The sequence below is a fragment of the Hyaena hyaena genome, unplaced genomic scaffold (genome assembly GCF_003009895.1).
Source record: "Hyaena hyaena isolate Hyena2069 unplaced genomic scaffold, ASM300989v1 scaffold_105, whole genome shotgun sequence".
NCBI classification, from domain to species: Eukaryota; Metazoa; Chordata; class Mammalia; order Carnivora; family Hyaenidae; genus Hyaena; species Hyaena hyaena.
Genome location: NW_024080737.1, coordinates 1353764 through 1414711, shown reverse-complemented (window position 1 = coordinate 1414711; position 60948 = coordinate 1353764). Strand labels below are relative to the sequence as shown.

The 60948-nt window shown below is 38.8% G+C and overlaps 1 protein-coding gene across 1 annotated transcript; it reads right to left on the bottom strand.

Moving 5' to 3' along the window:
• Positions 1-8059: 8059 nt before the first annotated feature.
• On the bottom strand, positions 8060-38300 carry LOC120234270 (TCDD inducible poly(ADP-ribose) polymerase). The gene is made up of 6 exons (XM_039236056.1): positions 38078-38300; positions 33887-34844; positions 16920-17088; positions 15423-15583; positions 9839-10117; positions 8060-9132 (listed from the first exon to the last, which is right to left on the bottom strand). Exons 2-6 carry the CDS (start codon positions 34801-34803, stop codon positions 8685-8687), a joined length of 1974 nt encoding a protein of 657 aa, XP_039091987.1. The 5' UTR covers positions 34804-34844; positions 38078-38300; the 3' UTR covers positions 8060-8684.
• Positions 38301-60948: the final 22648 nt, after the last annotated feature.

Below are 60948 nucleotides of genomic sequence, written 5' to 3'. Positions count from 1 at the left end.
CCTTTCAACTGGTGGGTGTAACAGTGCAATGGTGGAAGCCTTTTCATAATGGCCTCATGATTTACCACTGCCCTTAGAGAAAATATAAGCATTGCAGCATGCCTTCACAAATAATATCGACACAAAGGTAGAGTCTTCCTAAAGGCTTTCAGTTTTCTTTTTGGCTTGAATATGGTCTAGTATGGGACATGGAAAAAAGGGCATTGGATTTTAAAAAGTAATAATCGTGCTTTCCCCCTATAGTTAGGAGCACAATTACAGTAGGAACTAGAAGCTGATATTTGATACAGTACCTGGACATTGCAAGTAACAAATCAAATAAACTAACTTTGGTTCAGTTTACTGAACTGAATGAAAAGTGGCATATAGCATAGGTGGCAGCCGGCTAGGGGTATGGTTTTACTGGAACACAGCCATGCTCGTTCACTTATACATGGTCTATGGCAGCTTTTGTGCTATGATGGCAAAGTTGAATGGCTATGAGATTCTACTTGATCCACCAAGCCTATAATATTTACTGTCGGGCCCTTTATACAAAACCTTCATCAACCCTTGCTCTAAATCATGAATACTTTTCTGTTCCTGGAGCTGGCAGGAAAGTGGGTTGGACTGGTCTTTCTTTGTGTTATAGAAGTAAAGCCTGATTAAAAGTAGGGAATAGTTGAGGCAGGGCTCCTACATACCCTGCTGGATCTGAGAGCATTTAGGTCTAACTAATAACAGACAAAGTAGCCTTCCAACCTTCAGTCTACTGTATGATATTAGAGATTGGAGCCAAGACCCCCAACTAATAAGAGTTTATTTGCTTTGCTTCCTTTGAGCAAATACTTCCTCAAAGATACTGTGGGAAGGAGCAGTGACTGCTCCAAGGCAGAACTGGGAATACTCAGAATTGGGTTTTCCCGGGTTTCTGTAAGAATACTGCCTGGTGCTGCCTTAATTCCATCAGGTGTTTGTTTGCATTAATGGAGGAAGCTAGTTGAGTATGCCTGCTGGTAATGATTTACATTCATCAGCTCCAAGTAGGCTTCTCGTGATCACCCTCACAAGCTCAAGACCTAAAATGTCCCAGCAAATCTGAAGCATGAGTCTATTTCTGATGCTGCCTATTGTCAATTCCCCTCCCAAATTCTGAGTGAGAACCCCCAACTTTCGTAGGCAGTTCCAAAAAGCTAGGGGGTTGGCTTTGATGCTGAGAAGGTGGACAGTCAATTTATGATTTTCATTATATTCTGCTTACCTGTATTTTACCTTTGCAGTTTACATTTAAAAAAATTTTTTTAACTAGAAAATATGAGTTTTTGAGTCTAAAACCGAGGAAAATGGATGCTTTATCTTTGCAGGGGTTTATCCCTACTCCCAAATATAGATCTTCAATTTGGCCTCATTTGAGTTCTCGGGCTTAAGTAAAAAGAAGTGAGCATTATTAGTGCACTAAGTGTTCTACATGAAATCTTCTTTAATCCTTGTATAGATCGTGAGGTTATTATGAGGCAATGGAGTCTTAGAGATGCTAACTTGCTCAAGTTACCTCACATGGAGATAATGATACGAGGATTCCAATCTAAATAATCTAACAGTTTTTGTTCCTGCCCCCCATGCTGCACAGGCCTTCGTAATGTCAGTCCATTAGGAAGGCCAAAGTTTCACATTAAAAATAGCTCCCCTGGAAGTTTCAAAGACCAACTAGTAGTAAATCCAGCTTTAAGTCAGTTTATAGGCTTTCCGAAACCATGTCTTTTCCTGCCATAACCATTTGGTCTTTAAGGAAATGGATACCTAGGGTCTTTGTGAAACACATTGCACCACATTCCTAAGGAGTGTTGTATGATGCAATCCCTCAATTTAATCTTGAAGAACAGTATGTGTGACAGATCACTGATCTTTCTCCCCAACAGCCTTCTTCCTAAAAACATCTCAATCTTGCTCAGGTATGGGGGGTGATAACTTGCTTCATGGATCATTTTCCTGCCCTAAGGAGTGAATGTGAATTAGTCTAAATCATTCATAGTGATTCTGTCTTCTTTGCCAGGCACTGGGTTAGGCATGGGCACATCATACAACCCGGGACAGTAAGACAAAAATGACATTCCAATAGGGTGCTTGTGTCAGGTTTTTCTAACTTTTGAAATTTAAAAAAAACGGCGGGGGAACTACCTGAAGCTCATCCCATCCTCCTTTTGGATTATGCAAATGAGATGTAGTAATATCTAGGGCTGGAGTAGTTTATCTTGTAACCATGATGGGGGAAACAAGGGAATTATACAGAATCCTCAGAAATGCTGCACTTTTGAATGAATTAGTGTTGGAATAACCTGTTCTGGATTTGTTATGATAAAGAATTCATTACATTCATTATGATTTAAGGCACCCTTAGGCATTTTTATCAAAACAATCTGATTACGCTGACCTTTCTGCAAGGCTCTTTGGAAGAAAAGAGTAAAGCAAAGAGCAAAGCAAAGCTGACTAACTAGATGTCCCTTCCTTCGAAACAAAGCTCAATGTTGTCTCCTGGTGAGAAGCTCCTGAAAATAGGGAAATAAGACAGTTAGGAGTGGAGTTACTCTTAATAATATCTGAGATTTTAATGAGGTCTCTACAAGGACAGGGGTTTCTGATATTCCTTAAAAAAAATCTGTACTTTGCTATCAAGGAAGCTACTTTGTATCCTGGAGCACAGTGCCCTTTCAGGGAGGAAGTCCCAGGGTTCTAGAAGATAGTCAACAAACGTTTTCTAGAGAGCTGTGCACTCTATCCTGTGTAAGAACAAAAGGTCACTCAAAGGAGGTTTGAATCTGCGAAGTATACCCACTCTTAGACAATCTTGGTATTAAAATTTTCCATCCAAACATCTTTTCCAGCAATTCACTAAAGTAGTTTGCTTTTTCCCTGTCTTTCATGAGGACTGGACTATCAAACTATAGTGCTAGTCTTTATTCAGTATTTAAATACCCCTGAGGGGCACCGGAGTGGCTCAGCCGGTTAAGCGTCTGACTTCAGCTCAGGTCACGATCTCACAGTTAGTGAGCCTGAACCCCACGTCAGGCTCTGTGCTGAGAGCCCAAAGCCTGGAGCCTCCTTTGGATTCTGTGTCTCCCTTTTCTCTGCTCCTCCCCCGCTAGTGCTCAGTCTCTCAAAAATAAACATTAAAAAAAATTTTTTTAAATAAATAAATACCCCTTAGATGAAGCCTTATTTTGTGAGGTTTGTCTTTAGCATGTGTATATACCACTTTCGGAAAGCCACTGGTAGCCTATTGTCTTGGAATTTCACATAACGTTTTAAAATTTCCAACAAGCATTGAAATATTTCTTATTTTAGTGCCCTTTTCAATTGCTAATTCAGATTAGAAAAGTTTCTTGATAATTCTTTAATATAATTTCTAATATAATTAGATTTATTACTTGTATTAGCTTCTTACTGCTGTTACAAATTATTGCCAGCTTAGTAGCTTAAAACAACACAAATTTATTACACGTTCTGGAGGTCGGAAGTCCTAAAATCAAGATGGCAGCACAACTGGGATACTTCGGGAGGCTCTACGGGAGACTGTTTTCTCCCCTTTCCCTGCTTATAGAGACCACCAGCGCTTCTTGGCTTATGGCCTCATCCTCCATCTCCAAAGTGATCAGCAAAGCATCTTCCAATCTCTCTCATCTTCTGCTTGCCTCTTATAAGAAACTTGTGATTATATTGGGCCCCCCACCTCAAAACCCTTAATTAAATCATATCTGCAAAGCCTCTTCTGCTGTATAACAGAACACATTCACAGGTTCCTAGGGGTCATTATTTAGCCTACCACACTACTGCTTCTATCATTACTACCACTGGCTAAAATTTGATTGTATATCATGAGCTAAGCACAGTGCTAACTGCTTTGCATTTTTTTGATCTCAGTTAACCCACAAGCCCCACATTAAGATTGTGTAACTTTCTCAGGCTTGTGACTAAGTCATTGTTTTCTGATAAATGACAGTAATTCATCATAAAATTGAATAGCAATGGTTCACAAAATCTGCATTTCTACTCCTATCTAGCACTGTATATGCCTTGTATATGCCTACAAGTTAACTGTAAGAGTACACACTCGTAGTTTTAGAAAAATCTAAGTTATGCAGGTAGAAATTTGCATCTAGAAATAAGCTGTATTTACAGTTGTTGGAACTAAAGCTGTAGTTACTGGGTTGTTAGCTTATATCACTGAGGCCAATGCTAGTTAGATTTATGGTTGCTCCACCTAAGTAGGGCATTTCACTGCACTCAGCTTAGAAATTACGACGTAAACTTTTGAGCAAGATACTAGGAAATGCAGACCTTTAACCATGGCCTTCATCAGGAAAGTGTGGGTTAATGCCCAAAATCCATCACTGCTGCTCAAAAACCAGTTTATAAACCGATGAACATTGAAGAGTCTCTCATTATCATGTAGTTGAGTAGCATGTTTAGTGTACGCCTGCCACTCAAATATATTAGATGCAGTCCTTAATGTACTGTGAAACACTATTAAGTGCAGCTGATGTATCTAAACGGAAGGCCCACCAAATGACAATCTGGCACCTAAAACTTGCTAGGTATTAGAAGGGTTCGAGGCTCTTGTACACTAGTTTGAGCCCCTTAGGTGTCTGACTTAAGGCTTTTTTTAAAGACTGGATATGATTGAGATATATAGTCATAAACCTTGAATACAGAAATAGTTTAGCCCAGCGGCTTCCAGCCTGTTGGCTATAAACTCTAGCAGCATATGGGAGTTATTGTAAGGAACCCATTAATCCATTTGAGCACCAAATGTTGTCTGTAGGCTAGGTATATTCTACTTATCAAACACAGATATGCTTGTGATGAGTAACACAAATTTTCATGAAAAGATCACTGAATTCAAAGTTTATAATTATTTTTCCTTTTATTAATCATTAGATGCTTAGGGCAATTAAATCCATGAAGTTCCGATTTGCTCAGAGTGGTAGGGCACCTTTGCTTTAGCTTAGAAAATTCAGCAAAGTGTCCATGAAACAATTCTAACACACAGATACTTCAAGTGAGATTAAAGCTTTAAAAGAGCTCATCTGACAGGCTCCCAGAAGATATGCTGAGGAATGAGCTGAGTAGTAACGTATTAATTAAGACCAATAATAATGCTGATGAAAACTTTCAATAGCAAAATTTTCTTTCTACCGTATCTTATGAGAAAGGTTAGGAAGAGAAGGTAAAAAGTACTGTTTCATTTCTTTAACTTGCCCAGAGTATCTAAATCAATAAACTGTAAAGGGCAGGTTTTTAAAACCAACACGATCTTCTCTAAATATTATATATCTGGCTTTTAATTTGTAAATAAACACTATCAGTTTGTATAGGACTTTACAAAAAATGTTTGCATTGTAGGATCTCTTATTTGTAGTCTTTGTAAATCAAACTTCTTTTACAAAGATGAGAAAACTAACCATTTGAAAGGTTAAGTGATTTTTCCAAGATTATAGTATAGGTAGAATGGAAGAGCTTAAGTTATTAAAAAAAAAAATACACACAATAGCAGCAACATAAATAATGTGGATTAGGTTTTAGAAATGTCATACAGAATTTTCTAAACACATTTTGATTATTTGATCCCAATTAAGGAAAGCTAGAAACATTTTATGGTCATCTAATCTTCATTAAATGGAGGAAAAAACCCACTGATTTAAGCAGACTATATACAGCACTGAATGTTGAATATATTCATTAAAATTTTTTTTTAATGTTTATTTTTGAGAGAGACAGACAGACAGACAGAGCATGAGTTGGGGAGGGGCAGAGAGGGAGACACAGAATCCGAAGCAGGCTCCAGGCTCTGTCTGAGCTGTCAGCACAGAGTTCGACACAGGACTCAAACTCATGAACCATGAGGGCATGACCTGAGCCAAAGTTGTAGGTTTAACCAAGTGAGCCACCCAGATGTCTCGAATGTTGAATATATTCTTTTTCAATCATTTTCAGACCTAGTATAATAAAATTTCCTCTTTAAAGATTAGTGTTTCAGGGGCACCTGAGTGGCTCAGTCAGTTGAGTGTCCAACTTGGGCTCTGGTCATGATCTCACAGTTCGGGAGTTCTAGCCCCACGTCGGGCTCTGTGCTGACAGCTCAGAGCCTGGAGCCTGCTTTGGATTCTGGGACTCCTTCCCTCTCTGCTCCTCCCCCACTCCCACTTGGTCTCTCTCAAAAAAATAAACAAACATTTAAAAAAGATTAGTATTTCAGGCTCTAATGATTTTCTTTATATTTATAATTTACTAAAATAGGTTTGTAGCAAAAGGCAGAGTTAGGTTTTAGAATTTATAATTACAAAGGATCCAATATTTATAAACTTTGCACATATTAAAAGCCCTTCCTGTCTATAGGAGTGTGTGACAGTTTGTAGTCTCTGCTTGGAAATCTTAACCATAGTATAAATTAAGTTGGCTGAGGGGCCCCTGAGTGGCTAAGTTGGTTGAGCGTCTGACTCTTGGTTTCCGCTCAGGTCATGATCTCATGGTTTGTGAGTTTGAGCCCTGCTTCGGGCTCTGGGTGGAGAGCCTCTGATGGTGCAGAGCCTGCTTAGGAGTCTCCCTGACTCTCCCCTGTGCATGAGGCATGTGTGTGTGGTTTCTCAAAATAAATAAACTTAAAAAAAGTCTTTTTAAATTAAGTTGGCTGAAAGCTAAGGTGCTTAACAGCTGACAAGATTTCTATAATTCCTTTTCATATAATTCCCTACAGCACCTGTAGACGGGGACAACCTGCCCATATTTTTCATTATAGCTGTTTGCTGATATACAACTTGTCTCTTTTCCTCAAATATTTACCTGCAAAATGAAATATTCACTGTTCTCTTGTGACTTACAACTGACTGCTAGCTAATAATATAGTTTCTGCTGATTCCTAGAGCAAAAAAGTTTAAGCAGCAGGTTCTGGTTGGGTCTGTTCATTTAGTGAATCACACATCCATTCAACCAATCAACCAGCACTTACAGATCATCCACTATGTGCTGAATTCAATCATCGTAAATGGAACCAAAACAACAACAAAAAGTTTTAAAGAATTACCAGAACTTTTATTTTTGCTTAGTTTTATTAAAAAAATAAATATGTCATAAAGCTTTATTTTCTTTTAAGGAGAAAAAAAGGAACAAGTTTCATAAAATCAAATAAGCAACGGTAAGGTATCTTAACTTGAAAAAGATTGGGAATCACTGGTTTACAAGTTATAATTGAATGAAAGAACAACTGTAACAGCCACAGTTGGCTGTTTCATGCCAATGGCAGCAAACAACAAGATCAACTAGGGCAAAATAAATAATTGTGTGGAAGCCCTGATAAGTGCTTAAACAGACTCATTCACTGAGACATCAGTATAGATATATCTTGTTTTAAACAACACAGGAGTTCCTGAAAAGTTTTGTGTAAATGAAATAACCACAAACATACTAGGAGAGCTTGGTATCTGAAAGAATTCCATGGCAAGAATTCTTTTGTGAACAACGACTTCCACTTCTGTAAATCCAGGTATTTGCTTTGCTTAAGGCAAAACATACCTAGCTGCTACCTCTCTGAAGTGAGGCACTAGCATACACACCAAACATCACTCCAGCTGGGCCAGTGGCACAATTTCCCAGTTTGTGTTTCTATTAAGTAGTGTACAGTACAGAGTCAGCTAGGGAACCCAGCTGCGTCTGCAGTGCAGGCACAGGGGCAGGACAACCACCTTTAACATCAGTTCGGAGCCAATAAATGCTTTTGAGAGTCTACCTTGTGCAAAGCACAGTACTAAACCTTATCAATTCAGTTACAGACATAACTTTCTTTCTCTAAAACCTTCCGTCAGGGCCTAGGTCTGGAACTCTAAAATAAAGTAATACTACTAATCCTCAAGACTGGCTTTAACCAAACTAGCTGCCCAATTCCTTCAGATTGGGGTAGATGATAATGAAAGAGACTGAGTTTTCTAAGGCTGAAGTTTAACAACACAAGAATTATGTTTTATATAACCAGTTAGTGAAAAATTTTGCTGGTGACAAAAATTTTAAATGGTTTCTTTTTTTTTTTTGGTTTTTTTTTTTTTTACTTCCTCTGAATTCCCAGGCAAACTCTGGAGAACAGTTAAAGTCATCACTCTCTGGTTGGGTGATACATTTCAGTTTTGCTGATAGAAAATAAAAATTTCTTTCCACCCACCAGAATTTTGTGAATTTATCCTATACCACAAGTGATGCTTTGGACAGGGAGTAAGTATGGTAGTACCAGCTCCAGTCAGTTTTATCATTATAAATAAACAGAATCTTCACTTTGCTCACAGCCTCCATTTCATTTGGCCAAACTTCTACCAGGCTTAAGTCACATTTAATTCGTTAGGCTGTTCAGTTTCTTTTTTGAAAAAATGCTTCTAATACCATTGCTGCCTGTATGTACAAGTGTGAATAAAAAGAGTATGCAATCTATAGTCTTTTCCACACTGAGTACACTAACAACAATTAGTAAATAATTAAAGAATAAGTGGTCATTTTAAAACTTGTGTTTTTAAGAAAAAATTTCACTTTCTAGCACTTAAAAAAAAGGGGTTTTAAAAGTGCCCTATTAATGTCCAACACTGTTCCCACTCTGTCCCACCCATCTAAAACCTGCTACAAATGCTGGATTGAGTTCATATCAAATAACTTAGCGGTACCAAGATTTTTCAAATGGAAACAGTGTTACTGACTTCTTCATACTGGATAACAAAATAAGGGTAACTCTGGTCATCATTAAAAATGACAAAAATCTGAGGCTCAAAGAAATTATCCACACAAGAGTCATACAGGTCGCTGGTGACACTGCCAGGATTGACAGGAGGGGGCCGTCTCATGCCATGACTGCCCATCGTGTATCTGCCAGTTAGCACTTTGGCCAGAAACATGAAATGGACTCCTTTGGAGGACTTCTTAGAAAAGTTATGAGAGTAGCTTGCCTTCTTTGCAAAGTAACTGCCTTGTCCAAACATTGTAGCATGCTTTCCACAGACTCGAGGGTCAAAGTTGTGCTTGCAAATTCCATCTACCACATCCTGGGATGTTCCATGAAATAAATGTCTCTTATTTATTATTCTGTCACGGCCAAACATTTTCCTGTTCATATATTCCTTTTTCCTAAAGCAAAAAGTGGACAGGGAATTCAGAAAAAGGAAGGTATATATCAATTTAATAGGCAAGACATAGTCATAAACTTCTCCGTATGGTTTCAATGGGGAGGAAGCGTTAGTTAAAGTAGTTTTCAAGGGCAAAATGTCATTAAAGATCATACTAAAAGTTTACACTTATCTTTTCCACTGCAGATAAGAAAAGCCCTTTTATTTTATTTTAGATTTTCCCAACACTTGTTCACTTGCTTTCTCTTCCATTTCAAATCCAGGGCACAGACTTACCTTCTCAGGATGGCTTCTTTGTCTAATTCCACCAACCTGAGGGTCTCTTAATTCTCAGATTCCTCAAACCTGCGTGTATTCTTTTTGTACCACATTTGTTACTTGAGAGGCAGCACGGTCAAGTGATTAAGAGCAAAGCCTCTGGTGCTAAACTGCCAGGGTTCAAACTCCAGCACGTTATCTTATTAGTTGTATCACATGTGGGAAGTTACTGAGCTTTTATATGACTCAGTTTCCTCTCTGTAAAATGTGGGTTGCAATAATTGTACTTACAGGTCTGTTATGAGGCATATATATGAGTTAATATATGTGAGTTTGTATAATAAAATACAAACATATTGGGTTTTGTGAAGTCTTTATTATTATGCTCTGCGTTTGTTATTAGCTACATTAAGAAAAGCTCTCTTGAACTTTTCATACTGCTGACTCACCTTTTATATTTCTCCCAAAGAAACTGGTTTTGGACTCTCAATATTTGTAAAATTCTATATTTAAACTCAGGCACAGTCTTATGAAAAAGATTATAAATGATTCGATAACTTTTGTCCTCTACAGAAACAGGCACTTGGATGAAGTCCTGAGATGGATGCATATAAACCCAAGTTTCAGGGTAAAAGTTTGCTGAGGTGACCCCATCTGGGCAGATAATTTGTGATGATGAGGTTGCTTCAAGAGGCGGAGGAGCCTGTGTGGGAACACCACCAAGTGTCCTAGAAGGGAGAGGAAGGAATGTCAATGCAAAACATTCAGAGATAAGCACATCTCACATTAGAGTGCTCTATAGCAATATCTAATATTGTACTTTGTACAGCTTAAATGCTTATTTAAAAAACAATATAAAAATGCTATGTATTAAAGGACAAAAGCTTAGAGTAACACTGCCTGTATACAGATAACCTATTATTAGCTTCTTCCTGGCTTCCTCCTTGTGGAGAAAACTCTGGAATGTACTGCTACAAGGCAAGCAAGCAGGAACCAATTTACAAATATCTTTACTTTCTGAATCCTGGACTCCTCTTTTGCCTACACAGTTAAAGAAACTGTTTGAAGGAAACAGCGACAATTTATATGCATTCTTCAAACTTTGCTATACCAAGCAAAAAACTTACCATGACTAAAGGCTACATAGGTGGGGGGAGCAGAATAATGGGGAGACAAAGTAAGACAGGCAGTAATGACGTAAGATATTAAAAATAAAAAAGCTTATGCTTTTTGTATAAAAACAAACAAAAATCATTGGAGTAGGCACTGAAAGCTGACATTTCGCATTTGCTTCATTTTTCAGTATCACATATAAGAAAACCATCAACTGTATTCAAATTTTACAGCTTTAGGTGTGCTTAAGATAGAGCTAATTAACTTTAAGCTCTAGACACTAGAATGCATATTCTTGAACCTTTAAAAATTCAGGTCTTTATACTCTGAAGGATCGGTTTAGATGAGTATCAGCTTGAGGGTTTCTTATTCCTGCCCAATTAAATGCTTAAGTTTAAATTATATTTTTTTGGCCCATTTCAAAACAGAGCAAAAGGGAAGAATCAGAAAGATAGGAAATCCTGGCCCTGAGATCCAGATTCAGGGTCAGGGTATTGTAATACTCATCAGCACAGAGTGGTCACAAGGAAGCAGTAGGTCTGCCAAATGGATTAGGAAACTAAAATTTTCAAAAGAGCTTTGTGACACAGAGGTTACAACTGTGAATGAACATGCAAATAATCTCCAAGAGCATATATTACCATTACCCTCCTCATAATCATAGCCACCTGATAGTAAGCACATCCTATGAACAGGCTTTTTACACACAGTTATCACTGGCCTGCAAGATGGCTTGGTTATCCATACTTTTCAAATAAAGATCTTGCTAGCATAGTAGCAAAGAACAGAGACAGGATTTGAATCCAAGTCCATCTGCATCATTTCTAGATGCAGCATTCTCTATTTCTATATACCTCACATATATAGATAAAGACATATCGATAGATTTCTCTACCAAGGCTTGAAAGTGACAGATGTATACCAGGGTTGCAACTCAGGTTTGCCTGACTCCCACTGCCGCCGCCGCCACCACCACCACCTCACACAGTCTTTTAAGAGATGGTTTGTTAAGAAGCTAAAAGCTATAGAAGCACAACTGCCTCCTCTAACACCCATCCACACTTCAAGTAGTTGTGCCCACAATTTATCATGCCTGAAAATCCTTGTGAGATGCAGAGGAGTTCTGAATAGAGCCAGGGCTTACAGAACCCCCTAGGTTCTTTTAAGTTCAGGGGTCAACTTAAAGGGGCACTGGCTGTTCCAACCTTCATGGCAGAGGCACAATAGTTCTTGTCCTCTGGAGCATTTTCATAAATCCCTGACAGATTCCTCCAGAGCCTTCATTACTGGCACATTTTTCTGAAGAGAGGCCCCACTGCTTTAATCAGATTCTGAAAGGTCTGTAACTCCTTAAAAAGCCATCACTACTCTGGAGAGATGGCAGGAAACAGAGTATAGGCGCCTTATTTTTAGCTGTTCTCTCTATTCCTGCTCTGCAAAGAGCGTAAGTTCCAGCCTACCAGGTTTTCCAGTATTATTAGGGATTGAAGTTACCAAAAGAGGTTTCTGAGTTGAGGGAGGAAGGGAAGATTCTCCCAAACCACTCTGCCCAAAATAGGTTTTAGGCTGCTGTCACAGCTGTACTGAAAACCTGGCACTAACCATAGAAGACTCACACAGTTAAAGATGAGCCTGTGTAAATAAATGCTATCCATCCTAAACCATTACATTAGATTTTATCATCCATTTCTACCTCCAGATGCTTACTTTTAACAAGCCAACATCCAAATTAGGTTGAAACATAAAAATGCAGATAGACAGCTGTCTGATGGACTTCTACAGAGTCAGAAATACATATTCCAAGCACAATTACAAATGTGGCTTTATTTTCTGAGGATGTTGAGTTCGTATTTAGCTCATGGGTATTCCAATGACATACCGTGTGCTTCACAGTGTTGTACCAGGCAAAGCTGAAGGGTATAGAATTTATACTCCAGGACCTCTGAAGAATGGATTTTCAGAATCCAAGGTCATCTTTTGCACCCTTTCACTCCCCTTGCCATTTCAAAAGATGTTTCCTAACCCACTTTTACTGATGATATAAAAATTAACTTATTTTATCCTTTCTGAGGAGGAGTCAAAGAAACTCTATCAGGCTTTCCCATGACCATGAGGTGACTGTACCAGATAGATGTCCTTTCAGCTGAAATGAACTCCTAAACCTCTAAAACTGAGATTTGTTTGCTTATGCAGCCTCAGCTCAAATATTCCAATAATATTAAAAAGAATAAGCTCCTTCTTATCAGCCTCATTAAAAAGCAGCAAGCACAAGGAAAAAAAATATGTTCTTTGTAACTAAACTTGATTGTGGTAATCATTTTTGCAATATACATGTATCTGGAGTCATAAATGGACAGTTGTATGTCAGTTACAGCTCAATAAAACTGGAAGGAATAAAAAGCACCAACAGGGACTTTTCATTTATAAAGAGCCATATTTCCAGGAAATTCATAGATTAAGTCTTCTCTCCCCACTTCCCTTACTCTGGGCATTCCCAATTCTTAGGCATCTCTGACTCACTGAGAACTATAGCCTTTTTGACACCTATGTTTTAATTTGACTGCATTTACTTAAAAACAAAACTTTCTTCCTGGCTAAGATTAAAATTGTGGACTCTCTGACATCTATTTTTGCAGTCTGCCTTTTTTTTTTGTTTTTAAGAGAGAGAGACGGGGGGGGGGGGGGGGGTGGGGGGAGAGAGAGGGAGAGAGAGAGAGAGAGAGAGAGAGCGAGCATGGCAGAAGGGGGACAGAGAGAATCCCAAGCAGGTTCCACACACAGTGCAGAGCCCGGCATGGGGCTCAAATCGCAAGATCCTAGGAACATGACCTGAGCCGAATCAAGAGCTGGAAGCTGACTGAACCACCCAGGCTTCCCTGCAGTCTGCTTTTTGAAACTAATCCGCCTGTATTTTCTTCCCACTAGGCCTAAGTGCCCCACAGCTCTAGACTCTAGGGCAGATAGGAACTGAAGGGCTGCATTTACCCATTCCACTCTGAGGAACTTGCTGCTTCTTTTCTCTTTTTCACTGAAGTGTCTATTTGCTAAGCTCTTACTTTATACCTGATTATCACTGTTCCAGACAAGAAGACTAAAACAGAAAATTTTGAAAAGGAAAGGGAAGAGAAAATAAAGTGAATTTCTATGTTCTCTGGTAAGCCAATGTTATAAATAGTAAGGTGCCAAATATGTGGCATTAATTTTACTATTGCTTATATTATTTCTATAGTTCATGGTTTTACAAAATAAGCCTAAGTTTAAAAGGAAAGGGGGAGGGGTTATTCTACAATTACTTATCTTAGAATTGAAGCAAATCAATGTTCGCCATGCTGCAAAACTCCCCCAACAATGCAGTACTCGAATGAGCATTCTTACTCTCACTCAGAAGCTACATCTTGCTTGATTGGCTCAGCATGCCAAGCTGCTGGTCCCACTAATGAGTCCTACTGTCTCACTAGGAGGACAATATGTTCCTAACTACCGGACGCTGACACTGTCTCCAGCTGTGCTAGTAAAATCACAGAAATGGCATTTTTTTATTAGATTCTAATAAAAAAAAGAAACCTACAAGGTAAAATAATTCACACTTGGACTAGAAAGAAAGCACACATTTACCCCAAGCCAATATATATTTCTAAAATCAGCTTTACTAAAAATTGCTTTTGGATACTGAGCATTTTAGGGATTTTTATTCATTTGTATTTTTTTTTTTTGCATTTTGTTTTTTATGTTCCCTTTGCAATCTCATAATTAGAATCATTAAGATTCTGTCATAATGATCTGGGAAAAACATGGTTTGAGACTGAAATTTTTAAAAAAGCTAGTAAGAATAAAAAACAGCATCTCTAAGACTAGTAGAAGAGAAAAACCAGTATTACTCTAGGCCTTCCCATTCCATAAAACCAAGCAAACCTAGTATCATTTTAAAAATCAGGCTCTAGGGGCGCCTGGGTGGCTTAGTCGGTTAAGCGTCCGACTTTCGCTTAGGTCACAATCTCGCGGTTCATGGGTTCGAGCCCCGCGTCGGGCTCTGTGCTGACTGCCAGCTCAGAGCCTGGAGCCTATTTGGGAATCTGTGTCTCCCTCTCTCTCCGACCCTCCCCTGCTCACGATGTGTCTCTCTCTCTCCTAGAAATAAATAAAAATATTTAAAAAAATAAAAATAAAAATAAAAATCAGCCTCTAAATACGGTATATCTGACAAGAGTACATAATGATTTCCCTAGAGTTACTAACTTTTAAAGATGGCCATGCTATTGGTCACATGCTCCACCAAAAGTTCTGGCATCTATGGAGATGTGCCGGTTGTCTATTTAGAGGTGGGGAAGAAGAAATGGCACTTGGGAAAATGGAAGAAGAGCTCATCTATAATTCAGGAGGAATTCAGTCTCAACCCTAGAAATAGGACAGATAATTTTAGTGAGTATTACAGGAAGGTGGGCCTTACCTAGCATATGAGAATACAAATTATTTGAAAAGGATTCTTCCCAAGAAAATTCACTCAAGGAAGAACTGGAGAATGCCACCTTGGAGGACTCTCTCTACTTGTCCTGGCAGTTTACCTGGACTGAGAAATAGTCCCATTACATGGAAAGATATCATCAGGAAATTCAATCTTCACAAAGGAAGCAAATGCAAACTGTCTCATTCTAGATATAATTATTTTTAGTTGTGTAAAAATGTTACTTCTATTTGCTTTTTGGTACAAAAAAACAATTGGATAATCACTCTTTTAATGAGGTTAATTGTAGCTTATCTGAATGCTACTTTTTGAAGACTTCAACCCATAGAATAACTCAAAATTTCATATTCTAGAATAAGCATGTTAGTGTCTTCACTTAAAATCTTTTACTCTTTGGCATTCAGTTGTACATTTACATAAAATGAGAGTAAAGATTAGGCCTTCCATTGGACACTTACTGTAAATATGGCAGCAGTATAAAACAGGAGCGGAAGAGAGGTCTCCTTTTTATTTCTCTCCTGAAGAATGAGTTATGGAGGATGTAGTGGTTGTTCCACATCATAAATCGGACTTCTTTTAGGCCCCTAGAGTTGGCTTCTTCAATCAACCGAATAACAGACTGGAGCAGAAAACAGAAGATAAAGAAAAAACAAAGTTAGAAAAAGCAATCACTATGAAATATACAAAACGTTACTATAACTAAAGGCAAAAATAGCTAAGCTTGCTGTTGACATCAGTGAAGTTTCAATAAAGTACAGACAGTCAAACTAATTCCCTTTACACATAGGACTTTTGGGGAGGGAGTAGGGGGCAAAGATGCAGAATAGAAAGATGTTCTTTCTTCAGAAGATTGTGGTCCAACACAGGAAACACTGAGGCCCAGGGAACTACTCTATTCTATTTTGAGGCCTTAACAAAGTCCTAGAGATTTTTTTTTGTTTGTATTTCTTATGGGAATTTTCAGAAGAGAATTAAAGATGATAGTGTATACAGTTCAAATAAAGTAGTTAAGTTCTAACCCCAAGAAATCTTTCAGAAGAAAAACAGAGGGACAGCCCAAGTATTCTGAGAATACATTTTAAAGAGCCTCTTATTTTCCATGGAAGGTATTAGATACTAGTGATTGCTTAAAAGAGTCTCAGAAATTTTAATTCCATTGTGTATTATTAAGTAATTAACATATTAGGTCGTTTTCTTTTGTTATTGCCTTAAAAAAATTAAGGGTAAAGAAGTCAGTTCTCCCTTTTTGTAATGCTGGAAATGAATTTAATCAAGTTAAAGAAGTCAGATCTTTGGAATATGAAATTAATCTCTGAAGTCCATTTCATCATTTTAAAATGGACTCAGAATTCTCATTCAGAGGCAAAGCAAACCCATCATCATTTTGAAAAGCTTACTTTGTGATTGATGAGCTATTCTTACCATCTCAGACTAAGGATGCACATGCCAGAATTTTAAATGACTGATTTGCCTGACCACAGCTCAATAAACATTGTCAAGTATTTCTTATAGGGGCTTAAGAGTGCTGGTTTCCCGTCAGACTTCCGAAATGCTAAGTGTAACACAGGATCCAATGACCACGAGCCCTGGAGCTAGAAATAGCCAGACTTACACCAGTGCTCATCTCATTAAAATTAGGCCAAAGGGGCACTGAATTTGAGTACTTATTAATGTAAATACTTGGTCTCTATAGTATAAGATATTGGGGAAAACATTTTACCTCTCTAATAACAGTGGTTTGTAATTATGTATTCCAGAAGATTAATGGAAAGAAATACATCTTCAAAAAAAGCAAGAAAGAATAAGGTTACTTTTATCAATAAGTCTCAATTTTACATTAATAAGTTCTTTGATTTGTTGTTCTGTCTAGTCACTGTTGTAAAGGAAGAAAGAAAGGACAGTGAAAACCAAAAAAAAATTTAAATGTACTTTTTGGAAAAAGAACCTATAAATACCTCAGGATACTCTCTCCATCCAAAGTGGTCCCTACAGAAGAACTTCCAGACCGTGTGATAAATAGAATTTACATTGCTAGAGGGTGGTGTGGACAGCCTTCGTAGTTGGTCAAATTCAGTTGTTTCATACACATTCATGGCATTCAAATCTGCCCAAAATTCTTGTCCTCTAAAAAGATCCCCCCCCCCAAAAAAGAACTGTTAATAGATTGGCAAAATAGAAATATCTAAACATCTCATCAGACATCAAAAATATGTAGAATTTTCAAAACTTGTCTTATTTGGATTAAAAGGACATTACTGGTTTCCCCATTTCCTACGTGTTTTCTCTTAACAAGACCAAAAGTTCCAGGCCATGGAGTTATGGAAGGACTGATGCTATCCCACAGTCACTGACCTAAACCAATCAACATAATCCCACCCTCCCTACAGTGGGATGAACTAAACCCTAGTCTCAGCCAATCAGGCAGTCAGTTTTAAGATGAAGCTGACATAAAAGCAGGAAGAGAAACAAGAGACTTCTGTCGAAGCTTGCCCTTTTTTCAGAGGCATCAGTTTACCTAAGTCAATACCGGAATATATAATATTGCCTGATGAAAGACAGGAAAGGGGTGCCTGGGTGGCTCAGTTGGTTAAGCGTCCAACTCTTGATTTGGCTCAAGTCATGATCTCATAGTTTAGGCTGACAGTGCAGAGCCTGTTTGAGATTCTCTTTCTCTCCCTCTCTCTTTGCCCCTCCCCCACTTGTGTGCGCTTTCTCTCAAAATAAACAAATAAAACTTAAAAAAAGGAAAATATAAAAAGACCCCAGATGAGACCAGTATTGCTATTCTATCCAATATCAATACTATCCTTTATCCTGTGAGAGGGGAAAAAGAAAAGTTTGTAAAACATGAAGAGAAAAACAGTTGGGATTATTATTGTTTAGTTATGAGAATATTTTTGTAATTTAAAAATTTTTTAACATTTATTCATTTTTGAGACAGAGACAGAGCATGAATGGGGAAGGGGCAGAGAGAGAGGGAGACACAGAATCTGAAGCAAGCTCCAGGCTCTGAGCTGACAGCACAGAGCCTGATGCTGAGCTTCAATTCAGACTGTAAGATTATGACCCGAGCTGAAGCCGGACGCTTAACCAACTGAGCCACCCAGGCGCCCTGAGAATATTTTTGTAATTTTGTTATCTGGTCTGCTGCTGCTGAATCAGCACTTTATAAATATCTCAATACTATAAGGAGAAAATCTCACTCTATGAATCAAAATCATTTAAGAATTATAATGGGTGGTCCCATTAAAACCTCTTTCTTTTTTAATGAAACTTCATTAAAAATAATGAACTATTTTAAGTAACCAGAAAAATATTCATTGTACTGTTCATTTTGTGTATGTTTAAAATTGTTCCTAAGAAAGCATGAAAAATAAAGTATATCATAAAGTAACATCATAGGTATCAGCAGAGTGACTAAGTGTCCAAACACATTCCTTCATTTTTCCACCCTTTCCACAACAGATTTATTTCTAAATGGATGTCTCTAATACACAGGATAGTCCAGATCCAGTGGCACTCCCAATGACTGGTTCCCATGAAATCCAGGTATTTGAACAAATATTCCCAATAATTAACTAATTTCCTTGCCATAAATTAGGATTTTGAAAATGGTATTAATTCTGACCTATGGGTTTTGTTGGTTAATACAACACTTTACAAATTCTGCTCTTGGAACCCTTGTTTCAAGGACTGTGAATGGGTATTCTCCATAAAATGCATTCTGTGGTGAAATGTTTGAAAAAAACTTGGTTACACAAAGCTCAACAATTTACTTATTTCGGCCACTCCTCAGTCCCTTTCATATGCTAAGGTAAATACTGAAGTACCATGATGAGGGCTATAAAGCACCCTTCCAAACCTATGACAGCGCTCTCCCTTTTTTTCATGAATACCTAATAACATCCCTCTATTACACTCCTGGCAAATGTCAGGGCAAGAAAATCTATTTCCCATCCTCCATCCTAATGTTCATAATTTTTGAAATAGGTTCTATTTGAAAATAAAACAAAAAAAACCTAAGTCATATATACCAATTAATGGTACTATGAAGCACATAACTTGTAAAAGGCAGTATGCTCCTTTAAAACTTCCCCAAACCCTAATTTCCTGCTTAGAATGAGGAAAGACAGAAAGACAGAAAGGAAGTGAAAGAAAGAAAGAACTAAATAGTAGGATATGATCTTAAAGGGTTATATATATATATATATTTTTATTTATTTATTTATTTATTTATTTATTTTGAGGAGAGGAACACATATTTTTCATTAAGTGTGAAATGGGAATAAAACAATAAAATATAATTTAAAATTACATTTGGACACTTCTTTGTTTAAAATGATTTATTTCTGGAAAAAAATTTTTTTAATGTTTTAATTTATTTCTGAGAGACAGCATGAGCAGGGGAGGGTCAGAGAGAGAGGGAGACACAGAATCTGAAAAAGGATCCAGGCTCTGAGCTGGCTGTCAGCACAGAGCCTGACGCAGGGCTCGAACCCAAGAACCGTGAGATCATGACCTGAGCCGAAGTCGGATGCTTAACCGACTGAGCCACCCAGGCGCCCCAGGAAAATTCTTTAAAAAAAAAAAAAAAGAAAGAAAAAGAAGAAGAGGAAACACTGAAAACTGGAACTCTTATACCTAAATCAAACTTCACATCAACTTGTTTTAAACAATTTTCACTTAATTTTTGGAGAGTCTGATATCACTGAGGAGAGAGAGAATAACCTGTTTCCCCCTCTTAACATAGTTTCTAGTATATAAACAGATTTTCCCCACTGTAAGTTTATCTTCTAGTAACTGTTTCCAATTAAGTGTTAAATCCTCAGTGTTCTAAGGAATTCTTAGTGGCGCCTGGGTGGCTCAGGCGGTTAAGCATCCGACTTGGGCTCAGGTCATAATCTCACGGTTCTTTGAGTTTGAGCTCCGTGTTGGGCTCTGTGCTGACAGCTAGCTCAGAGCCTGGAGCCTGTCTTCAGATTCTGTATCTTCCTCTCTCTGACCCTCCCCTGCTTGCACTGTCTCTGACTCTCAAAAATAAATAGAAAACATTAAAAAAATTAAGAAATTCTTAGAATAGGGCACCTGGGTAGCTCAGCCAGTTAAGCATCCAACTCCTGATTTCCGCTCAGGTCATGATCTCAGGGTTGTGGGACAGAACTCCATGTCTGGCTCTGCACTGAGTGCGAGTCTACTTGTGATTCTCTCTCCCTCTTCATCTGCACCTCCCTAGCTTACGCTCTCTCTCTCTCTCTCTCTCAAAATAAATAAATAAACTTAAAAAAAAAAAAGGAATTCTCAGAACAGCAGTTATTATGTTAATATGCATTATAAACAGCCAATGCTTTTTGCTGTTCAAGTACCAGATTTTATTCTGGACATCATTCTAGCAATTTCTGTTTAAGCTTGTATTATTAAGACTTCATAGATAATGATTTGCATGAGAAAGACATCTAAAACTGCAGCCTTTGCCACATCCTTTGTGCATTTCAGTCCACTGGGCATTATGAAAATTCTATGACAAATCCTAATTTACTACAATCAACTGTTCTTTGGATTGATGTATCAAAGTACTGTTTTAGCTCTATTTGATTTTCAATATGCTTTTCTAGACTTTGCAGAGACAAAACAACAAATTTGAAAAACATTAAATTATCTTTTTATAAGATTAATTTTACCACCTGCTCTCCCTTAAACAGGGAATGCTTAAAAAATCCAAAGCCAAGAGTTTCTTTTCTCTTCCATCTGCATCAGTAGAAAATGCATGTAGTACAGATGCCAAATTTTCAACATACACCACTTTTCCTTATCAAACCATTGTTTCCTATTATAAGAAAGCAGTTATGAGTCATGTATATGTGATAATAGTGATGGTGGGCTGTATTAGGCAATACACAAAGAATTAAACAGATGTAGTTCCTGGCTTCCAGGGGCTTCAAGAGAGAAATAACTAACAAAACATAAAACCAAAGAGTCGGTACATCTGCCTATCTAAACTTAATAGTGGCAAATATATCCTGGCAATGAGAGGACAAAGAGTAGGCATGCAGCATTGTAGGAGAGGAGGTTACTTGTGTCCAGGAATGGCAGCATTTATTATGGGACATAAGGTGGTTACCGGTGCTCAGGAATGGAAAAAGATCAGGAAAAATTAAGAGGCTTTACTACACCAATCCAAGATAGCTTTCTGGTAGAGAAAGAATTTTAGGAACAGTTTAAATAGGAAATAATGCCAGTAAGCAAAGCGTTGTGTGGAAGAATAAGGAAAGAGTTCTTCAAGCACTTTGCCTTTTGGAAGAAGAGCGGGGACAGGGAAGGACAGGAGCAGTACAAATAGCTGGAAATGGAAATCTTTCAAACAGGGACACATAACAGAGGAGGGAATGTGAACCAGGATATAATAGGCAGCGTGAGAGATGTCAGGTCATGAACTGAGGAAGTAAGCCCAGAGTCTCAAGAGAGTCAAATAAGAGTGCAAATTTCGAGTATGGAGCCGACAGTGATAAAGGGTCAAAGCAGTAAATATAAGATGTGTGAAGACTGAGCAAGAGAAACAATGCTAGAGATTCAGAGGTATACTGAGGCTTTGTAAAAGCAGAGTGCAATAATCTGGTAGTTGAAAACCCTATCTGGCCTAAGGACATCCCCACTGAGGGACAGCCAGAAAAGTCTGAGATAGCCACTATGCAGGATTTACATTTGGCTAAATACATCATGTGGCTAAATCAATCAGTACTGACTTAACCCAAGATATAACCCTATCTAATGAATCAGAAACAAAAATCTTGTAAAAAGATGGATGATTTTTGCTACAAAGGGAAGAATGAACTTGAACTGCTGAAATATTAACAATTCTGTTTCCACATGCTTCACCAACAAACACATCACACATATCAATGTAAGAATCCAGATACAAAACTAATTTAAAATTCTGAAAAGAACACCCATTCTCATAATTTAGATGCTTTATAAAATGGTTTTCCTCCTACTCAACAAATACCATGACATACCAATTAAGAAAACATTCCCCAATATTTGTTATCTATATAAAGAGCATCAACACCTACACTAAGTCAGAATGTCCCACAATGTATATTCTTCTATGTATATTTCAAATACAAAAAAAAAAAGTAAACAGGACCTAGGATATAAGTGATAGAGCTGTAATAAAAACCAAACTTTTAAAAAGTTCCTGAACAAAATAGAAATTAGTAAGAACATGCTGTTTGTTAGATAAATAGTTCTTGGGATTATGCATTTGGGAGCTCAGTAGAGATTATAATTCTCAGTAAAGAATATAACCATTTCAGATAATTTCTCTATAAGTTGTTTGAAACCAAGAAAGAAATGTGACAAAAGCATCCTAAGTAGACACATTAAGTACTGGGGTATGTGCTGGGGATAAGATGAAAAAAGGTCAGTGTCAGTAAAGAGAGATACAAGCAAAGCCACTGTACCACTGAACAGTGTGTGGTGTGGCACCGGGTGCTCTGGGAACAATTCAGAAGCAGAGGGCCTACCTCTGCTAGAAAAAAGGTCAGGAAAGGTGATCATGGGAGGTATTCTAGAGTAGATGAAATGAAAGCCATGTCTGGCTGGCCATCAAGCAAGACAATGGGCGGCAAGACATCACATGCAGAGTGACTGACATGTGTAGAAGCCAACCAAACAAGGCACGAGGGACCCAAGAGCGTGCAGTACATACAGTTCATGTGGGAGGTCAGGGTTTATGAGTGTGTGAGGGGGGTGATAAGAGATAACACTGGACTGGATAGGTTGGCTGGGGCTAGATAATGAAGTGCTTTGTATACTGGGTTAAGAGGTCAGGACTTGATTCTGTGGGCAGTAGGAATCACTGGTGGATTTTTAACAAAGTTGAGACTTGCCTTTTAAAAAACCACTGCAACAGTGGTGGTATGAAGGACTGATATGTTTATCTTTGGTAGGGGAGGGTGGGGAATGGTGAGGGGGAAGGGTGGAGACTAATACTCTCTAAATACTTATTAACATGTTTATTATTATTTCCTATTCTATGCTTAACCATCTGTTAACTAGTAGAACTGCACATGAGATAAATGATGATTGAGAACTAAGGAGGCAACAAAAGGGATGATTTGAGAGGTAGAATCTAACTGCATAAAAGAGGATTACATGAGGCTGAAGGGAATGTAGAGTCTAGGATGTGCCCCACGTTTCTCATCTAGATGACATAAGGATAAGGTGCCACTACGTGAGACAGGAATTGCAGGAGGTATAACACATTTAAGTGGGAAGATGATGTAAACAAAATATAGAACTCAGATTTAGTAAAACTCAATTAAATAGGAGTTTTCTGGGCCTACTCAGTACAGTTTTAATCAGATGGGTTATATTTCCAAAACTTGGCTTCCATCCTCCAAGAGATAACTGGTTTCTACAAGGATAAACCTATGATCCCAAACTAACACTTGCCCTAATCAGCTAACTAGACACAATTAATAGGTCCTCTAATGTTATTACTATGATGTAGAGTGAAAATTTCTCCTAAAACTGAGGGTCATAACAACAGAAGGATACAGATCAAATGAAGTGTGAAGAGTATTTAGGTTCTTCTGCTACAGACTTGAGACAGGCATGACAGATGGTATATGTTTGCCACTGCTAAAGAAATTTCACAGGCACACAAAATATAGCTGGCTTTTGATACCTGGCTTTGATGTTTCCAGGACTCTTTTACCAATGCTGGAATATCTAGCAGTTTATATATCCCTTCAAATATGTTACAAGGTGATGAGAATCAAAGCCATGGCATATATGATACCAACATATTATGTGATAGTGGTGTAGTTCTTAAACTTCAGAGGACTATGTATTCTAACTTTATGCTTCAGAAACATAGTAAACTAACATTTATTCTGTTACTAATTAAGATTTTTGTTAACACTGATTCAGATAAATAACACAGAGTTACTGAGGCAATAAAAATTATCCATAAATGCTTACATACAAAGCAACATCTTTCAATATTTATCAGAGGTTAGAATTATATATTTAACTTCTACACTATAACATGGGTCTTGGTAACAACTGGACTTTCCCCCTTTGTATCTAGGAGTAGCTACAGACATAGACATACCTACAAATCAAAATTGGAAGTTTATATTATGATGTACATGACCCACAGTAGCTATGGGCAGCCTAAGAATCAAATGTTGACAATTCAATCTATCTACTTCTAAGGAGACCCTCACCTCATCAAGACAGGATTGCTGAGGCTTAGCTTACTCCATAAAACAATTAACATCAAACTTGGATCATGGATTTATCTTATGGTTCTAAGTACCACAAATGATTGTGGGGTAGGTAAAAATATCCTCACTTTAAAATACAATATGTTTCTGGGGGCGCCTGGGTGGCTCCGTTGGTTAAGTGTCCTACTTTGGCTCAGGTCATGATCTCACGGATCTTGAGTTCAAGTCCCGCATTGGGCTCTATGCTGACAGCTCAGAGCCTGGAACCTGCTTTTGATTCTGTGTCCCCCTCCCTACTGGTATGCTGTCTCTCTCTCTCTCTCTCTCTCTCTCAAAAATAAATAAATGTTAAAAAAAAAAATTAAAGAAAAAAGATATAGTGAGTTTCTGAGAATCAATTCTAAAAAAGGTGACCAGCGGGGCACCTGGGTGGCTCAGTAGGTTAAGCATCCGACTTGGGCTCAGGTCATGATCTCACAGTTCGTGGGTTCGAGCCCCGCATAGGCTCTGTGCTGACAGCCAGCTCAGAGCCTGGAGCCTGTTTCAGATTCTGTATCTACTTCTCCCTCTGATCCTCTCCTGCTCATGCTGCCTCTCTCTCTCTCTCTCTCTCTCTCAGAAATAAATAAAAAACATTTAAAAAAATTTTTAAAAAGTGGTCATTATAAAGCAAAATCCTGACTGTATGTGCTGCTCCCTTGTTAGGTCATCTTGTAAACAGGTGAATAAGAAGGCAGCAAATTAGTGAGTGGATGCTGTCTAGAAACAATGATCTCTGTACTAAACCACATGTCTGATTTACAAATTGTTAGACATCTAAGTATGGTCTTAAAGTCATTCTAGAAGTGAACACAGTGAAATAAAAATGAGAAGTTAAGAGGGGAAAGAAAAGGAAGACAAGTAGATTTCCTACATGAAAGAATACTGTTTTTAAGCTTTCAAAATTCTATATTCTCCAAAAGGATGTGGGTAACTAAACAAACACATAACACAGTTTATTCTCAAAAGCCTTTGTACTAAGATGCATTTGAGTACACCTAAGTGTTTCCTAAACCCTTAAAAAATACCACACACCCTGTGCCCTATACAATGACTAAAAGCAAATTATAAATTCACTTGAGGAAAAGAACTTGCTAAGTTTTGTTAAATTAAGCTTTTTGCTTGTTTGTTTTTATTACAAAAGATCAGAGAAAAGAACACAGAAGAACTTTCTAAGATGTGGATAAGCCACATAAAATCTTTCATAAATAAAAATTACACTTATGAGCTCATAAGATCTCACTGCTATCTATTTACAGAAGCATGGGATTAAATTTTGCACTCTGAAGACATCAGAAATGTCATACAGCTTTAACTTTTATCCAAGTTCAGTCACATGTCCTGAGGCTCCTAGAAGGTAACTTATGTGAGAAATACTTGTCAACCATGGCCTGAAGAGGAAGTGAAACTTAATTTCTATAAGAACAGGTGGCATAAAAAGCACATAATAGATTTTTTTAAATGTTTATCATATCTTATACTGCCTTAAATTACCGAGTTACAGCTTTTTATGATGAGTAAATATCCCATTTGTTAAGTGAAATATTTTTAAAACAGTGAAGTTTCTATTTTACCTCTATCTTACCTGAAACAGGGCTGAAATATATTTGTTTACATAACTTTTCTATTTAATTACAAAATCAATTGTATATAAATGCTAATACTGCTTTAAAATTGCTTTCAAATAACCTCTAACAATTCAGAACTCATTTACATGTAAATGAATACTAACTATAATTATCATAAAATATATCCTCTAATAACCACCAGTAAGATACAATCTATTATCTTAATTTATTTATAGGTTGATTTTTAAATCACAAACTCTTAAAAAAACATTTTTACTCAGAATTAATTAAGTTAGCCTTGTCTTTTTTTCCTAGTTAGTGCAGATAAACTAACCGATAAATGAGCAAATTAAAAATACACACTTTGATGGCTTATTATGAGAACACAGAGAGGAAATAATAAGCTCTCTCAAGACTAGAGATTTAAATGTATGCAAACTAACCAAACAGAGAATTCATCACTTCCTGAGTTTTTTAAAAGCAAATTTCTCAAAGAAAAAAAAAACAAAAGACTTCCTATAGAAAACCTATTAAGAGATACTTTTTTTAATTGTCTTCATAAACTATGATCACAAAACCTTTCAAACGGATCTTCAATCAGTAACTCTTTCAAGCGGAGAGGGATTCTACAAAACCAAGTTGCTCTGATAGATCTAATTTTTTCAATACAGACATCCTAAATTATTTTTTAATGTGTGGCACCATTTGGACAATTGAAACGTCAGAAAGTAAGCCAAGTTCCTTCTGTTTCACATATTCTACCCCCATTCAAGGATGTCTTTCTTTTATTACTTCAGAAAGCAAATCTAGTATTTCTCCTGCGTTTATTTTTATTCTCTCAATGTCTGGAAATGAAAGAGCGAAGCCAGGTGACAGTCAGAAACCAAAGACCAACCACAACAGGAAATTATTTAGAGTATTTTGTACCATTTGCCCTCTCCACGCCCTGATCAGCTGCAGGAGCTGTGACGATCACAGGGTGCAGGCAAAATTCTGAAAGCACACACACTACTACAAGCAGAATCACCCTTGGGCCCCTAATCCTGCCCTTCTTCCCCTGACTATTCAGTGCTGGTAAAAATTTGAAGCAAAGAGGTCACCCAAACTCTATGACTATGTATCAAATGAGAAGAGGCAATTTTAAAATCTCTTAATCCAAAAAGAAAAAAAAAAAAAAAACCCTAACATAACAAAAAGAAACTCCTGTAAGTATGGCCTAAACATTTTCCAGTCATATGAGAAGTGCTATTTTCACGTAAGACTATTCACAAACCTTTTCTTATATCCAGAAGCAATAGTGCCCAGATAAAGGACATCCATTTACATAAAAAATACAAATTTCCTGAACTCTTCCTCAAATAACTTAGTCATGGGAGATTCTAATACACTCCTGACACATTGTGAGGCACACATACTGGCAAATCACTGGTTTCTGTGGAATGTGAAAGGGAACAGTCATTAGCATTCTCACTGTCATCAGAGCTTACCCTCTCATTGTGATGACCATGCAAAGGTTCTTTACTGGCGAAGTGGGTGTTACCAGTAAGTAAACAGCACATAGGAGAGAGAAAGATCAAGGAGACAGACACATTTTGTCGTGTGGACACAGCAAATAGAAATGCTTAGTTAACTCCCTTCTACGTTTGTCTTAGCAACAGGTTAGGTCAGCGATAGGTTAGGTCAGTAAGGAAAATTGTAAGTTTCAGGATTAGAGGTTTATTAATATCATCAACTTCTAAAATTTAATTTAGTGGCCACAGAATTGGTTATAGTTAGCACAAGACTGCAATACTGTAATTTTATACAAATCAAATACAAACTTTTATAAACTACCAAGTTGACTAAAAGGAATTTATTTTATATAAAATCCTTTTTTTCCACAGATCTCAGACTGTATTTCAGAACTTACCCACTTAAATTTCAAATTCCCCTATTAACAAGGAATTTTTATTAGAATTTTAAGGTTTTTAGTTCATGTGTTAGGGACTGGACTGGATTGGTTTAACATTTACAGGGATTTTAAACTGAAGCAAGTTTGTGCATAATAATTTCTAGACTCTAGAAAGCAATACCATACATAACATAAATATTAAAAAATATGATTTTGTTAAATAAGTTCCTCATATCTAAAATGTACTTGTTTGCTCCGAGAAATGGTAAACTTTAGAGGTATTTTATTCCTTTATACAGTTTGTGTTTATGGTGTCACAAAGTTCAGTTCAACCCAAGATCTTAAGCTACTACCTAAAAATGTCAAACTCCGAATGAAACAGAACATGGCTCAACCCTCAGCACTCTGGTGTCTTCAAGATACAAAATCACTCCTATTCACTTCACTTTAGTTTAAAACTCCCAGATAGATTTTAAAAAAGAAATTCTGCTTTTATGAAGGGAATTTCTTGGAAAACAACAGTATCCAGTTACCAAAACCAGCCTTATAGAACTGTGCCAGAATAATCAAGAATCATCTTACAGCTCAAAATATGTTTTTTCCTCTGAAAAAATATACGTTAAGTACCTAAGTTTTTCTTCCACAAAAAGGCAAATGCAACTCTCAAACAGGACACTAGTAATTATTAAAGGTTACTGATCTAGGTTAAGAGGACCTCAGGTCCTAACTTAAGTATGATCAAAATTATTACAATCAGATAAAGGAGGTGGAATCTGGTGGTCTCAAATCAAAGGGTAAGAAATAAAAGAAGTCATAGAAAAACAGTCATAATCTCAAATGGCTGGATTTTAGTAGCATTTCTTGAGTAGCTAAGTTATATATGGGCTCACCCTGTTTCACCCTTTAGAAAGAGCCCCCAAGTCCAATATAAAACTAAGGATCACTTAGATCAGAGATACACAGATAAAATTTAAGAATTTACTTGCTCTATAGTAGAATGCAGATCCAGAATCTAGAAATTTTACTGTAAAAGTAAGAAAGAGATTTACAGGAACATAGCAGAGTTAATCAAATTGCAGCTTCTGCATGTCCACATACGCAGAATGAAGTTTTAAATGTTGAATGAAGCATTATTTTTTCCCACGTATTTAAAATAAAAATTAAAAAAGCTTTAGAGTCAATTCAAGAAAATGCATATTGTCTCATGCCAGATAACCTTATAAGCTATTTTCTTCAAATGTCTGATTTGAAAGTTATACATCTTTGACTTTAGCAAGGTTCATTTTCATTACCATAAATACTTCAGGAACAGACTGACCCCAACCTGAAGCCAGGTGACAGCTGCTTCAAAAAGTCTAATCTGCTTATTGACAAAAAACCAGAAAGGAAATAAATGGATGATTGCTATTGATTCCCATGATAGCTCTACACAGACCCAGTAACTTCTCTGGATTAGTACAGACAGAAGCCAATTAGTTATATTTCATATGTAAATAGAGCATAAAGAGGTACAAAAAATAATTCATTGGATTGCTTTATCCTAAAGCAGAAGGCACACATTTTGAAAGTCACTTCAAACACAGTTCTTGCTTATGGAGCTCTCTCTTTCTCTTAGGCAGGAATTTTTAAAATAAATTCAAACTCATCCAGCTGTGTATATTCAAGAAATACCAAAAAGTCACAAGGCATAGTAAGTTTCAGCTGTTCTCCTCTCTCCAGTGTTATCAATAACACATAATGAGTTAGTTCCTATATCATCACAGCTGTGCAGGCCAAAGCTAACTTGGCTAATTTAACTATTCCAGTATAGTTCAGTCAGGAGCTTGCTCTACTTTATATAATCCACTCTTCAAGTCACATAAAAAATAGCAGCATATGCTCTCTATTATCATTAATATACAATCTTCTCTGTCTTCTTTCACAGAGTTCCCATGAAATCATCTAATGGTATTGTCCCTCGGACAGATTAAAGAAAAACAAACACAAAAAACTAAGAGCAATCAAAATCACTCAAAACTAAGAGTATAACAACACACTAGGCTTAAACCATAAACTAATAAAACTCCCTCTCATATCAATAAGCTTTAATTTCAAAAAAGGAAAACAACAACATTGGCCTCCGAGAAAAATTAACCATGGAGTCAGGGTTTGCAATTTTCTTCTTAACCTCCCCCTTTCAGGAAATTCAGAATTAGAAATAATCACTGGTCATATTTTCACATATAGACTACCTCCAAAATAAATTCTGCAGAATGCCTTTCCTTTATGGGTAGTAGTAACTAGAAGACTATTCTGTATTCTGGCTCACTTTAAAATGAATATAAAATGAAAAACAATGGTGATCTCAGTTGCTAAAGGGAGATTTGCACATCCTCCACAATTTCAATTATCCACAACAGTATTCCACACAGTTTGTAAAGCTCTTTCAAAATTGCTTAGTCCTGCCATTTAGTATCATTTTTTACTAAGGATGAGTGCCTAAGCTGTCAGAGACTGTGTTTTCTTAATCGAAAACACAACATTCAATGTTGTTTTCTTAACTGTGTATTTGGAATTTGGAAATTCTCCAAAGCCCATCCCGTGTGCAAAAGAAGCCTTGGTATCTAAATATGTGGAGTTCACACATACAACTACTTTCCAGTTGATGTCAGCAATGAACATCTAGAGATATATAAAAGCAGAGTGAAAAAGTGAAGTGGGATTGTATCATAATTTGGGATAAAGACAAAATTGGAAAAGAGTAATTAAAATAATTTCACTATAATAAACCAAATAAGCACCTACTACTGAAATCCTCTTTTAAAAATGTTTTTAGTATATAGACACTAAAATTTTTAGTATCTTGACTAAAGAGTTGGAAGAGACCTGTGAACTTATCTGGCTCAACGTCCTTTCCAATTTCATTCTTGAGAATAAAATAAATACTGCACATCTAATTTGGATTAAGTTAGATGTTAAATCCAATCCATTTGCAAAACAAAGAATTTCATCTGTAGTTTTGAAACTTTGAACTTTTGTCTCTGCTAGAGACCCAGAACTATGAACTTTTCCCAAGTTCCCTACCTACAATGAAGTATCATGGATATAGTATATAATAATGATCTACCAAGTCATATAAACTGCTGAAAATAAGTGGGATAAACAACTGCCATTCATTATTTCTGAATCTCAAGACTGCTAGGCTAGACTTGGACATACACACAGCTGAACACACACTTCCTGGTTATGTGCAATCTGTACAGATAGACCAGCTTTACAGGCCTGACCACAGAGATTAATAGCTTTAGCCAAATAATGTGGTAACCATGTGAACCTGGGCTGCTCCAGCTTGTTTGTGAATCTCTCAGCAAGGCTCAACATGCCGTTATCTGCATCTTGTTGCCAGGATACACAACATCGCTTTGGAATACAAGGAAAACCAGGTTGCAATGACCACAGGTCAACTTCCCAAAAGCCTAATTTTTGACACTTAGCTATCTACAATCTTCTATGTCTTACTGTTGTCTATGGAGAACTTCACTTTACTAGTAATTACCTGTTAATACTTTTTTGCACTTTTTATCAGAGCAGGACCACTTATTAGTATTAACAATGTAGCAGCATTAGTAATTACAATAATTCACTCATACTTTTCCTCTCAAGTGTCAAATAAATATTAGTTTACTTCATTAAAACACATTTGGAAATCAAGCACTCACTGCAACTACTTTATAAATTAGCCAACAATGTATACCTTTGGCCTATATAGCTTTGTCTAATTCTTCAGCCAACTAATTTTACCAGGGAATAAAATACCTGATCTAAGAGTTCTTGGATATTCTGAAATCAAAATACCTGTCTTGCTTTGCTCATGGTAACAGAATGTAATGCGTTGGACAATAATCTTGCTAGTTTCTTCCTGACCAATTCAAACAGATAGAAACTTAATGTACCAAGATGCTGAAGTACTCAGCAGACTGGAAATTTGCTTCATAAGACTGAAGTGGGAGGCTACCGCTCTGCAGTTTTGCAATCTGGAGATGGAAGGATTACAGTGGCTTTGAGAGTATATAAAATTAATTACCCTTGACATACCAATTAGAATTGCTAGCTCATGGGCAACAGAGATTTCAGACAATACCTTATTAAAAAAGATTTTTAAGATAAAATGGGAAACATTTTTCTCTCTTCCAATGCTGGCTTTAAAAAAAACTTAAATGTACTTTGCTTTATTACAGGATCTAAGAATTTTTTTACTCAAGCAAGATAGAATCTTGAATACCCAATATTAATAATTTAAACTTTTTAATTTACTTCTGAGAGAGAGAGAGAAAGACACAGAATCAGAAGCAGGCTCCAGGCTCTGAGCTAGCTGTCAGCACAGATCTAACGTGGGGCTTGAACCCACAAACTGTGAGATCATGACCTGAGCCGAAGTCGGATGCTTAACCGACTGAGCCACCCAGGCGCCCCCCCCCCATGCATCCCTTTTGAAACACATGATGCAAAGTTCTAGTCTCATGATAATTAAGATGCTAAAAAGACACACAGATAGGTGTACTATACAACTTAAATAACGCAATATTAAAAGAAAACCACTTACCTAATACTAAAGGGGAACAAATTAAAAAACAAAAAACCGGAAACCTGGTTTCTACAATACAACAATGCCCTGGCATATGTTAGAACACAGGTTAACATCAAGACTTAATGAAATTAAACAACTTGAAAATAGTTAGTTTATTGACACCACTTGATTGCTGGCTCTCTAGACACCTGGGTTAGTATAACCCAACTTATCTATGAACAAAGATGACAAAGTTTTCTCTTGGATTTGTGGGTTTGGATACTCAGCATATTTTTCTTTCTATGGGTCATGCCTACTATATGTCTCAGACCATTCATTATCTGTGAAGGTGTCAGGTTGCTCTCATTGTCTTCCAAGTCAGGTAATACGGACAGATGTGTTCTTCTCCCCCTCATATAATTTAATCCTTTCTCTTGGTCATAGACAAATAGCCATTAATGTCACACATATTAACTCCTATGCCACAGGAGAAACAAATTGGAAATGTAAAGATTAATGCTTACTACACAACCATTCTTTTTTTAATGTTTTTTAAATTTATTTCTGAAAGAGAGAGAGAGAGTGTGTGTGTGAGAGAGAGAGGAGGGGGCAGAGAGAGAGAAAGAGAGAGGGAAACACAGAATCCGAAAGAGGCTCCAGGCTCTGAGCTGTCAGCACAGAGCCCAATGCGGGGCTCGAACCCACAAGCCGTGAGGTCATGACCTGAGCCTAAGTCGGACGCTTAACAGACTGAGCCACCCAGGCGCCCCTCTACGCAGTCATTTTTACACTAGCAACTTCACACATAGCAACTACCATTTCCTTCTTCATTTTTATATTTAATTAAATAAGAATCCAGATGTGGAAATTTTAGTTCCCTACCAGTGAATCCACAGTAAAAGAACTGAATTATTTACATACATGTCTTGCATACACAAACTTGAGGATAACTGTTTTTTATGTAAGTGATAAACAACTATTAACATAAATTTCCCTTACAACTCATTGTTCAGGTCTGAGAAAATAGCCTGGATTGAAAAAAAAAATTATCTACAAGATAAATAGAATAATAAACTTAAAGGCAGAAAGCCTTACGGAACTAAAAAGAGAAAAAAAATTAGTATGTCTGGGTGTGATTCAGAAGTTTGAGAAGAAGCTCACAGAAAAACTGTAGTGTTCAAAAATGGAAAGAGGGACACAAATATCTCCAAAGATACTATTTTCCTTTAAAAAACCAGTAGCTACTCAACATGCAAAACTTTAAAATTAGATAAATCTGGTATTCATTATCTATCCTATAGTTAAGATTAACCTTGGATTTTCTTTCAAAAGCAAGCTCTTTTGTGTGATTAAAACAGTATCTGATTCACAACATTCAATGTATATGCAACTTCTCTGGCATGCACGCATTGCACAGAGTGACATGTGGATTGTTCAAATCATAAAACCTTTATAGTCTGGTTAGGTAAGTACTGTGCATTAAACCAACATGAAAAATCAGGATAGCATACAGCCAAAAGAGTAACAGTAGAAAAAAGAATAAAACCTGTTAGGTTACTACTGAAAGAAACCACCCTACTAAGCATTTAGCCTCTTGACCTTCTGTATAGGATTTAACAATAGCTTTAAAGTAGTTATGAATACATACCCATACTTCATTCTCATTCTATCATTCTCTGGGTTACAGTAAAATCTTTCCAAGTGCTCCTGGGAATCAGTGGATACACTCTGCCACTTTTGAGTAGTTGTCCTCTTGATCTGCCAATGATATGGCAAGACCGTGTGGTGCTTCAAACAATCCCTGCCATAAATACAAGTGCCTTGCAAAAAGTCCATGCAAATTTCAATTCCATTCTCTTGGTGAGTGTGGTACTGTAGCTGGTTCACCAGCTCAAACACAAGGTCAAGGGAAGCCTCTTCACTTTTGTCCTGAAAGAGCTCGGTACTCAATTTATCACTGGTGTCCAAAATGTACTGGATTGTAAAACTGTTGTCTTGGAAAACCCCTGGAATGTAATCCATGACTTTGTCTACGCAGTCAGGACTAGCAGGAACATCACTTGAAACGGGGTGCAAAAGGTCAGTCTGGAAGTGCCCTGCTGTAGAATCTGCCACCGTCCCACTGATAGCTTCCGGTGGAAAGCTGTGATCCTGGATTGGAACCACTTGTTCGGGAGTATTAGTGGAAGGATGAGCTTCTGGTATTTGGCCCCCAACATTTGTCCCATCAGGAATCAGGACAGACATACTGTTTTCTGCTGGTGGACATGACGGATTGATTTCCAGGGGTTTTTTCACTATAGGTTCATGTAAGCTGCTCTCATCTGCACTCTGGTTTCTAGATCTAAAAACGCCATCAAGTGAGCCAGATTCTAGCAAAGTATTTAAAATTGGCCTCAAAGACCTCAGGGTTCCGGTTCCCAATCTCTTCTGTTCCTTTTTCTTAAAACAAGTCTTCAATGGAGTGATCTTCTCAGAGAGTCTCATTTGGCATGAAAAATCATCAGGAGGAGAGGGAGGCTGCACTACACAGTCTGGCTCAGGTTCGGTGGTTTCCATTTCCATGGTGTGGATTAGCTCCAATTGCTCCTCAGAGTCTAAAAATCCTGCAAGGAAAAGAAAGATGATGATCATTTACAAGCTGACAACAAGTGGATCCCATTCATTCATCAAAATGTTTTGTTTTAGTCTGTGACTAAGTCCCTGAAGTCACTCCTCTTATACCGTATTTCATCTTTATGGGCCAATTTTAAATTTTAATGAGAAATTAAGGTTCCAAAGCAGCCCAGGCTAATTAAAAGCCCACAGCAGGTAAACGTAAAGAGATAGTATCTTCCAATAGACTCTTGACATGTATTTGTGGACAATATATGATTGGTAATTCTGCTGGTGTTATCAGTTTTTACTGTTTAAGTCTAGGGTGGGGTTGGGGGTTAAGGCGCAGAAATAAGTGTGGCTAACTGATGACAGCAGGGAAACCGCATCTTCTCTGCTTTTGTGGTTCTCTTCACACTTGTTTATCAACTATCTCACGAGGTGACAAAAATGGTTTCTTTGTAAGAAAAGAAAAAAAAAGTTTACCAAATGAAGGATAAACTTGAAAGTTAAATAGTGAGTGAATTTAAAGCATGAGGATCTACTCAGGAAACAGGGGCCCTCAACTGCACTTCTTCTCAGTTCCAATATACTCCTGAAGGATGTTAAGGATCTGCTTTTACAATCCCCAAGACATTACCACCATTGGTGAAGGAATACCAGTCGCTTGTTTAGCAACAGAAACTACATCAGCAGCAACCACTATATGCTGTTTTAGAAACCACACAACTTCTTAATTGAGAAAGGGCCTCCTTGTCTTCAGATGACACATATATGACTTTTTCTATTAAAGCAAATGAAGGCGTATTATAGAAAAATAATGCAAAAATATAAAACATACACCCCAAATGTCAGATTCCTAATGAACTACTGAAACCAAAAAGGCGCTCTCTTCAAAGAATCAGACCCCTTGAAAAAAACTACAACTTAAAGTAAAAGGCAAAGAAAACTCTGTAAAATGACAAATAGGGTCTCCTCCTCCTTTACTTAGCACTGTAGGAGGTGGAAAAGAGCTGGTGATAAGCAATTAATCTTCTCTCTTGGCCCACAGACTAAAAGAACAAGAGATCAGTGATGCAAGGGTCCATGGCTTCATCAAATACTCATCCCAGGTGACCTGTACACAATGCCTAGCACAATGCACACAGTATGTGCTCCATAATATTTTTTAACTGAATTACTTAAGAAAAATCACCTGTTAAATACCTAGTTCGGTTAGCCTTTATAGGTTAACAATAACAAAATTATAAGACCTAGTCCCCAGAAAAATGAATATTAAAATCTAATTGGAAAGATTCATAAATCTATGTATAAAAAATTTATGATGATCAAATTCGAACAAAATAAAGCACAGTACAGCTAACCCTTGAACAAGGTGGGAGCGGGAGAAAGCCACGGTTCACGGAACCAACCCCTGGAAAAATCCATCTATAACTTTTTGATTCCCCCAAACTTACCTACTAACAGCCTACCGTTAACCGATTAACAGACATCCGATTAATACAAATTTTGTGTTACATGTGTTATTATACTGTTATTCTTACAACAAAGTAAGCTACAGAAAAGAAAAATGTTACTGTGAAAATCATAATGAAGAGAAAATACGTTCGCAGTAGTGTACAAATCCTCATATATATAGGTGGACCCGGAAAGTTCAAACCTGTTTTTTAGTGCTCAATTGTATCTAACCAGGTGTTCGTGCACACGGTAAGTACAAAAGGAAAACGCAGAAAGAGTGCAGGGTGAGCTGGCATTGTTAGGGAAAGCTTCACGAAGGAGGGACTTGACATAAGACATAAATCAACTGGAAAGCGGCCAAGCCAGGCGTTATTATTCATCACTCGGTGCTCTCGCCTCAAGGCACAATTGGCACAGATTGTGGTATTCCCTCTCCACCACACTAAACCCGCCTGTGCCTTCCCCTCGCGTGCGCGCGCGCACGCACGCGCGCACACGCCACTCCTACCACATCCACTCAAGGCAAAACACTGAACCAATTTTATTTATAGAGGTGTACGCACACGGTAACTTTTCTGGTTATTGCCCTCCGTCAAACTCGGAAATACAACTGAGGAAGAGGCAGAGAACTGAAGTGGCTGGAGTGAGGAAGTCACTAGAACCTAGTTCCTCAATCAGTTTGCATGACAGAAAAATAAAGATTGGAAGGACACTTCCTCCGGCCCTCCCGCGGCCGGCTGCAGTCCGCAGGCGACCTACCGCTCCACCCCTCACCTCGTGATATCACTCCCCCCTCCCCCCTGCCGCGCGGTGCACCGACACAGCGCGCTGCAAACTCCGGGCTGGCCCCCCACCCCCAGCCCCAGCCCCGCCCCCAGCCCCTGCGCGACACCCGGACGCCGAGCCCGGGTCCGAGAGACGCCTCCTGCCGGCCGCGGCGGTTTCCGCAGCTCCGCCCCCGGGGCCGCGCCAACTCCGCGCTGCGCGACCCAGCCGCCGCCCGGCTCGGTCGATTCCGCGCGTTCCGAAGCATCGCACTCCCTCGCCTTCCCCTGGGCAGGCACCGGAGCGCCCCCAAACCCTCCCCGCCAGCCTCGCCCCGACCAACGGGCCCTACCCAGGCTTCCCCCCAACCCAGAAGCCCCTCACGGCGCCTTCCCCACTTAGTTTCTTCCTCGCCTCCTCAACCGACCGTCCTGAGAGGATCGTCCTGCGGGTCTCGGAGACTTCGCAGAAACGAGCCGCGAAGCGCGGGGCGAAAGGCGGCCGGCGCTTCTCGGGGCGGCGGGCAGGAAGGCGAGGACTTCTGTGCCTTCAAAGTTGATCTGAAAACAGCCTGCAAACTTCTGGGCTGCAGCCGGAACGCGGGTGTGCCGCAAGGCTCCCCTCAGCTGCCGTGCCCTGCCCCTCAATCTGCGAAGTGCCTCTCCTCACTTCGCCTCGGAGCGCTCGGGGTCCGCCCGGCGGGGGAGGCCGCATAGACGCGCCCCCGCGCCCACCCAGACCAAGTGGGACTGGGGAGACGCCGCCGGGGCGACCCTGACTAAACCCTCAGTGTCTTCCTTAGATTTATACACCTGCCCGAGGCCGTAAGTGATTAAGAAGTGTAAATCACTCCTATCGCGGTCCTGACGGGATCCGAGTGAATTCGGTAGAAAAAGGCACCGTCTACCTATCAATTACCCCTAGATCCGTGAGAGGCTGCGAAGCCGGAGCCCCCGTCGGCGCCCGCCATCCCAGCTAAGGTTTCTCGTCAGCCCCTCAGAGCCCACCCGGAGCCCTTTACCTGATCGCGCAGCCTGAGAGAACGGACCGCAGGAGCCGAGTCGCCTCAGCCGGCTCTGGCAGCGTCCGCGCGGGAGGATCTGCGCGCAGGGAAGGCTTAGGCGTCTAAGGGTCGCAGGCCGGAGACGCGACAAGCAGCGCACGGGCCATTCCAACACCGGGAGTGCAGAAAGCCGCGACCGCACTCCCGATTCTGCTCGCTCGCCTGTCACCCCGAGCTCTGCTTTAAAGTGGCTTCCGGTTGCCTCCTCTCCGCTGCCCCGTCGCGGAGGCGGAGCTTGGGCAGCGGGGGAGAGGGGTGGGGTGAGAGGGCCGGGCGCTCAGTGGGTGCCGGGAAGGAGGCCCGCCCCGCGTGCGCGTGCGCGCTCTCTGGCAGGGAGGCGCGCGAAGTGTGCCGGCCGCGGCCGCGTGCTCCCGCGAGGGGGCGTGTCCTTCCGCGGGCCAGCTGGGTCCCGGAGGGTCCAGATCTACGCGCGCTGGGGATCGCGCGCCGCTGTGAGCAGGCTGCTGTGCGCCGTGTGGGGCTGACTCTACCTGACTGCAGACACTTGAAGGGTCACTGTGTTCCGAGGAAACCCGAACCCGAGAGAGGATGTGAAACGGAACGAGCCGTTTCTGTACAGTTGGCTTTATTTGCCTCCTCCTAAGACGCCTCCTGCCCTTGACGCCACTGGACCCTGAGGAGACAAACGGCTGCTACTGCCACTGTGGCCAGACGGGGTCGCCCGCCCCATACTTGACGGGCTAGCCCAACAGCGCCTCGGGGCCGGCAGCCTACCCGACGCGGTCGCTGGCACGCCTGTTTGAGGAGAAACGTAGGCAGCGTAACCGAAGGGAAACCTAGCTTTGGGGTTTTGACAGTAAAAGCGCGTGTATGTGCTTGAAAGCCCTTAAACACCGTAGTGAATAATTTATTCCACAAATGTTTGTGGGGTGTCTATTGTGTATGTAACTAGGATTAGGCTACATACAGCTTTGATCAGCTCAGATGCCATGGAACTTCATGGAACTTGCAGAGTACCATGCACTCATCTTCAATATACACACTGCGTGTGAATTTGCTATAGTTTCTGGACTGTTAAATGTCTTGGATGGTAAGCCTCTTCCTATGTTGAACAGACTTTCAGTGGTAGAGGAAGAAACACTACGTTCAATTCATACAGTCTCTACATATTGGAGGAGAAAGGTCCGTTTCTTTTCCTAAGTTAATTATGACTATATCCCCAACAGCTGGCAGAGGGAGAGAAGGGAAGACAGCTTGCAAAGCTGTCCTCTCTGCCTGAAATCTAAACTGACTGAATTCCATAATTCGGAGACTTTCTGGGTTGAAAAAGCCAATTATTACCTTACAAAACATGAAAGAAAGCCTATCAAAATAGGAGCTAAGCAGCAGTAGTAATAGAGGTAATGGTTTCAAGTTTTCTTAAACTATTCTATACCAGACTGGGTGACACACCAGCAAAGAATAGATTAAGGGTAGTACCTCCTCAGTAGGCTTATTTCAAATTCCATCAAGTGATGGCCATTCAACTAAGGTAGGAATGATGTGGACAGAATTCAGAGGCTAAGACGTAAAATAGAATGTAAGTCTTTTCATCATGCTTACTCATGTGTCATTGGCCAAAACAAGTCACATGACTAAACTCAGCCTCTACATAGGAGGGGCCCACAAGAATCCATGAATATGGGAAGGTGTGGTTCACTGGGGGGGTTGGGGGGTGTCACTCAGATTAAGGGCAAACCACCGTAATCCAGGGATTAATAGTTAAAAGTTACTTCCAGAGTGTAGCCCTTTGGAATTCCAGTTTGAAGTCTTTCTTCCTCAGGCCCTGAACTCAAATCTTTCACCTTCCACTTCCCACCCACTTCCCCTGAGGCAGTTGAAAATTCTAGCTAGTTCTCAGCCTCTACTACTTTCAGAACATCAGTGCCTCAAAGAGAAAAATGGCACCAGATTCTTGACTCACCACTCTTGGATCTAGGTTCCTCAAACAGTTAGTTTTACTGTTCCAGAAGAGTATTTTTTAATAAGGTCTACCCCAAATGGTGATCCCTGGAAGATAATGGGATAAGAAAGGTCCTACAGAGCAAGATCAGGAACTGACAGATTAAATGACCAAAAGCATAGATTTCTTGCTACAGTTACCCAAAAGGATTGGTGATGTTCAATGGACCAGTGCTCACTGTTTGTTTCCCGTTTTCCCCTTTTCTGATGGGACTTTTACCACCATTCTGTACCTTGTCTATCCACCATTACTTAATAAGAGTATGAGGCAAATAACTTTTCTGTCAGAGTTGGTTCCCAGAGCATGAAGAGCCACACAGTGGGAGTATCTCCTATCATTGGAACTTCTGGATCCTGGACTGTAAGCTCATTACAATAACTAGATGAAACTCTTAGATTGTTTCTCTTAGGAAGGGGAAAAGTATATTTCTTATATGAGAAGGGGGTTACTAGATACTAATGATTGCCCCTTCCCTATTAGAATGAACCCTGATACTTTTTACGGGAAGGAGGGAGGGCTAACAATGTGCCTAGCCAAGAACCTCATTTTCTTGGATTTTGTACACTTATGAGTGCCCACAGCATATAATTCTAGACATTTGGTGCTAAAAATGCATTTCTTCCTTGACATATATAGACACCCCTTCCATTTGTTCTTTTCTTCTTCCTCCTATAACATGACCTAAGGATGGAGATGGAGCCTCATGACAAAAATGAAAGAGAACATGATGTGGGAAATACAAAGATGGGATCCATAAGCTAAGGATTCTGGAACAGAAAGGTAGGAATCTGAGTCATTTATGACACCTTGAGGCTGTAGCAGCAGTCCTAAACTGGCTACCCTTGAACTCATTGTAACCCCAATTTGGTTAGACTGTTTTCTGTTATGTGTAGTTAAACATGTTCTTAGCTAATACATAAACTATGATAAGTTACCTTCTAACTAGTCTTCTTGCTTGGAAGCTCTACCAATTAGATAGCAACATGACATTATGTCAGAAATGTGAGCTGTCACAAAGTAATACATCAACTCCTATAACATTCCCTGCCAATTTAACAGGTATACCAAATTGTATGATTAAGAAATATGTTTATTAAAGAAAAAATAAAAAGTAGAGAGGAAACACAAGAATACCTATAGTTGAATCTTCTAAAGTCTTATTTTAACATTTTGCTATAGTTATGTTTGGTCTATTTTATTCAAAGGTTTTTTTCCTATCATTATTACATTATCATATATTTGTATTTTGTTTAACACTATATTATAAATAGCTTTCTATGTTAACACAATCTTTTGAACAAATAGCCATTTAATATTCTGTAACTACAACAAGTTTTACTTTACTGGTTCCTTGTCATAGAGCATGTCAATTCATTTTAAAAAATCGTTTATTCACTGAGCATCTACTACATTCAAGTCACTGGATTAAATATTGTAAGTAAACATACATGACTAAGTGGCTCCGCTCAAATATTCTTCAAAACTACAAAAGAAACCTATACATGCAACATATAGGGCATATGTAGGTATACACTTTCTATTTGTATATATTCCTAAGGAATTATATTTTACTTAAATATATTTATAAGATTAAAACATTCCAATTCCTCTCTGTATATTCCTTTTATTGCTAATTTCGGTTACCCTTGTCTGCCAGATTTGCCTTGGGATGGCAGATCAGTTCAGTAGAGCACTTCCAATGAACAACTTATTCATGTAAAAAGCCAAAACTACTTACTTGAAATTTCAGGTGGATCTGAAGACCTCCCATTTTTTCCTCTCCCATTTTTATTAACAGAATACAAGCTATAAAGTATGAGTAACAATATCTGTTGTTTTCGGTTTTCACAGTTATTAGTAATAGTTAATTCCCAAACATCCTTCTGTTAGAAAGATAATCATTTCTGGTTATCACACCAAGAAGGAAACAGTGACTAATGTGACTCAGCACAATGAAAGACCCAAGATTTGAAAAGAGAGGCCTTAGCTCTTAGCAAAGCTATACTTAGATTACATGGAGAACACAACCAACTTGCATAAATGGCAGACTGATGATTCCTTATCTGTGAGTGCTAAGCCCAGGCTATAATGTTTTCTGACTATGTTTATAAAGACAACTTATTCTTTAACTTAAATGAAATTCATATGTGCGTGTATCTAATATATTCAAAGTGAAAGAAAAGTCAAACCTCTTATCTAGGCAAAAGAATTCTGTTTCTAAACATAAAATCTATTATTTAAAATTGTGTCTTCATAGTGTTATTAATGGGTCAACCCCTGGACTTACCTAACTTTCCTTTGAGGGGGTGCTGCACTCTTAGTATTCTAGTGCAAGAAAGAGTTTTGGCTGAAATTTATTTACCTGAAGTGGGTTTTAAATATGGTGTCGATGGGGAAAAATTGGAAGATGCTGCTAGAAAATGTCAGAGAAACTAAAGGTAGGGAATTTAATCAGCATGAATTAAGGGTGAATTAATTCAAAGCTCAGAGGTAGGTTGGTTTAGAGCCAGACATGAACATGCTTTGATAAATGTGAATTTAAGATTCATATTTTCATAAAGTGATGTAATATTCACCTGTAGGACTATTTCCAAGTTTTTAAAAATATTTCTCCTTTGTAATCTCTTTCCTGAGACACTTTTCTCTACCTCTGCTGAAGCAGTAATGTACCTCTGTCTGGGAAAGATGAGGATGCAAGACCTAGTAGAAAATTAAACATAAAATATGAATAGCATGAGTTCTAAAATGTTTATGCCAGATCACAAACTATTCTGTTTATCTAAGATTAGCATTTGTCAACTGCCTAATAATCTGCTCAATTGTTCTTCTCACAGGATGCATGACAATCAAGTGTGTTCTTCAATCCCTTTCAAGTTTCAGACCTGTTGAGGAATTCTTACAGCACATAATCAAAGTGCTATTTGATTTAACTGGTCTTGGGTCTATATACAATGATTCCCTCAGAGGAGTCCCCAGATGTTTTCCAGATCATTCATTCAGTTGATTCAGTACAATTTATTGGGTTTGTGTGTGCCAGGCACTAGTTATGCAATGATGACTAAAATAGTCCCTATTCTGTCAGCTTCTTATAGTGAGTGAAGTCTGTCAACTGACCACACAGATGACCTGCAAAAGTCTGCTGCAGATTCTCCAAGTCCTATCCCAGACATCCTGGATCTAAATTTCAGAGGGCAAGGGATTCTGCGCTTTGAAGTTATTCCCTAGGTACTGTTGCTTTACAAGTTCATAATCTTTTAAAACACTTGAGATAGTGGAAGACGGGAGGGGAAGGAGATGGGGTGGTGGGGAGGAGGTATAGCCAAATAGGAAAACAAACAAATACACTGTGGTGTGGTAAGTGCTAAAATAGAGGTATACAGGCAAAGTGCTAAGAATATATAAGGAGGAGTTAAGCCTAACTACATAATTTCAGAGGAGAGAATTCAAAACAGGAGATTTCTTGAAGTACCTAGAATTATTACTCTTTAGCATGTTAAGAAACTCAGTTGTTTCTGCTTAGAGTACAAATAAATTTAATAAGGAGGAAAAAACATTTACTTTCTGAAAAAGTGAATTCCCAATTATCTTGAAAATCATGTTCAGAGATCCATCTGAGTTAACAGCATTTCTACTTTTGTGAGTTCATCTTAAGGATATAATTATGATAGGGGCGCCTGGGAGGCTCAGTTGCTTAAGTGTCCGACTCTCGATTTCTGCTCAGGTCATGATCTCACAGATCAGGAGATTCAGCCCTGTGTTGGTTCCACCCTGACAGTGTGAAGCCTGCTTGGGATTCTCTCTCTCTCTCTCTCTCTCTCTCTCTCTCTCTCTTTTTCTCTGCTCTACTCCCATGTGTACTCTCTCACAAAATAAACTTAAAAAAAAAAAAAAGGCTATAATTAGGGTAAATGCACAGGCTTGATTACAAAGCTGTTCCCTGCAAATAAATCATGCCCAAGTGCTCATTTTCATCAAGTCCCGGAATCAGTTCTCTATGGGACAACTTTCTTGTCCCCACTTATACTATCAAGAGGCCATGATAGTTTCCTTTTCTGCTCTTCAGGCTCTGCAAAGCCAATACTCAAGATTTTGTTCAGTAACAAAAATGGAATTTAGGAATTTAAATCATCAGGAGCCCTGGCCAGCCCCATTGGGTGGTATCATGTACACAGTGTCAATTTTCATGTTGATGTCTAAACTTTAAAAATGGTGATTTTGGCACACTGGCACACTAGCCGTTTACTGAGGAGAGATGGTTTTCATGCCTATCTGCCTTTAGTCTCAGACTCTTCCACTAGGCAGATGGTTCCTGGACCATAAGTTTTCAGGTTGGCCTATACATTGAGAATTCTTGAGCCACTTTAAAAATAAACATCGCTAGTCTCTACACAAGACCAGTCAAATCAGAATCTCTCAGGTGGAGCTTGTGCTTGTGAATAGGCACTATATTTATTTATTTTTTTCCTCCCTAATTCCCAGCAAAGCATTTGACATAATCAGATAGTTAATGACCCCAACTCATTCATTTGTTTATTTATTTGTTCACCAAACACTTGAGTATGTGTTCTAGGCACTTCTAAGTGCTAGGGATAGAACAGAGAATGAAATGGTCAACTCTTATCAACATTCTAATGAGAATAGATAGACAAGTAGTATCAGGTGATGATGAAAGCTCTAAAAATAAGACATGGTAAGGGAATACAACCACATAATTTATCAAATAAAAACACTTTGAGAGTAATTAATTATAATTATTCCAAGATAATGCAGATGAAACCAAGACTGTCCTGGATAAACTGAGATACAGAATCATTCTGGCTAAGATATTAAAAAGCTGTAAGGGATTGAGGTGCTTTTTAAAAAATGATGTGCTGTGCATGAAAGGCATATCCTAAATGAAAACATTTAAGCAGAAACCTGAGGGAGCTACAGGAGCTGGCCATGAGGATATTAGAGTAAGAGCATCCCAGGTAAACAGAACAGCATATACAGAGGCTCTGAGGTAGAAGTAAGCTTGGCATGCTAGAGGAAAATCACAGAAGCCAGTTTGGTTGGCATGAACAAAATCTGTTGAAGAAGTCAAAGGAGTGGCCAGATATCATACCTTTTAGGCACATGGTAAGGACTTTGGATTCTACATTGACACAGAAAGCTATACAATTTACATTTTAAAAGGAGAAGTCTGGCTGCTGTCTGTAGAAGAATCTTGTAAGATGACAGAAGTGAAAGCAGGAAGATCAGTTAATAGTCTAGAGAAGAGATTATTGTGGTTCAACAAATGTGGTAACCATGACAGTGATAAGATGTGATTAGATTCTGGCTTTTTCTGCCTGTGGACTCTGCTGAATAAGCAAGATTGCAAGATCGGTTAAAGTCTCCCCTCCCACCGCCATCATGTCTAAGTCAGAGTCTCTAAAAGAGCCTGAACAGCTGTGGAAGCTTTTCATCTGAGGTTTAAGCTTTGAAACAACAAATGAGAGTCTGAGGAGCCATTTTGAGCAATCGGGAATGCTTATGGACTGTGTGGTAATGAGAGATCCAAGCACCAAGAACTCCAGAGGCTTTGGGTTTGTCATCTATGCCACTGTAGAAGAGATGGATGCAGCCACGAATGCAAGGTCACACAAGGTGGATGGAAGAGTTGTGGAACCAAAGAGGGCTGTCTCGAGAGAACATTCTCAAAGACCTGGTGCCCATTTAACTGTGAAAAGATTTTTGTTGGTGGCATTAAAGAAGGCTCTGAAGAACATCATCTAAGAGATTATTTTGAACAGTATGGGAAAATTGAAGTGATTGAAATCATGACTGACCAAGGCAGTGGCAAAAAGAGAGGCTTTGCTTTTGTAACATTTAATGACCATGACTCTGTAGACAAGATTGTCATTCAAAAACACCATACTGTGAATGGCCACAACTGCGAAGTAGGGAAGGCTCTATCTAAGCAAGAGACAGCTAGTGCTTCCTCCAGCCAAAGAGGTCAAAGTGGTTCTGGAAATTTCAGTGGTGGTTGTGGAGGTGGTTTTGGTGGTTTTCAGTGGTGGTTTCCTCTTTGGTCACAGAGGAAACTTCAGTGGGTGAGGCGGCTTTGGTGGCAGTCGAGGTGGTAGTGGATATGGTGGCAGTGGGGATGACTATAATGGATTTGGTAATGATGGAAGCAACTTTGCAGGTGGTGGAAGCTATAATGATTTTGGCAATTACAACAATCAATCTTCAAATTTTGGACTCCTGAAAGGAGGAAATTTTGAGGCAGAAGCTCTGGCCCCTATGGTGGTGGAAGCCAATACTTTGCCAAACCACGAAACCAAGGTGGCTATGGAGGTTCCAACAGCAGTGGCTATGGCAGTGGCAGAAGTTTTAATTATGCCAGGAAGCAAAGCTTAGCAGGAGAGAAGAGGCAGAGAAGTGACAGGGACGCGATAGGTTACAACAGATTTGAGAGCTCAGCCAAGCACAGTCGTGGCAGGGTCTAACTGCTACAAAGAAGACATGTTTTAGACAATACTCATGTGTATGGGCAAAAACCTCAAGTATTTGTGACTAATTGTATAACAGGTTATTTCAGTTTCTGTTCTGTGGAAAGTGTAAAGCATTCTAACAAAGGGTTTTAATGTCAATTTTTTTTTGCACCCATGCTGTTGATTGCTAAATGTAATAGTCTGATCACGATGCTAGAATAAATGTGTCTTTAAAAAAAAAAGATGTATTTAGATTCTGGATACATGTTGAGAGTAGAGCTGAGAGGATTTGCTATTGAATTAGGTATGGGTTATGAGGGAAACTGAAGAGCCAGGAATGACCCCTCACTTTGTAGCTTGAGCAGTTAGAAGAATGTAGTTGTCATTCACTGAGATGGTGCAGACTGTGGGAAGCCGGCTTTTGGGAGCGAGGGGAAACAGTGTATTTATGGACATGTTAAGATTGAGATATAATAGGGGCACTTGGGTGACTCAGTCAGTTAAGCGTCCAACTCTTGGTTTCGGCTCAGGTCATGATCTCATAATTTGAGAGGTTGAGCCCTGCTTTGGGCTCCATGCTGACAGAGCAGAACCTGCTAGGGATTCTCTCTCTCCGTCTCTCTCCACCCTTCCCCTCCTCTCTATCTGTCTCTCTAAACAAAGAAACAAATAAACATTTTTTTAGAAGATTGAGATATGATAGATATCCAAGGTGGAGATGGTTAGTAGGCAGTTGAATAATGAAGACTAGAGCTTAAGGGAGAAGCTAGCACTGCCTGCTACCATGCCTAAGAATATCCACATTTCTAACCTTACAGAGCAAACACACTGATTCCTTTATTTGACAAGGTTAATTAGGAGGGCTTAAAAGTATATCTTTTTAAATAAGTACTGGGCTGTATCCTGCATTTGCAGAGGAAGGCAATTTGTTTTCACAAAGCCTAGAAGTGAAGTATTGTCCAGTGGTGGTGCATCCATTCATTCCTCCAACAGAGGTAAACCATAATTCCCATAAACCTAAGCTAACTTACAGTTCGCATCACCCAGCTTTGTCAGTTAAGATCCTACTCAGAGAAGCTGACTGAATAAGAAATTACTTTGAGGCTAAAGAACTGAAACAGTTACATTTATATGTTCTATGGGTTTAGAGGGAAAAAAATAGCCAACTCCATTTCAAGCATATTAAAATATGAAAATAAAAAAATCAGTGAAGGCTCATACAAGTTTCTAGTAATGTAAGCATAAATCTCATTCTGAAACAAAATCTTGTATTTTCAATTAGAGTTCCCATTATTTATTGACTACTTGCCTACAAACTCTAAAGAAGCAGCTGTCTTTTATTTTCAAATGAAAAACAGATGGAAATTTACTAGATCAGGAAAATCTATATTAAGCAAAAGAAAATATTTCCAATATTATTTCCTATATTATTTTGACTTCATCACCTGTCTGAAACTCTTATTTTTCACTGTCTGAGGAGTTAGCTAAATTAGAAGTCAAGAATCTGAATGACTTGTTCTCAGCAATAAGCATGTTTACACTGAAACCAAGGTAGCCTCTTGGTTTTAAAGGTTTGCGAAGTCAACAAAAACCAATGTTTCTTTGGTCAAAAATAATGCTCTTTTGACATGAAATCAATGAGACCATAAGAAAAAAGAAAACTGAAACTTTTTTAAAAATCAGATTTCAAAAGGCCAGGAATTTTTAGCTGTATCACCAAAATCTTAGATGCAGTCCTGTTGGTGGGCTATTTGCATAGACAAGTGGCCCAGAAAAGGACTTGTTGATTGATAATCATTTTTTATTCATTCACTGAATATTTTCTATGAGTAGTTGCTGGGCATGCAATGGTTAGCAAAATAGACAAGATCCCCACCTTCATTTAGCATATGGAAGAAGACAAATTTTACTCAAATAGTTACTAAATGAACATATAATTACAGACTTCAGTAAATACTTTGAAGAAGAACAGGATACCATGACAGAGACCAACCTAGGCTAAGGGAGCCAGGAAGGTCATCTTTGGGGAAGACACATTTGGCTGAGTTTTGACAATTAAGCATTAACTCCATCAGAGGGAGATGGGTAGGAGCAGTTAACAATGATCAGGGGTTGGGAACGCAAGTGCAAAGCCAGAATTGTGAAGGTGTGGCATGCAGAGAGGCAGTGGGTCTGGAAAGTAGAAAGTGAGAGGGAGAGGGGTTGGAGATAATCTAGAGCTGTAGACCTTCAGGCCTAATTAAGGATTCTAAAGAAAAACAGCAGGGACACTTGACTGGGTCGGTTGGTACAGCATATGACTCTTGATCTTGGCATTGTAAGTTTAAGCCTCACGTTGGGTATGGAGATTTCTTAAAAATAAAATCTTTAGGGGTGCCTGGGTGGCTTAGTTAAGTGTCTGACTTCGGTTCAGTTCATGACTCACAGTTCATGAGTTCAAGCCCCACGTCGGACTCTGTGCTGACACCTCAGAGCCTGGAGCCTGCTTTGGAGTCTTTGTCTCCCTCTTCTCTGCCCCTTCCCCACTTACACTCTGTCTCCCTTTCTCTCAAAAATAAAATAAACATTTAAAAAGTTTTAAAAATAAAATCTTTATAAAAAGACAAAAATAGTCATTGGAATGTTTTAATTCGGAAAATGACATGACCATATTTTTATTTTTAAAAGTAAACTCTGGGGGTGCACCTGGGTGGCTCAGCTAATTATGTGTCCCACTTCAGCTCAGGTCATGATATTGCAGTCTGTGAGTTCAAGCCCTGCATCAGATTCTGTGTCTGCTTTGGATTCTGTGTCTCCCTCTCTTTTTGCCTGCCCCCCCTCCCCCCCAGTCTTCTCTCTCTCAAAAATAAATAAACATTAAAAAAAAAGTATAAAATTCAATCCTGAGGTAAAGGGAACTTTCACTTCCAGTAATAGATTTGGTAATTCAGGCTAATATTCTTACTGACAAGACCCACAGACGTTGGACAAAGTATTTAAAAAATCATTCTAGGATTTAAACTGAAGAATGAAGGTAGCAAGATCTGAGAGAAAGAAACCCAGAGAGGTGAGAATATTTAGAGCTACTTTTCCCAAAGAGGTGGTTGAGAAGCTGAACAGAACTTTTGACAGATTAACAGAGGAAGGGGTATAAAAGTTGAAGTCTGAGGAAGGTCAAGGGGAGTGATGATGACACACTATAAGTTGGAACCCAAAGGACTACATTGGGAGTAATAGTAAACAAGAAATAGACTATCCCTTCCAGTTTCAAATCCTCTCAGGTCCCTCAATTGGATTAAGGTGGTCTAGGATTGATAGTGGCCTTAATCTTTTGCCAGAAGCAAATATAAACTCTCCTTAGGGAAAGATATCATTCCAGACCTCAAACTATTTTTACAATTTCTAAATGCAATATCTGACACTCAATTAAAAATAATCAGATAAGCATTCACAAACTGATGGGACATGTCAAAGGACACAGAAGCCAGATTAAAGGTTCTGCTAGATAAAGTGGGGCAATTTGAATGATAAAAATGATGGCAATTCATTATAACATACTGAATGAAAAAGAATCCATGAATTGATAAAAATACTCAAAGGACAAAGAGAAGAGGGAAAACTTTTCTTTACAGAGGAATGCCAATTAATAAATGTAGATGGATTAATGACATTAAAAAATAATTTTGTAACCACCAAAATAGTAAATGATAAGGAAATGCTTATTAATGGATGTTAACACCACTGGGTAAACAATTGGAAAATAGGATATTCACGTAGTCTCCAAGTATCTTCTTATATATTATTAACAACAAAAGGAAAGAGGTAATTTGACAGTGGAAAAGTCTGACACATGCCACCTTAACCAAATGATTACATTTAAAATGACTGTTAACCATATATGCCTTCTGATAAGGTGAACAGAGGACAAACCATCATCAATGTAGTATTCTTATAAAATATGTATACATATATTTTTTTTTATAGTTTAGCAAGCTGAATTGCCAAATTACTCAATTCTAATTGCAGAAAAGTCATGTTTTAGGAGCTGTGGAAAATAAGACCTAAGATATTATAATAATGTCTTCTTTAAATTCAAGTTTATAAACTAGTTGGTGAGATAAGCCATCCAATATAATTATATTACAAGAGTTATTTTATTTGCCAAAATTAAAGCTACAATATTTCAAAGATTTTTTTCAAATGCCTACCTGGTCATCCAAGATTCTAGCATTCTCCTGTATAAACTGTTACCAATTATCAATAGAAACAGTTATAACTCAAAGTAGTGCTTTCATTAAGACAATTTGATTTTGAAATCTTTAATTTTGCCCACTGAGCTATATATAGGTCAATTTACTTCAAAATGTCAGAGTCTGTTATGCCTTGGGAACTATATGGGCACTGGGCATACATCTTCCTAGGCTTTGCTAAAAGGCAAATCCTCCCCTGGAAGATGTTTCTTTTTAAAATGCTGCAAGTCATATCAATTTTAGTTTAAGGACTTTCAGTCTTGAAAGTAGATTTTGATGGGGGTAGAGAACATGAGGGCATGTGAGCACCCAAGAGATAAAAAGAGAGACTTTCCTTGAAACAGGAAAATGGATTATGATTTTCTGCCATTCTTAAGAACATATGGGAGAGTTGAGGGATTTAGTTGTGGAGTTATATGGTTTTGTTTTTTGCAGAGAAGAGGACTGGTTGGCTATTTGTTGGTTGGTTAAGGAGAGAGGATGAAGAATAAAAAGGAGAGAAGAACATTATAGAAATTTTACTGTACCTTACCATAGCTACCTAGAACCTGTCTGGGGAGTAGGAGCAGGTCAGGTAGAAGAAACCAGTTCTAGAACATCAATATTTAATCTAAGCAAGAGAAAACAATCGTATAAATCCAAATAATAGAACATTCTAAAGAACTCCTTAAAAATATCATTGACGTGGGGGGCCTGGGTGGCTCAGTTGGTGAAACTTCCAAGTTTGGCTCAGGTTATGATCTCGCAGTTCGTGGGTTTGAGCCCCGTGTCGGGCTCTGTGCTGACAGCCAGCTCGGAGCCTGGAGCCTGTTTCAGATCCTGTGTCTCCCTCTCTCTCTGACCTTCCCCTGCTCACCCTCTCGCTCACTCTCACTCGTTCTCTCTCTCTCTCTCTCTCTCAGAAATAAATAAAACATTTAAATCTTTTTTAAATTAAAAAAATAAAAATATCAATGACTTAAGAGGAAAAGAAAAAAAAAAGCCAGCACAACTATTCTAGATTAAAGGAAACCAAAGGTTATGCTTGATCTTTATGTAGATACTGGATATTCAGAAAATGCTCTAAAGGATATTATTCAGACAATTGGGGAAATTTGAATATGTACTGAGTATTAGATATGTTATCAATATTTAATGTTTTGAAAGTGATGAGAGGTATTGTGATTATGTAGGAGAATGTCCCTGTTCTTCAGATAAAGATACATGTTGAACTATTTAGAGGGTGAACCATCATATCTGTAGAATCCTTTCAAATGGTTCAGGAAAAAAAATACATATATGCAGTACTCACTTTACATAGTAGTGCAGCACTCAAATGACCATGTAAAGTGAAATTATAAAAAGTGATTTTAATAACCAGTGGAAAAAATTACCATTGTTCCATGACCTTTAAACATTTTTGTCAAAACATGATGACCAAGAAAGTGAAAAACTAGTAAAACTAATTTTTACTTGGTACACTATCATTTAAAACACAAAACATTGAGGATTGAAGTATTTCATTTCTTTGTGACAAACTTAAAGATAATTTGAGCAGTTCTTCTGATCATATAACTATTTGGATTAAGCATCTTCTCTGTGCCTTTGCAAATGGTCATACTTCTAAGTTTGGATCAGATCGCATCAGTTTATCATTTGCACTTATAATGTTGCGAAGTATTTTCAAAAGTTCTTTTAGTGTGAAGTTTTTGCCAATGTCACTTCCTCCAAGACATTTTCAACCTTTTCGTCACAACTACTTGCCTCCTTAATCTCAGTGGGTTCCTCTGGTTGTGTATCTAGAGTGTTTCTAATGATGGCAATGTCAAGAGTCCCACTTATCTCTTCTGACCTCAATTTGTGCTTGATTTAGATTTCACTTTCAGTGTTATCACTTTTAATTTCTTTCCTGCACTTTCATCTCTTTTGGCCGATTTCCTCTTTCAAATATCATTTTTATAAAGTGTCACGTGAGTTTATCATGGGGAGAAAAAGAGGCCAACACAATTGCATGCTTTGCTGTCTGTGCTTGAACTGAATAACAGATGTGCAGAGACTAATCATTGACAAATTTTTAAAGAAGTGTTTTGAGGGGTGCCTGGGTGGCTCAGTTGGTTAAACGTCTGACTTCGGCTCAGGTCATGACCTCACAGTTTGTGGGTTCGAGCCCCATGTTGGGCTCTGTGCCAAAGCCTTAGAGCCTGGAGCCTGCTTCCCCTTTTGTGTCTCCCTCTCTCTCTGCCCCTCCCCCACTCATACTCTGTCTCTTTCTCAAAAATAAACAAACATAAAAATTTTTAAAAAAAGAGAGAAGTGTTTTGATTGGGCCCTGCCACTGCTTGTAATGGTAATCTGACAATTATAGGGTGATTTGAAGATTGAAGTCCTGGCAGTGAAGTTGTCCTTTATGCAATTATAGTTAGTATACTATGGTAACAGAAATTTGAATCATGCCATGTTTAACTGCCTGAATGTGTGTTTGTATACCTAGATATGTGTGTGGATCTCAATAAAGGATATAGAGGTACCATTGTTTTATTCTTGCAGCTTTTCTTTAAGTTTTTAACTTACCATAATAAAAGTTGGAGGAATGAAGGAAGTAGGTCATGAGGAGACAAGACAATACAATAGAAAACCTAGAGAAACAATAGACAATAAAAACAGACCAACAAGGTATCCAGAGAATAGAAAAGGCTGTGGAACCAAATTGCCTGGGATATGGGGTGCCTGGGTGGCTCAGTCGGGTAAGCGTCCGACTTCGGCTCAGGTCATGATCTCACAGTTCGTGGGTTCGAGCCCCATGTTGAGCCCTGTGCCGACAGCTGGCTCAGAGCCTGGAGCCTGCTTCTGATTCTGTGTCTCCCTCTCTCTCTGACCCTCCCCTGCTCATGCTGTCTTTCTCTCTCTCTCTCAGAAATAAAGAAAACATTAAAAAATAAAAGACAAAAAAACAAATTGCCTGGGTTAGAAACCCACTTTATCCATCAACTGTATGATCTTGGGCAAGTTATGTAATCTCTCTGAATCTGTTTCCTCTTAAAAATAATGGAGATAAAAATACTACCTATTTTCTGGGGCAATATGATGATTGAATAATTTGCATATGTGAAATACTTAGAACAATAGTGGTATATAGTAATTATAGTGTAAGCTGTTACAGGTTTGTTCAGATAGGGGAGGCTAAGTGTTTAGATATTAATAAGAATCCAGAAGAGGGAGGTTGAAGTTGTAAGAAGGGACAATTAACAGATATAGTTCCAAAAATGGTGAGAGGACAAGAAACAGAGGAGTTGGCCTTATACTAAAAAGCATCTTTATTTTAACAGGAGGGGAAGAGAATAGGATGGCTAAAGGTGTAGGTTGGGTAATAAACTTGCTAGGGAGAAGGTGTTACAAGATAATGACTTCTGATTTCTCCAGGAAATAAAAGGGAAGTTATTTTCAGAGAGTGAGCACTAAGATAGGGGATTAGAGGTTAAAAAGAGTGGTGGGGGGAACACTTGAAATGGCCCTTCTAGAGAGCAAGAGAGCCATTTGACCAAAGAAGTATAATGGAATTGTTGGCAGTGTTGAGGGCCCAGAGCTAGTCACCTGAAAATTATAGTCATATTAACTTGCCCTTTTGTATTTCTCAGTTGTGGTGCACAGTTGCCTGGGTGCAGGCATGGAGGATAGAGGCTGCTGAGTTCATCTATGATTGAAGTTTTTCCAGATTGATGTTATGAAACAATAAAGAGACAAAGGAAATTATTGTATTGACAAGAGGATTACTGAAAGTATGGACCATGAAATCTAACCTGGGAGTGAGGGAGGCAGGAGAATATTAGTGATGAAAGAAAGTAAAGGAATCATGAATCACAGAAGACTCCCCTTGAAGTCAAGTAATGGTCCTGGTGAGAATTGTTTAACAAACAAACTAGCCATTTTCCAAATTAGGGATCGGTGTTCTGTGTAAACAAGATGTTTAATTGGAGCTCTTTGGGTTTTATTTTTGGCTGATGCCCTAAAGACTAAGAAAACAATAGGTGGTATAATTAGGCATTATATTGCTTATGCGGGACCTGCAAAGCGATGGTCAAACTGGTTGCATGACTCTTACTCCATCAACCACCTGGAGTTTGTGCAAGCACTGGAGTTGAACAATTGAAAGATAAGTTTCCTTTGGAGAATTGTTGGAGTACCTCAGCCTTTCTCTCCTGTATCCTACATGAAGGGAGTGGTGCTCCTCTTATACCATGAGAGATACTTTAAGGAAACCATTTGAAGAGCTTCAAATGTGCCTCCTTGAGTTTGAAGAGTGTAAGGGCTGGCAAGAGAAGCTCTGACCAAATTAGGTCAGACAGGTGTAGTGACAGGATGGGACTGTGTGGGCTGGGGTGGAGGGCTGCATTGGGAGCAGGCTACACATCCACCAGCAGCTGGGTGGGGGGGGGGGGTGAATATTTCCCCTGGGCCAGATGCAGAGCTATGGGAGGAGCCAGTCTGAAGCTATCTCAGGTTGCATTACTAGCTTGAGAGAGTGGCCACCAGATGGCCAGGGGCTGAGGAAGAAATTGGAGGCAGTAGGAGGTGAGAAACATTGCCTCCATCGTGGCAGCTTACTGGAACGATCCAAATGGGAAATATCTCCTCAAAACTCACAAAAAATGGCCAAAGGAAAAAGTCAACAATGGGATTCTGCCATCCCAAAGGCCGCCATGGTGGATTGTGTCTGTGCCAATCAAGTGAAACTGTCACAACCTCTTCTCTCTCCTCTTGATCCAATCCTGGAGGATACAGAGGCAGCTGAACTGGAATAGGATGGAGAAGCAGCAGAAGCTCTCTCCCTCCGCAGCCTTTTCATTGAGCAGCAGCAACAGGATGAGGGAGGAGAGGAGCTTTAGCTTTGAATATGGTTCAAATTCTATTGAACATTTTAATAATTGCACTGAGACTATTCTTGTAACTGAGAGTTCCAAGAAGAATTCTTATGACCTGAACTAGAAAAGTTAGTGGTCTGCTCTCGTAACAAGGAAAACAAAACAAAAACTAGCTTAGAAAGGGAGTTGAAAGGGCAATTGGGAGCAAAGAAGAACTCACCTTATAACTCTGTCCTCCAGAGTTGCAGCTCATTAACTGTAATACTGATTACCCCAGATTAGTGAGATAATGTTGGCAAGGTCCAGATTGTGGCTGCGGGTGGGGCAGACTATGACAGAGAGGAGTAGAAGGTCACTAAGGGTGAAAAGGTCAAGAAATGAGAGGTCTGGTGTTGGATGAGTCATATTTATGGATGGCAAATGTTGGGATAGAAAAACTACAAGTTATGTGTCGGTGGTTCTTAAACTTAGGAGTGTATTAGAATCACCTAGAGGGCCATTGAAAGAATAAGTCTTGTTTAAGTAGGATAGGGTCAGGGCTTCTATATATTTTTACTGAGTTCCCAGGTGATCTGGAATATACAACAAAGTTTGAGAATCACCGCCCAATATTTAGTGGAGAGAAGTAACTAGCTGGTATATAACAGTATCTACCAGAAGAAAGGAAGAGAGGGTAGCTTAGCCAAATTGCAGCCAGGATCCCCTAGGATGCAATTTTTTGTGTAAAGGGTAAGGAAGTAGTGGTCTGGAAAGAGTAATAGAGACAAGTAGCCTCCTAACCCATTAGCCATAATTACACCACTATCCTCTTTCACTCTAGCTTTCTTGTGAAAATTTATGAGTGTTATGTGTTGACTTTGTCTCCTCAAAAAAAGATATGTGGCGGCCCTAATCTCTAGTACCTTAGGATGTAAACTTATTTGGAAACAGTACCAAAAACATTTAGAAATAGATATAATTAGTTAAGATAAAGTCATGTTAGAGTAGGGTAGGCCCCTAATCCAATATAAGTGGTATCCTTTAAAAAAGATAGCCGTGTGCCGACACAGAGAATGCCATGTGATGATGAAAACAGAGATTGGTGTTACATAGCTGTAAACTATGGAATGTCAGAGGTTTCTGGCCAACTACCAGGAGCTAAAAAGAGGCAAAGAAGGATTCCCTTGTAAGTTTCAGAAGAAGCAAGGCCATGGTGACACCTTGATTTTGGGCCCCTTACCTCCAATACCAGGAGACCATACATTTCTGTTATTTTAAGCCACCAGTTTATGACACTGTTATGGCAGCCCTAGGAAACTAATACAGTGAGATATTCCTGTTTTGGTGTACTGTAAATCATCTCTTACATTCTGCCCATGATGTGTCCCTGCCCCTTTCCACTGGACTTACAGTTTCAGGACACAGAGAAACCATATATGTCAATGGATGTCATTAGAACAAGAAAAAGTTCACCACTCTCCACCTACTTAAGCTGAAACACAATATACTTTGTGTTCTTGTTGGAGTTTTGAGCTCCCACACTGGCTTCTGCAATTATTATTGACAAATGAGTCAGTTCATAGAAGACAGTAACTTATTTGAGTAGGTGTATGTTAAAGTTATTTTGGAAAAAAAAGGAAAAGAAGCCTATAAAATATACCCGCGCACGCTGCTCTCATAAGAAAGCATTCTCATGAGGAATCTTAATAGTCTTCATTAAGGGACTGAAAAACGTCTTGGCAGTTGTATGTAATGAGTTCCACTTCCAAAAGCCTACCCACCTCTGATTCTCATAGTTCCCTTTTTCCCCAATATTGAAAGAAAAGATTACACTAACTGACCCCAGAAAAGAGTGAGTTCCATTCATAGCATATCTCACTGAGCTTTCCACAACGTGCTACAGTCCCTAAGAGGGTGCAGTTGCCCTCTGACATGTTGGTTCAAGATATAACTTGCAGCCCAGAAATGCTTCCTCAGAAATTTAGTTTACAGAAAAACTCCAAAGGGCCAAGTAAAGGACTAAGGTGGCTTGTAGATTCTAGAAAGAAGATAGAATAGTTACTAAGGTGAGCTGAGTAGTCCAAGAGGAGTGCCCACAAGAGGGATTATGTGCTACATCTTTTACATCAGACCTTGAATGTGGACAGGGTTCATTAAAAAGGCATGTGGGCCAAAGATTCTTGTCCCGGTTTGCACACACATGGTTTCAAAATTCTCCAGTCATAATCTTGCCTTCTGCTAGACGTTTTCACTTGGATGCTCTGCAGCTATGTGAGACTCACCATACCTAAAACCTTAATGTATCTCAGCCCCATTTGCCTCCCCCATATCTATCTCCTCTTGAATTTCCTTTTCTTTAAATGTTTATTTTGAGAGAGGCAGCTCAAGCAGGTGAAGGGCAGAAACAGAGGGGGACAGATGATCCAAAGTGGGCGCTGTGTGGACAGCAACGAGACTGACATGGGGCTCGTGCTCATGAACCTCGAGATCATGACCTGAGCCAAAGTTGGATGTTGAACTGACTGAGCCACCTAGACACCCCAAATTTCCTTTTTATATGCTCTCCTAAACTCCCAAAGAGTTATTTGCTTGTATTTCTCAAACGTACCTGTTCCATCTCACCTGCTCTCCAATCTGTCTTCAGTGTCCTTCACATTCCTGAAACTGCCTGCTTGTGGCATGACCCTTGTGAAATCCGGTATAATAGTCACTTTTCTCTCCTCATGGTCACATCTTAGTAGTATCAAACTGCATACTTCTGATCATTCTCCTTTCATGACCTCTGGTACATTACACATTGTGGTTTCCTTTCCACTTTCTTTCCCTATCCTGTCTCCTTACATTTCCCTCTTCAATCACTAAAATATGGAGTTCCTCTAACACATCTTTAAATACCATCAGTATATGTTGATCAACGATATATCGAAGAGGCTCCAGGCTTGTAAATAGTAATTACTAATTTGACATCTCTCTCAAGGACTCTCAGCATTTCAAACATAATATAGCCCAACCAAACTCTTAATTCCCTTTCAAGTCTTCCCAGCTCAACCTGTTCTTCCCCAGTCTTTTCAACTCAGTAAATGCAATTGCCCCAGCCAGAAACTTCTTCCTTTCCTTCATCTCCTACAGCTGATCCATCTGTAAACCTTATGGTTCCTACCTTCTACCACTTTGGTCTAAGCCAACACCTGGTCTCCAAATTGATTTCTCTGACACACTTCTTACTACCTTTACCTCAATGCCAGTCTCTTCATCCAGAACATGAGTCAGAGAGTAAACTCTTAAGAGCTTCCAAATATGGCCTACAAGGCCATGCATGGCTTGGCTCTTGCTAGCCTCTCTAGACTCATCTCATTCTGTGTTCTCCCATGCCCACAGAACTTAAACCTACTGTCCTTTCAGTTCCCCAGACCAGCCTAGCTCTTTCTTGCCTCAGGGCTTTTGCATAAACTTCCCTTTCCTTAAACAGTCTGCCTACCTCTTTAATGTGTATTCCCTTCAACCTAATTACACTTGGTATTAGTTACAGGGATTGATATTGAGTAGGCTCTCAGTAAGCATTTCCTGAAATAGGGCAACAAATGGATCTGACCTGAAAATTCCTCCAACAACCCATTGGTAGGTGAGTAGGACAAAGTGAAACCACTTACTCTGTGCCAGAAAATGCCTGTTAGAAAAATAGAATGAAGTTCACGGACACCTGGGTGACTCAGTCAGTTAAGTGTTCTCCTTCAGCTCAGGACATGATCTCACAGTTTGTGAGTTCGAGCCCTGTGTTGGGCTCTGTGCGGACAGCTCAAAGCCTGGAACCTGCTTCAGATTCTACGTCTCCCTCTCTCTCTGCCCACCTCTGCTTGTGCCGTCTCTCTCTCAAAAATAAAGAAACATTAAACAAAGAAAAGAAAGAAAAACAAAATGAAGTTCAGAGAGACATCTAAGTTGGTCCTCCTTTTCCTTAGGGATTCTGCCGTCTCATTGGGAAGGTAAGAAAGTAATCAAAATATTGAAAGACTATTTAGCTAGCATGAGATAATGTAAATGCTTTCAGAAAAAGGTAGGGTATAAATCATAAATAATAAATACCCACTTACGCAGCAGCAGTAAAGAAAGATGACTACTTCCCAAATGATTAATACAGACTCCTGATTCCCATTTTCATCACAAGGATTTCATTCATTTACTTTTCCTATAAGGACCTCATACTTTTAAAAACATCTGTCTAGTAAGCAAACTATATTCACCATATAATAATTTACTTTTCCATTTCTAATTAGGTGTATATAACCTCTATTTAGAGCATTTAATCAGCATGCTATGAAAGTTGGAAGCCAAAAGTAGGGCCAGGTACCTTTGTTTTATTTAGTGTTGTTAACATTTTTACTGGGGTTTTTGAAATATTTAAAATATCCTGCAAACTCCCACCTGGTATTCTATTCAAAGCTTTAGCCTATGTAAAGAAAATAATACACATGATTCATTTATCTTTTCTTCAAAAAAATTCCCTGTGGCTTTTGCTGAGTATTAACTGTAAAGTGAATTGGATTCCTTGGGGGAGAGAAACTCTGATCATTGTGGTATTTGGTATGTGGTATAGAAGTTTAGGTAGTCTACCGGAGCCAAAACATACAACCAGACAGCAGAGCACTGCGCTACGTCAGGCCAGATGCCTCTGTGGAATCTAACAAGCCTCCTCTTTTCTCCACTGGTTGCTGTGCAGCAATAGAGAGGGAAATGGAAAGGAAATAAATGACTAAAACTTTCCTTTGCAGTAAGCTATCAGGAATCTTTTTTTCTGTCTTTATGATAGAAAGTAGTAATACTATGTACTCATCAAAAGTAATTCAACCACTAAAACTCCTTTTCCTCTGTACTTGTTAGGTTATTTTAATCATTTTTAGATACCATTAGTTCTTAATTAATTTCCATTAAGGGAAGGAGAAACATGTAAATATTTTATATCCATAAAATGCTGTAAGTGTCTGAAATAAACTAATGATACTTGTCAAGTTGTCACTTTGAGAACATTTCCTAAAAACTGACTATATCAACAAAATTGGTATTTTTATGGAACTGTTCAAGATAAGCAAGGAAATCATGTTATATAAGTTCTAAAGAAGAGGAATGCTAATCATATAGTTATTGAGCAATTTAACACCAGAGCGGAAGATATTTCAATTCATAATTTTACTAACAGGTGCCGAATCTCCTATATTTTTATAGCTTTAGTGTGGGAAGTAAGCTATAGTTTAGTTGGTGGAAATTTTCTCTTACTAGACAAATGCCTGATAGATCAAGCTTTTTAGTTATTAATGCACCACACAATGAATCCAAATTTTTACTTTTTCTGTCAAGATGTTCCACA

What these genes read in the sequence shown, in the direction of transcription:
- LOC120234270 (XM_039236056.1), bottom strand. Translation starts at nt 34,803, where the DNA reads ATGGAAATGGAAACCACCGAACCTGAGCCAGACTGTGTAGTGCAGCCT. An exon ending in AGAATGAGAATGAAGTATGG is followed by an intron (nt 17,089 to 33,886) that starts GTATGTATTCAT and finishes GGATCTTTTTAG; the next exon opens with AGGACAAGAATTTTGGGCAG. An exon ending in ATACTGCTGCCATATTTACA is followed by an intron (nt 10,118 to 15,422) that starts GTAAGTGTCCAA and finishes TCTCCCTTCTAG; the next exon opens with GACACTTGGTGGTGTTCCCA.